This window comes from Gossypium raimondii, chromosome 2 (genome assembly GCF_025698545.1).
Source record: "Gossypium raimondii isolate GPD5lz chromosome 2, ASM2569854v1, whole genome shotgun sequence".
In the NCBI taxonomy this organism is placed as follows: Eukaryota; Viridiplantae; Streptophyta; class Magnoliopsida; order Malvales; family Malvaceae; genus Gossypium; species Gossypium raimondii.
In genome coordinates, this window is record NC_068566.1 from 29,580,112 (window position 1) to 29,652,200 (window position 72,089).

The 72,089-nt window shown below is 33.8% G+C and overlaps 3 protein-coding genes across 3 annotated transcripts; 2 read left to right on the top strand and 1 right to left on the bottom strand.

Moving 5' to 3' along the window:
- Positions 1–3,759: 3,759 nt before the first annotated feature.
- LOC105788193 (cytochrome P450 78A9) lies at positions 3,760–6,422 on the top strand. Its single transcript, XM_012614961.2, has 2 exons — positions 3,760–4,801; positions 5,540–6,422. Exons 1-2 carry the CDS (start codon positions 3,836–3,838, stop codon positions 6,164–6,166), a joined length of 1,593 nt encoding a protein of 530 aa, XP_012470415.1. The 5' UTR covers positions 3,760–3,835; the 3' UTR covers positions 6,167–6,422.
- Positions 6,423–27,805: 21,383 nt separating this feature from the next.
- Positions 27,806–36,645, bottom strand: LOC105788192 (embryogenesis-associated protein EMB8). The gene is made up of 8 exons (XM_012614960.2): positions 36,221–36,645; positions 35,986–36,114; positions 35,692–35,823; positions 35,049–35,191; positions 34,862–34,959; positions 34,653–34,747; positions 29,119–29,172; positions 27,806–28,240 (listed from the first exon to the last, which is right to left on the bottom strand). Exons 1-8 carry the CDS (start codon positions 36,590–36,592, stop codon positions 28,025–28,027), a joined length of 1,239 nt encoding a protein of 412 aa, XP_012470414.1. The 5' UTR covers positions 36,593–36,645; the 3' UTR covers positions 27,806–28,024.
- A 13,391-nt stretch (positions 36,646–50,036) lies between these two features.
- On the top strand, positions 50,037–51,932 carry LOC105789566 (uncharacterized). Its single transcript, XM_012616938.1, has 3 exons — positions 50,037–50,105; positions 51,188–51,638; positions 51,730–51,932. Exons 1-3 carry the CDS (start codon positions 50,037–50,039, stop codon positions 51,930–51,932), a joined length of 723 nt encoding a protein of 240 aa, XP_012472392.1.
- The last annotated feature ends 20,157 nt before the right edge of the window (positions 51,933–72,089 follow it).

Below are 72,089 nucleotides of genomic sequence, written 5' to 3' on the forward strand. Positions count from 1 at the left end.
GGCTCTCTAATCAATTTTCACTAAAGGATTTAGGTTCGCTTCACCATTTTCTTGGTATTGAGGGTGTTCTGTTCTACTGATGGTTTCTTGCTTTCTCAACACAAATACACAAATGATTTATTACAAGAGGTTGACATGCACAACTGTAAAGTAGTTTCTACGCCTAAGACTTCTACCGTTGTTATTGAGCCATCTCCCAATGACTCACTTGTTGACAATTCTCTCTATCGGCGGATCATTGGTACATTTCATTACCTCTCCTTCACCCGCCCTGATATTGCCTATGTTATAAGCAAGTTATCACAAGCTATACATCAACCATTTATGTCCCATTGGATTGCTCTCAAACGACTTCTTCGTTATCTCTATGCTACCTCTTCTTATTGTCTTCAATTTGCCAAAGCACCCGATCTACGCCTATTTGCATATTCTGACTCTGATTGGGTTGGTGATCCTAATGGTCGCACTTCAACAACCAAATATATAATCTATTTTGTCAACTCTCCTATTTCATGGTCTTCGAAGAAGCAATGCTCGGTTTCTTGCTCATAAACAGAGACTGAATATGGAGTTGTTGCCCCAACTGTGTCGGAGACCAATTGGCTTACCCACCTACTTCATGAACTTCGTGTTCCACTTACTGCAGTTCCTCAAGTTCTTTGTGAAAAGTTAAGCACATCTTACATATGTGCCAATCTAGTGTTCCACAACCGCATGAAACATGTGGTCATTGACTTTCACTTTGTTGGTGAACAAGTTTAGAATAAAACACTTGAAGTTAAACATTTGCATGCAACTGATCAAGTCGCGGATCTTCGAGCAAAACCATTGCCTCGAGCTTCCTTCAATCACCATTTTCCTAGTTAGGCGTGGTTGACATCGACGCAAACTTGCGGGAGCGTAATGACAACCATTGACTTAGTCCATAACAACAATTATTTTGTTTTGATTTCTTCTTGTTATTCTTTTGAATTTCCTTCATCTTCTCTTTTATTTCAATTTTTTTTTTGGTATTCTCTTTGTGGTTTCATGAGCTATGTAACCTCTATAAATAGCTACCAAAATGTCAATAAACTTATCTACTCCTTCCTCACCATTGGCATACCTTGTCCATGAACGTCATTGTTGCAGATAACGGAACTTTCTCATTTGTAACATTTCATTTCTCATGTAAACCTATATATGATTTTGCATGTAAAAGGGAAATAGAGCTTTCTTTGCCAAATAAACTAACCCGAAAAGCAGAGTATGGAAATTAGAGACAAACAGAAATATAGAACAATTTTAAGTTAATGAAAACTTCAGAAACCCTAAGAAAAAAAAATAAGAGTTTCGATTTGGAAATATAAGAAATATGACAAAACCAAAATTTTCATTTAAACGAAGTCATAAAGCTTATAAAATTAGAATAAAATACTCCATGGATATAACGTCCAAATGACAAAATTGGATTGGGTTTCAAACCACAAACTTTCTCTTTTTTTTTTTGTAATAGAAAATTAGAGTGAGATAACATGATAGATAGGATATCACCAAATTAAATAATTAAACCTTAACCTGAAACAAATCTAACACAGGATTTGATTTGCTTTAAAACATCTAAGACTCCCAATAATCAGCATTAATTTTGACCACCTGGTACCAACTCTGTCCTATAGGATTGAAAATGACAACAATGTCATTGAACAAAAATAATAATAATAAAACACAAAATGACAAGAATGTCCCTTGATGTTAAGGGCACATGATTGAGACCAAACAATGGGGGAAAAGGCTATTTATATAATAGAAAAACACCCTTTCTTTTATGACAGCCACCTTAAATAGACGCGTGGAGTGAAGTAGAAATGGATGGGGGTATTGCCCATTGGAGTGAAGTGAGAGAGTGCATGGAACACGTGGTGTAATCGGAGCAAGGTGGTCGACGTGGGGTTGAGGTAGAGGCGAAACCGGGTCAGTGCCCAAATCCCATGCCAAAGATCTCGTGGGTTCATTTGAGAAGACACACGTACGATAGCATCGTCACCAGACATGTGTTGTTCATAATAATAATAATTTACTCGGCTGCTGTTTAAGATTTTTCCGCATCATCAACTTGAAAGATCTTTATGCGTGCTTCATAATTTTTTTTTTTTTTGCTTTCAGGTTGGGTCACTCACTTTCATGTACATGGCCATTAACTTCCCTGTTCATTTTCAATTGAAACACCCTTTTAACTTTTTATTAGGTAAAAGTATTTTTGAGGTATTTATAATAAGAGTCAATTTATATTTTATTTTCTTTACTTAAAAAATGGATAATTTAATTTTTGTACATTAGATCAAGTATATGAGAGTTTTTAAGTTCTATCTATTTTTATTGTTAAAATCGATTAATTATATCAACATGAAGTAAACATGATATATCTAATATAACTGTCTAATTATTTTATTAGTAACGTTAATTTTAATAATAAAAATAGATAAAAATTTTAAATAAAAAATTAATTTATTTTTTGATTTAATGTAAAGATATTAATTTATTTATTTTTAATAGAAAAAGTTAAAAACAATTCAACTCCAATACAGACAGATAATTTCATAGTACTCTTGCCCTCTTTAATGCCACTTTAGCTTCGCACAACAAAAAGGGGCTGGAATATACTATTGATCGAAAAGGATGGCAACTTTGCTAGGTGTCTATGATATGGACTAAGCTTGGCCTAGGTTGTTCTAAGAAATGAACCACCACGCCAGCTGAATTGCGAGTGGGGCACGGGCTCCTCGAATCTCTGTTTCCCGTTATTTATGCTAGTGGCGGCGGACATTGATGTTTAAATCCTTAACTTTTCCTTTTGTTTTTATTCATTTCCATTATAAAGTTAAATTTATTTTCTCATAATCACGTTAGATTATGATTAGATTTTTAAACAAAGGAACAGCTTTCTTAAAATTACTTTTTATATCTATGAAATCTTGGTTAAGAAAATATCCACATCTTTACGGCTCTTTCTTTGTGAAGTTAATAACTTTTTTTAATAATCAAACTATTCTTAATGTTGATTTTAAGATTATAAAATTTTAATCTCTTGGATAGCGGCTACTACACATGATTGTAGATTGAGTTATTTGTTAAAACTCGAGAGTTAGTTAAAATTTTGGGGATTTAGTTAAAATTATTAGGCCCAAAAATATATAGGTCAGATACAGATTCGAACATTCAAGACTTGAGTCCAACACAATTTATTTTATTTTAATTTGAAATATATTATATTATGTTATTTTTATATATTGTGTAATTTATAACACATAAAATTAAATATATGATAATATATACTACAATAATGTAAAGATTAAAAAGTGATGAGATGTCTATATATAAAACTTTAGTAAAAGAAGATATATTAAATTAAAAAGTATACAAACATTTGTAAAAAATTAAAAATAGTATGTGTAAGATTAAAATAAATTTGAGTTAACCATTTACAAATATAAGTAAAATTAGATAAAATTTTAAACTTATATTTTGAGTCGATAAAACTTAAATAAACATAAAATATAATAAAATCAAACTTAAATCCATCCTAACCTGACTCATGAACACTTTTAATAAATACTTCTCTCAACAATATTATCTTTAAAACTTGAACATAAATTCTCCACCTAAAAATTCAAAATTCAATATTATTACAATATTTCTAATAATCAACCTGACACATTAGCTGAGTTATTTTATTACTCCGCAAAAACCTCTATATAAACAGACCTCCCATTTCTTAGTTTAACACCAAAAACGGAAACCTTGATTCTTCAAATTCTATACAAACATTACCTCCCCCGCCCCACTTTCCTCCTTCATGGAAACCAAAACTGATTGTTTCTGGGTTTTGTTTCTTGCTTCCAAATGCAAAACTTTCTCTTCCTCAAACACCATTTTGCTTCTTCTTTCCCTTTGCATGGCTTGGTTGGCCATGGCCCTCTGGTTCTGGTTCTACCCTGGAGGCCCTGCTTGGGGTAAGTATTACAGGCGGCGCCAAAAAGGAACCACAAAAACCATTATTCCAGGGCCACGAGGGTTCCCGGTTCTCGGAAGCATGGACCTCATGATAAACCTGGCTCACCGCAAGCTTTGTTCTGCAGCCATATATTTTAGTGCCAAGCGACTCATGGCCTTTAGCTTGGGTGATACACGGGTTATCATTACATGCAACCCTGATGTGGCCAAAGAGATACTCAACAGTTCTGTTTTTGCTGACCGTCCAATGAAACAATCAGCATACAGTCTAATGTTCAACAGAGCCATCGGTTTCGCTCCTTACGGTGTTTACTGGCGAACCCTAAGAAGAATTGCAGCGACGCATCTTTTTTCGCCTAAACAAATCACCTCCACCGCCTCACAGAGGCTTGATATCGCCTCCCAAATGGTGTCCATGATAGCAAGTCGCGGTGGGGAGTTCACTGTACGTGATATACTAAAGAAAGCGTCCCTTAATAACATGATGCGCTCGGTGTTTGGGTGTAATTATCAACTGAGTTCGTCAAATTGTGAAACCGAAGAACTGAGCCGGCTCGTTGAAGAAGGTTACGAGTTACTAGGGAAGCTCAATTGGTCTGATCATCTCCCATGGCTTGGTGGCTTGGACCTTCAAAAAATCCGGCATCGATGCTCGGGGCTTGTTCCCAAAGTGAACAAGTTGGTGAAAGGAATCATTGAAGAACATAAGCTCAAAAGCGGGGAAAGAAACCATGATTTCGTGGACGTTTTACTTTCTCTGAGTGGACCGGATAGGCTCTCCGACAACGATATGATTGCCGTTCTTTGGGTAAGCAACAAGGCTTTTGAGTTATTGCCTCTTGGAAATTAATTAACTAAAATTATTTTTAACTTATAGCACCATCTAAAAACAACTTTATAGTCATCCCCATCCAAATAAATTTAATCCTTATATCTTCCAACTTTTAAATTAAAACTTTAATGCCGCAACTCACATAATTATACTCACTGTTGACTTTTATAATTTTTTTAAAACTAATAATTTATTTTTCATTAAAGTAAATTTATTATTATGTAATAAAATTATAGTATTTAGTGTTTTTATTGGTAGAGTGCCATTAATAATATTATATATTCGTAAGCAAGCATCTTAATTTAAAACTCTAAATCCCGTTGATGTTATTGAGACCTGCTATCACAAAACTTCAATTATTTACTCTTTTGTAAACATCATGCAAGAGAAAATGAAGCCTCATTTATATAACCTTAAAATTATCTTAACATAATTTAATTTTTTATTTGCATTTTTTCTCTTGCATGTTATTTTCTAAAACCAACAGCACAAAAGGAGTAATTAATTGGTGTTAGTATTTTAACGTTTAATACAAAATATATTATAGAAAAAATATCAAAAAGAGTTGATGATTGGGGATCATTTTGTTGATTAGATTCCTCTAATATGTACACACATTGTGTTAAGCTTTTCAGCCAACCGTACACATATTATTCGCTGTGCTTATAATTTAATAGCTTTCTAATTGTCCTAATCATTGCTTTCATTACGCAGGAGATGATATTTAGAGGGACCGATACGGTGGCTGTTTTAATGGAGTGGATACTAGCAAGAATGGTACTCCACCCTGAAGTTCAATCAAAGGTACAGGGTGAGCTTGATGAAATCGTCGGAAAATCAGGGCCGTTGACGGAACCAGACGTTCAATCAATGGTTTACCTACAGGCTGTGGTGAAGGAAGTTCTGAGGTTGCACCCACCTGGTCCACTTCTATCATGGGCCCGTTTGTCAATCATGGACACAACCGTTGATGGACATCACGTGCCAGCTGGGACCACAGCCATGGTTAACATGTGGGCCATAACAAGGGACCCAGATGTTTGGGTGGACCCACTCAAGTTCATGCCTGAGAGATTCGTGTCCAAGGACAGTGGTGACGTGGAAGTAGTGTCAGTGTTGGGGTCTGACCTCAGGCTGGCGCCATTCGGCTCAGGCCGTAGGGCTTGCCCTGGAAAGACTCTGGGTCTGGCAACCGTGACCTTTTGGGTGGCCTCTTTGTTGCATCAGTACGTGTGGGTGCAATCAGATGAGAACCCTGTCGTTGATCTCTCTGAAATGCTTAGGCTCTCATGCGAAATGGCTAACCCACTTAAGGTCAAAGTGCACCCAAGGCTCAGATAAAAAAGAGCAGGACCAAATCAATAAGTGAAGAGATAATCATAATATGGTCGAGATAAAAATGTAAATTTAGCCAGCTTGTGGTCTCTAATCTCTATCTATTAATCTTAATATTGCTCTTTTTTTTTTCTTTTTATCTTTGACCAACACATAGCTGTTATATGAATGATCTAGCAATAAGCTAGAGATAGCAGCAATGTTTAAATTGTAGTAACTATTTTGTTTAAATGGTAGACTTGAAATATATATATTTTGCTTAGCATGCTTTAAATTTATTAAGTAACGACATAGAGGAGAATATTAATATAAATATTAAAAATTTTATTAAGAAGATTCGAGTGTAATGGTAAGATACATTGCATTTTAAAGGAAGATGTTGATTTGAATTTTGGAATTAACATTGTTGGAAGTAATAGCCACAAACTTTGGACATAAATAGTAAAATGAATATTTTTTTTTTTGAAAAATTTAAGACATAATAAGTGTGAGATAGTTTTGCTTATAAATCCCACATTGGATTAATATTGTTGGGTAAAAGTAACATGCAATCTTCTGCATTAATTATGCAAAGTAATATATGTATGTTAGGTTAAAGAGCATATTGAACCTTTCTTTTAAAAATTTCATCACTTTGTATTGTTAAAAATTGGTGTGCCTGACAGAATAACTTGACAGTGACATATGGTATGCCACGTGTACCTCATGTTGGCATACAAGGACCAATTTTCTTGTACATTAGGTCAAAAAGAAAATTGGTCCTTTCTTTTAATATTTTCATTTCTTTGTACTGTTAAAAGCTATCACGGTTAACAAAATAATCAGGCAATAACATGTGACATGTTACGTGTATCTAATGCTAACATACATGGGCCAATTTTTAATAGTAAAAATAGATTAAATTTTTAATAGAAGAACCAATTTACTTTTTAATCTAACGATAGAAAATAATTTGTTATTTTTAATATAATGATCAAATTTCAATCCAGCTTTTAATATATTGACCTCCATTATATTGTTACCATGGTTTTTCCCGTGAAATATGTTTGAAGATAATTTTGAGATATAAATAGGAAAATATAACATTTTTAAAAAATAAATAGAATACATATTTGTATCTGAGCCTCTATTCAAATTCAAAGAGCATACAAGTAATGTTTCTATGGCAGTGGGCCAGGAAAATATGATGCGGACATGACAATTCAGTAAAAGGAAGTCTTCACGTTATTGCAGCAAATAGTTGGATTTAATTAGTAAAACAAAACAACAGGTCTGCAGTTTTTGTCGATGGCACTTTGATTTTTAAAACTCCAGGGAGAAGTGAAAGTGGACAACACTGTGCATTTCAAGAATCGACTTAATTATACATACGACGACGAAATGTGTATCCAAAAAGGACTAATTATACTATCCTTTGACAGCTGAAAGGCTGCGCCAACTATACAAATATCGAAAAGATAAAAATGGGGTAGGTGATGAAGCAGCAGCTAAAATGGCGGAACATCCATTGGTTGCTTATCTATCCGGTTCTCAGTATAATAAGCATAAGCTTAAGTTTCAGCTCTTTTCGCAGATAAAAAATCGATATTCCATTGTTGTAAGACGGTATTCAACAACTTTTACTCTTAGCTATAAACTTGTTAGCAATAATGGAAATTTTGTCATTCACATCATTGTATTTGTATGGATGGAACATTTCCTTTGCTTTTCCATTATTAATAAAAAAAAATTTATATCAAAAGTCAGCCTCTTTATTAAAGAATTAAACAAAGTAAAAAGATAAATAAATAAACCAACAATCAAAAGGAAAACACGAAATGAAAACCCTCTGCCATGGGATTCCGACCGGCAGCTGCTCAAACAAAACATTAACAATACTGAATAGAGAGCAATCAAAACAAGAAATGGGGTCTTCAAATAGCAAATCCCCACTGTCCTTTAAAGAGAATCAACAGCTCTATGGTGAGTCATGAAGATGACAGTCTTCTGCAGCCACCACTTCTACCAACGCCAGAGCTTCTTCAACTCATAAGCCATCCTCATCTCGACTTAAACCCTCTTGCGCCATTGCATGCGCTGTTTTGTTTCGAAATTGTGTATTATTTTATTTTTAAACATAACTATTAAAATAAAGTAAAAATATAGATTTTTATCATAGAATGAATTCTAAATGCTTTTTTATATAACTATTAAAAATATAAAATTACCATGTAATCCTTGTATGTTTGTTGTATAAATAAAGTTGTGAATTCTATGTTAGGTTGATGCACTCTGGCTTGAACTTGATAATTGTTTTCATATTAGGGATTAAATTTTTTGTTTAAATTAATCATTGATATTGATAATTGTTTCCATATTAGGATTGAATTCAATCAATTAAAATATATTTAAGCATTCAACTTGGCTTTAGTTAAACAAAATAGTCTCTCTAATGACACTGTTAATTTTTTTTAAATTTAGCAAATCATTTCATTTGCTGACACATGTATAGAATATTAACAGGGTTTTGTGATATAATATATATTCTTAAATAGACTTTAATTGAATGAATTTTTAATTGAATCAATTGTCATGTTCAAATTTCAGAAACTGCATTACCCCTTCTATATTTCTTTCAAAAAGTGATCAAGGGGTGGTAACTCATATCACAAGAGGAGATTTTGCGCCGAGTTCTATTATTATTAAGATCAAATTTTGACAATATGAACATGAATCTATCCAACATTCATGAAAATAGTAGTGACTCAAGATTATACATCCATAACATAGTAATGCGGTTAGTTGGATAGAGTATGTCACTTGTAAAGCAATGGTGGATTTGGAAACAAATGTTCTCACCTTGCTTCATTGTCATCCGTAACTTATGTCCAAATAAGCCCTGATCTAACTATGCCATTATCATATAATAAACTCTCTTATAACATATACCCTTTCTAACAATTTTTCCCATAACAACAATAGTCATAACCTATAAAATAAACTCTTTACTAAATTAGTTATCTATAACAACATGTTATCTATAACAAAAAAAATAGTTAAGATACCATTTTAATAAAATATTTAAATTTTACATAAAATTCTATTCATCATATTTTATAAATAAAAATAAAATTTAATAAATGAAATAATATTTTAAATTTTATTAAAGATATTATATAAATCTCACTAATTAATAATATTATTAATATAATAGTTTTTAATTTGAAAATTAGAAAACATTAAATATGATCTAAATTTCAAATGTTATTAGAAGTAAAATTATTATTATAAGTGTATAATAGGCCCTATATAACATCCAAAATTTGGTAGGATATTAAAAGAGGGTTAAACAAAAGCATGATATTGTCCCTTATATTGTATTTTTAGAATTTCTAACATTTAATATTGTGTAAATTTGAATTTGATGTTTCTTTCTCGTATTTCCATTTACTATAAACCTTTAGTTTTGATCTACATCTCATATGAAACTCTAACTATTAAATTGAAATTTAAATAATTAAGAAATTGTCACACCTCAAAAGCTGCAAATCCAAAAAGTTGGGTAAGGTATGTATGTAAATTGTTTGGCGCACTATGGTAGCATAATTCTCCACCCTGTCGGCTTGATGGCGAGTCAAAGTATTGACACATACTAGAGCTAAAGTATCCACCTGTTAATGGTATCTAAGGATTTAGTTACAAGGTATCTTCAAGCAAAGAAATATTACGCCCAAGGAAGAGTACGCCTAGAGTACTGGCTGAGCACAAAGAGCCTATCAAGTGTATGAGAAAGTTGTAGTAGATTTGATTGTCTTTAAGACCACGCCATACGTGAGTCACCACCAAAGTGTAGTATGCCAGGTTTGCATAAGCATTGTTCTAGTTGGTTTTCGTAACAGGATTAGTTGGGAGTTAATTTGATTGATTAGACCCTCTCTATGACTGATCAAATAGTAATGAAGATCTTCGTTGGATTCTCTTTACCTTCATCTAGATTTTTGTGCGAAATTAGGATGATTTGGGCTAGGTAAGAATCATAACTTGTCAAAGTCCACAATAGGGGACATGGAGTTTATATCTAGTAAGGGAGAAGACATTCTAGATAACTTTACTTTCTATTTTACGTTCTGATTCTTCTTTTAACCTAAATGGTCTCTTCTTCTTCGATAAGGTAGGGATAAGACATTGTTTAATAAATGGATGACTCAACCTTCTGGTAAGTCTTATAGCCTTGTATCTTATGAGTGTTGATGAATAATAGATGATGAAAGGTGTAAGAACAGTAAGGTGTGAGTTAAAGGCCTTGTACGGGGGTTGCACATAGTTGAAACGTTAGTAAACTATCTGTAAATGGGAATTCTAATGGAAATTTCATGATCCTGTAAATAGTTGTTGCTAATAGATTGAGAAAGACAATCAAAACAAAAACTCTAGGTCGAAGTAAAAGTAGGTGTCTAGTGAGTCTCTAAACTCGACTTATGCGCATAATATTATAATGATTCCTTTTATGGTCAATGCGTATATATTCTTGAGAAGTTGTAAGTATGTATGTTTGTTTATTCTCTTTGAAGCATTTGTATGTATGTTCTGAAGTGTACGACGCGTTGTATGAATATGACAATGTGTGGTAAGCATGCATGGGAAGTTATGTGTTAGGAAGTATGATTCTATTAAGATTCTGAGTGAAATCTATGTAGATGCATTGTACAGCCCGATTTAGACCCTAGTCGGACAGTGGTTTTGGGACCATGAATCCGAGTTAGAAAAATATTTTAATATTATTTTTGGTGTCTACAACATGTTAATTTATATGTGTGAAAATTTCGTGTGAAAATTTTATCGTTTGTGTGCTCGATTTTATAAAAGGACTTAATAGCGTAAAATGAAAAAGTAGCATGTTTTTTTGTTAAAGTGCTATATTGTTATGGCTTTTATAATGTGGGGTCCTTATGTTGAAATTTGACCATTGAATAATAGCATGGACGGTATTGGGCTTATAATTGATGATTTTATAATGTTTAATTAATGGACAAAATGGTAAATGATATATTATTATGAATTAAATAAACAAAACATAAAATAGCCATGCATTCTCATCTTTTTTAGCTGAAAGTTGAAAGAAAAAGAAACCATGGTTGCTTAAATAGTTTGACACACTTGGAAGCTTAAATTAGGTATCTAATTTGTTCGATTTTTGATAATTTTTACGTTTTTGATACCGTTGCTTTGTGTTTTTTTCAAGCCCATGCTTAAATTTTAGAATTTAATGATGAATTTAAGTTATGCTATTGTTTATTTTGTAAGCTTTGTGATGTTAAATGGTGAAATATGAAAGCTTGATGATAGATAAATATATTTTGTATTGTGATTTTTGATGAATTTGCTTAGTATGGACTAATTTGTGAAAATGAGAAATTGAAGGGTTAAAATGTGAAATAAATGAAAGATATGGGCTTATATGAACTATCTGAATATTCGGCCAAGCATGGGAAATATGAAATTTTGTGTATTTTGTGATTTTATGAAATAGGGACTAAAATGTTAAAAATGTAAATTTTAGGGGTTAATGTGCAAAATGGCCTAATTATGTCTTTGTGGTTTGAATTGAATGAAATATGTTATTAAATAGCCAAATTTGAATTTATATAGATCAAGAACAAAAGAAAATGGAATTAGATCAGGGGAAATCAAAAGTGGTCGAATAGCCGTTCTGGTCCGTTCGTCTTCGTCCGAGGTAAGTTTGTAAGTAAATAAATGCCGTTAAATTTGAATGTATATGTATTATAAATTTCAAATTGAATTTTAATAAATATATGTGTAAATGTCGAATTGTTTTTAAGTATGGGAAAATTGTTTACGAGCTTAATTCGATTGAATTACGACATCTGAAAGCCCGTACGAACCATAGGATTCCGTTATGTGATATCGTGTAAGACAACGTCTGGGAAATTGGCATCGATTTGCGATTTACGTGTAAGACCATGTTTGGGACATTGGCATCGTATATGATTACGTGTAAGACCCTGTCTGGGACAGTGGCATCGTTATTTGATTACATGTAAGACCATGTCTGGGACATTGGCATTGTATGAGCTTTTTGAGTTATCCGAGTATCCTTATTGATTCCAAATGATTCAACAGGCAGTGTTAAGTTAAGATCAAGTGCGAACTCGAGTTAAATGGCTCAAGTACGTACGAAATTAAATGTTCATGAAAATAGGTAAGTATGATACTTGAGATGATGATATGAATTATACATGTTAAAGGTGTGACTAATATGTGCATGAGTTTGATCATGTTCGGCCATATTGATATAACTATGCTATTGTTCATTTGATAATTTATTTGCTTACAACTTACTAGGCAATATAAGCTTACTGTGTGTGTGTTTGTTCGTTATTTTTTTAGATTTTTGGAAAGCTAGTTACGAGCTCGGGGATCGTCAAGAAAGTCTGTCACACTATCAATCTCTATTTCAGTATTTTGAAAGCTTGAAACTTTGAACATATGACATGTATAGGCTAGCATTTGTTTTGGTTGGTCTCAAAATTTGTATATATATTTAGCCATGCGAAAATGGCTCAATCTTCATGTTAATGTTCTAATGTTTAAGTAATTTTGGTCATGATATATGTGTGTAGTAATCTTGATATATAAATGTGTTTTGATTGTTAATGATGTTCATGTTAATGCATTTTCGGTCATGGTATAGATTATGTGGTGTGTTTAGAATTTGATTGCAGTATGAAGCAATGATATACGTATATGTGGCTTATGATTAGTTTACTTTGGTATTTGCTTATTACTTGAGCTTATTATGGAGAAATGGTCCATTATATATATGCTTGTGACATTTTGAAATATAATTCGGTATTGGACAATGAAAAGCTTGGTCTATAATCGGCTATGAAAGTAGCTCACTTTAAAAGTGTGTTTATGGTATGTGAAACATAGGTTAAATAATGGTTATGTCATTATATTTGGTTGATTATTTAGATGTGAATGGAGATAATAAATTATGGTTATGTTTTATGGTAGTTTGGTTTGGTCATATGAGTTTGAATTTGGGAATCGAATATATAAATAATGATTCAGTTGAACATAAGTTATTTGGTTGGTTTTAATTCATGTGAATTTGAGATACTATTGATATGATCATTTGTGGCTTAGTTAATTTGATTCGGTTTGTGGTGTCAAATATATATATATACATATATTATGTTTGAATGTTTAGTCATGTAAGTTCGGTTGTTAAATGTTAAGTATTGAATATGTTTCATGATTGTTTTGGTAATTGTTTTGGTACAGATCTAAATGGTAAATGATGATTATGATTTATATATGTTTTGGGTAGCTTAAATGGATAGTTTAAAAAGTATCAAGATAATGTTAAATTTTAAAATAGGTATGCACGTTATACATATATATATACATCAATAATATGTTCGGCCAAAGTTACATTATTACTAAAGTTTCATATGTGATTGCATAATAATTATAGTTATTTAGTTTGAATGGCTTTATTGTATGATTGTACGAAGTTACGAAATGTTATGTTTGATTTATCTAATGAATTATATGAATGCCATTAATATTAAAGTTATGTGGTTCGGACATCAAACTGTATTTAATTAACATGATTTGGTAGATGATTGATATTGGATTTAGAAGTTATATGGTATAGAAGTTGATATAACCATGTGTATAAAAATAATAAATGACTATGTTGATCTGTGTTTTGTCTAGTAATGCCTTGTAACCTTAATTCAGTGACGGATACGGGTTAGGGATGTTACATGCATCCATTATGTTATTTGAGTTATGAAAGACCAAGTACAGTTGGCAATAAGGGGGTTCGGGCGGAGTGTCGGGAAGGTAATACGATGATGGACCTTACGATGGTGCTTTGATGTCATCCGTCAGAATAGTAAACACAAAGATTAGTGTGGAAAAATGTAGTCTATCGGGATTGTAAACACAAGGTCTGTCGGGACAGTAAAAATGAGAAAAGTCTAGTGTGGCAGGTATGTGAAAAGACCATGGCTATGTCACATTCTAGGAATGACAGATGAGTCGCATTTGTCTACTAGGGTTTCTACGTGTCTCGGGGGCAATGATGGGCAAACCTTAGGTGATGTTGAGTTTAGGAAAGTCCATATTGTCAAACACGATAGTTTGGCGAATTCTGTATCGCTTAAGTGGCGAGTTGTTAGTCCGCCTTAGTGGTGAGAATTGATTATGCTTTTTAGGCATGTTTTGAAGGTGTCATCGGCAAAGTACTCGACTGATGAATCCATCATAGTAACTCACTAGGTCGGAAAGAGAGCTCAACATGTAAGTAATTATGGATGATGTAAGTGTTCGCCAAATCTGGAAGTTTTTCCCTTCTGTATATGAAGTTATCTAAACTTCCATTGGGTGATCTAAAATATTACCTTCATCGAACCAAATTCATTGTCCGGATCGACATGAATATATGGCATGATTGGTATTCTGACAGCTGCCAAAGCCATTAAATGAATCCCCCAAGAGTAATGTTTGTAGGTATATCATTATGAGAAATGTATCCAATTTCTATCTTCAAGCAGTTGCGAAATAAGATCCGTTATAAGGTGGGAAGTCAGTAATCCACCAATTGAGTGTAACATGTATAAGGTGATCGAGTTAAAAGTTGGCGTGTAGTTATCCGCTAGGAATTAGAAAAGTATCCTCCAAAATCTAAAAAGAAGTCCAAAATTCTTAAGTCGAGGAATTCAACATTATCATTTAAAGGTAAAATTGGTTGAGACTCATTAAGTTCTATTGAACTTATAGGTGTTTATTTGTAGTGCATGTTCTTGAGTTGAACCAGTTTGCCATAAGGGACAATACGCCAAGGTGGATGACTGTAGTGCGATATTATGCATATAGAGGGACATTTTGGGAATATCTTTTCAAATGATGAATAGTATTACACGCCACAGATATATCAGTTTTATCAAACATCTAAGTTGTAATGTTTTATACTGCTTTGAAGAATTTGTTATAAAGGATAAACGTTTCATTCAAATCTTTTGACTTAGAATTTTTTTTAAATAAATAAAAAGTGCATCCTAGTTTTTCTTCAGCTGAACAATTTTATTAAGTATGTAAGTATTGTGACATCCTACATTCGGATCCGGTAAATCGAGTCGGGTATAAGGTATTTTAGAAATAATTAAAAACTTTGAATAAAAATATTGAATATATCGAGTGTTAGTTCTAGTTTTTCAAGTATTTTGATATAACAAAAGAATATTAAAATCCCTTACTTAAATTTGCAAAAAATTGTTAATAAGTCATGAAAATTATTTTCAAAGTGTTGGACAAAATAAATTGTTAAAAAGCCTTGAATTAACTTATCTTTTAATGAGATTTTGAAGTCTGAAGGACTTCTATCGATACATAGGTGGAAAAGTATCGGTAGAACTCAAGATGAAAATAACCATGAAAAGGCTAAAAAATTCTACCGGTAAAACTTCCAGTCCTACCGATACAACTCTGGGTTCTACCGATACAACTCAAACTTCTATTGATAGAACGTACTCCAGTAAGCAAGATAGTTTTGGCCTAGGACTTCTATCGATACCCTGGTCAGATCTATCGATATACTCAGAGTTCTACCGCTACCTTGAGGACTTATACCGCAACAAGTCAAAACAGTAGCTAGGGTTCATCCTTTCCTACATTTCTACCAAAACTCTGATGGCTTCTACCGATACGAGTTGAAACCACCAAAGTTCTACTGATACCTTGAAGACTTATACTGAAATAAGTCAAGATAGTAGCCAAAGTTTAGCATCCCCTACACTTCTATCAGTACTCTAATTGGTTCTACCGATACCAAATGAAACCCTCACAGTTCTACTGATACAAGGGAACTTATGTCGATAGAACGAGACCAACAATCATTTTTTGGAAAGCCTTCTATTGATACAAGATTCCTTCTACCTGTACAACGAAGCTGCAGACTATATTTAATGCTGGTTTTAATGGCTACAACTAGTTTAATTTGTTTCTAACAGCTACAAACGTCCACAAGGTTGTTAGAGGACTTAAATACAAGGTCAAGGCTCCCAATTGAAGTCAACAAAAGACAAGAAACAAGTGTCTAACTTCCAATAACTTAATTTTCCAATATTTCTCAATCTTTTACTAAATATTTCTTGTACACACTTGTGGGTTAAGTTTTCTATATTCTTTCAAGTGTTGTAACTCTGTGTGAGAGTGCTTAATTGTTGATTATCTACCTTTTAGAGGTATCATTTTATTCATCATATTTTTCTCTCATTTGTGAGGTGTTACTTAAGGTTTTGGGTAGAAAACCTTAAAGGGAAGTGGTTCTATCTTAAAGGGATTTGTAAGGTTAAACCTTATTATTAAAGGTTCAAGTCCAGTGGATTCGGGAAATATTTAGTTGAGAAAAGCTAAGGTAGTAGATGTAGGCAATTGAGGTCGAACCACTATAATTTCTTGAGTAGTTTGATTTTTTCCATTTCCTGAAAGCCTTTTAAAACACCAATTCACCCCCTCTTGGTGTATTTCGATCTCAACAATTGGTATCAGAACTAGAACTATATAGACGATTTTACCAGTAAAAGAAAAGATCTTCAAGTTATCAAAGATGGAAGCCACAAGTTAAGAAGTTTGCTTCGTGGCATTGGAGCAAAATTCTACAATATTGGGAGAATGTTATTCCACCACGAGGCCTCCTTTATTCAATGGTACCAAATACTCATACTGGAGAATAAGAATGACACATTTCATCCAAGTTAACGACTATGCAGTTTAGAGGATAATTAAAAATAGGTCATCCATTCTAATAACGAAGGTCAAAAGTGTTATTGTCCCAAAAGAAGAGAGTGAATGAGATGATAATGATATCAAGAATGTGCATTTAAATGCAAAAGCTATGCACACTCTATTTTGTGCTCTTGGTCCAAATGAGTACAATAGAGTCTCATTGTGTGACAATGCAAAAGAGATATGAGACAAGCTTGAAGTCACCCATGAAGGGACAAGTAGAGTTAAGGAGTCCAAGATAAGTCTTCTCACCCTTGATTATGAGTTGTTTAAGGCAAAACTAGAAGAAAGAATCAATGAGATGTCCGATCACTTCACCCACATCATCAATGGTCTCAAAGCCCGTGGAAAAATCTATCCCCAACAAGGAGATGGTGAAGAAGATGTTGAATAGTCTCCCAACGTCTTGGGAAGCTAAAGTGACGTCAATAGAAGAATCAAAGGATCTCAGCTCACTCTCCCTTGATGAGCTCATCGGTTACTTGTTTACATATGAAATAAAGATCAACCACAATGCACAAGAAATCAAAGAAGCTCCAAAGAAAGTGGGAGTTGCCTTTAAATCAACAACTTGTAAAAAGGATGAACACTCTAGCAATGATGAGGAGGAGGAGGGAGAGATGGCTATGTTTGCAAAAAAAATTCAAAAAGTTCATGAAGTTTAACAAAGTTAAAAGATTCCCAAGAAGAGACATCATTAAGAGTGAACCAAGCAAGAAGGAAAATGACTTAATCATTTTCTATGAGTGCAAAAAGTCGAGTCATATTCATATAGGGCAACAAAAACTAAATGATATGCGTGAATCTCAAAAAGCCGTGTTTAACAAGAGTGGCTTAGGTTTTGTACATTTACAAAAGGAAAGCAAATTTAAAAATTTCTTTGAGAAAAAACCAAGCTATATTTATGACGCCTCACTCTCATGCACACATTATCACAAAAAGGGGCATGATAGACAAGTATGTCATTTACGGAAGCTCACATCTTGGAGCAAACTCATTAAGAGTGTGTGGATTCCAAAAGAATTAAACACATCTCAAAATGAGGATGCTTTAAATAAGTGGATTCCTAAGGGGACAACAATTGTTAATACTAATGCTAATGGAACTAATAAAGTTTGGGTACCAAAATCCAAAGTTCAAATTTGTGTTTATAGGAGGAAGAGCATTGCTTCAAGGCAAGCAACTCTAAGAAGAGCTCATGGTACCTTGATAGTGGTGCTCTAGACATATGATCGGTGACAAAAGCCATTTCATGGAACTAATGCCAAAGAATAAAGTAGAAGTTACATTTGGTGATAACTCCAAAGGGCTTATTGAAGGTATTGGTTCTATAGGTATAAATTCTTCCACTCTTATTAAAAATGTGTTTTATGTCAATGGTCTTAAGCATAACCTCCTTAGCATCCTTCAACTTTGTGACAAGGGATTCAAAGTAATATTTGAGTCTAATGGGTGCAAAGTTATATATATTGTAAATAATATGATTCTTTTTGTAGGACATAGGGTAGATAATATTTTTATGCTGCATCTTGATGACATATCTTCCTCTAATTTTTGCTTTATGGCTACTAATGAAAATGTATGTTGGCTATAGAATAGAAGATTGGGACATGCGAGCATGAGTGTTATTTCAAAGCTTATTAAAAATGAACTTGTTGGCATGCCTAACTTTTCTATTGACTTTGATAAAGTATGTAATGCATGTGCTAAAGGTAAACATAGGAAAACATCTTTTAAATCTAAAAATATAGTTTCTACATCTAGAATAGTCCAACTTATTCATATTGACCTTTTTGGACCCATTAGAACTATGAGTTTAGGAGGTAAACAATATGAATTTGTTATTGTTGATGACTATTCTACATTTACATGGGTTTTCTTTTTTGTTTTCAAAAGATGAAACTTTAGAAAAAAAATTACTTTCTGTAAAATGATTCAAAACTAAGTGAAATATTCAATTTCAAGTGTAAGAAGTGATCATGGAAAAGAATTTGAAAACCTTAGATTTAATAATTTTTGTAATGAACATGGTATTAGTCGCAATTTTTCGGCACCTAGAACCCCTCAACAAAATAGACTTGTTGAGAGAAAAAATAGGACCTTAGAAGAAATGGTTAGAACCATGTTATATAAAAATATTTTGCCAAGATATTTTTGGGTAGAAACCATAAGCAGTTCTTGCTATATTATAAATGAAGCTATGGTAAGACTTATTTTGAAGAAAACTCCTTATGAACTTTTTAAAGGAAAAAAGCCAAACATAAGCCACTTTTATTCTTTTGGTTGCAAATGCTTTGTTTCGAATAATGGAAAAAAAAATTTAGGAAAATTTGATGCCAAAAGTGATGAAGGTATTTTTCTTAGTTATTCCACAAATTCTAAAGCTTATAGAATATTTAACAAGAGAACCCTTGTTGTAGAAGAATCTATACATATTTTTTTTATGAATCTAACTCTCTTTCTAGAAAGGAATCTATTGATTTTGATGATGTAGAAATATATAAAGTTGAACAAAATCAAGCATCACACGCAGATTAAGGCGTAAGTGAGTTGCTTCAAGAACTTAAAATTGATGAACTCTAATAACCAACTTACGTTGAAAGAGAATCTAGACACCCAAGAGAGCTTTGATATGTTAAGGATGGACACGTCATTGGTGATCCATCTAAAAGGGTAATTACTAGATCTTCAATTAGAAATACTTGTAATTATGTTGCTTTCATTTCTTGCATAGAACCTAAAAACATTGATGATGCCTTAAATGATGAATTTTGGATAATGTCTATGCATGAAGAATTAATCAATTTGAAAGAAGAATTAAATCAATTTGAAAGAAATCAAGTATGAAATTTAGTTGATGGACCTAGTGATCATCCAACTATAGGAACTAAATGGGTCTTTAGAAATAAACTTGATGAAAATGGTAACAAATTTTGGAAACAAGGCTAGATTAGTTGCCAAAGGATATAGCTAAGAGGACGGTATAGACTATGATGAAACTTATGCACCGGTAGCTAGGTTAAAAGCCATTAGGATGATATTAGCTTTTGCATGTTTAAACAATTTCAAATTTTTTGAAATGGATGTCAAAAGTGCATTTTTAAATGGTTTCATAAATGAAGAAGTTTATGTTAAATAACCTCTCGATTTTGAAAATCCAAATTTTCCAAATCATGTTTCAAATTTTCCAATGCTTTATATGCTTTGAAGCAAGCTACTAGAGCTTGGTATGAAAAACTTTCCAAATTTTTAATTGAAAATGACTTTGTATTTAGTTTTTATGAACAAGTTCTAGGAGCTTGGTATGAAAGACTTTCCAAATTTTGTTTCCAAATTTCAGTAGTACAAATTTATGTTGATGATATTATATTTGGTGCTACTAATGAACTTTTTGTCAAGAATTTTCTAAGATTATGCAAGGTGAATTTGAGATGAGCATGATAGGTGAGCTCAACTTCTTTTTGAGGCTCCAAATCAAGCAAACTAAAAATAACATATTCATCAATCAAGCCAAATACATCAAGCAAATGCTCAAGAAGTTTAAAAAGGAGGGCTTGAAACTTTAATCAACACCAATGAGCATTATAACAAAGCTTGATAAAGATGAATGAGGTAAATGTGTTGACACTAAACTTTATAAGTCTATGATAGGGTCATTGCTTTATCTTACCGAAAGTATACCAGATATAATGTTTAATGCTTGTTTATGCTCTAGATTTCAATAATTTCCTAAGGAGTCACATTTACAAGCCATTAAGAGAATCTTTAGGTACCTTAAGGACACTCCAAACCTAGGACTTTAGTATCCTAAAGATTTATCATTTAGTTTGCATGCTTACTCTGATGCATATTTTGGAGAATGCAAGTTAGATAGAAAAAGCACTTCCGGAACATGTAAATTATTAGGAAACATGCTTGTTTCGTGGTTCTCTAAGAAACAAAATAGTGTAGCTTTGTCCACAACCGAAGCGGAATATGTTAATGTAGGTAGTTGTTGTGCTCAAATTCTTTGGATGAAACAACAATTACTTGACTATGGAATTGATATGGATCACATTCCTATAAGGTGTGATAAGACTAGTGCTATTTTGTTAACCAAAAATCCCGTCTAACACTCTAGAACAAAGCACATAAAAATAAGACACCATTTCATTAGAGATCATGTGCAAAGAGGTGACATAGTACTAGAGTTAGTAGATATTTTGCATCAACTAGTCGATATTTTTACGAAGCCTTTAGATAAGGAGAGATTTTGGATAATTAGGGGAGAGTTAGGACTAATGAACATGCCTTCATAAGCTTCTTGTATAATCTTCTTGACATTCTTAGACACTTGTTTTGTTTTATGCATGCTTTGTATACATTACTTGATTATACTTGTAAACTTGTAAATTCCTTGTTTGAAATATTGTTAATATGTTATATAATTAAATTAGACATTTTTTTTATCATAGATCAAAATTTGAGTATGTTAGTAAATATTTTTTCACCTTTTGATTGCACTCAAGCATATTTTTACTTGATTTTCCTATAAATATTTGTTTAAACATGGTATTATGTGATTTTACCTATGTTATCTATTTGTTTTTGTACATTTTCCTTATAAATTTTCATTTTCTGGTTAGTTGTTTCGGTAGTACATAGGATGTATCGGTAGAATTGTGCCAAAATGATATTTTTAGGTTTGTGTTCATGAGATATCGGTAGAAGTAAACATCTACCGAAACTTGTAGACTTCTACCGGTAGAAGAGGACAAGTATTGGTAGATGTGGGCATATATATATATGCCCCAGTAGCGTTTTTTTAAAAAGAAAACCTATTTTTTTAAAAGTCTCATCTTCTTCCTTAACCCTACCCTCCCTCATTTTCGGTCCCCACTTCTCCAACCCCACTTTCCACCATTTTTCTTCACTTCTTTACTTAATCTTGTCTCTTATGTGCCTCCCACTTCATTTTCAACAAGTTTTCTACCAAAAGTTCCCACATTTTCATCATTTCTCACATTTTAAAGATAAACCCTAATTTTTTTAATTTTTTAAAATTTTTATATATATTAGTTTTAGAAGAACATAGTTAGGGCATAGTCCTTTTAGGTATATTTTTATAGATATTGTATGCTATTATTTTTAGGTTTTTATTAAAATAAATTCATCACATGCATCAATTTTTTTTAAAAATTTTGCATCTGCTGCAATTGGGGATATCAATTGTTCATATTACTTTTTTTCTGCAAGTACACTTCTTAAACCGACCCCTTAAACCTTAGTCTACCCATCCTTAGATAACATGCCTCCCCATACATCCCGTAAGCGTCCCACACCTAAACGCGCTAGAGGTGAGTCCTCTTCCGCTCCCTTAGATCACCATTTGGTAATTGAATGTTTCGAGGACAATGATGCCCTCGAAAAATGTAACACCTATTTTGCAACCCATGCTATTCAAATCTCTGGTCCCGTTGATCTAAATTTTTTAGCAAATACCCTTCAATTCAAATACCTTGACCAACTTCGCGATTGGGGTTGGCTCGAATGTCTCCAACTTAGGGGCCCCTACTATGACAACCTTGTTCGAGCGTTTTACTCCAACGCCAAACTTAGACATGACCCGAACACCTAGTTCAATCCATTACTTCTTTCGTCATGGGCCAAGAGATTATTGTCTCTGTCGAAACCTTCTCTCTTAACTTTCTATCACCAATGAGGGTGATGAACATCATATCGGCTCATACAATACTTCCTTAACTAGGACCAATGATTATATAGACTACGACATGGACATTCATGATTGTATCATTCATCTTATTTTCACATAGATCGTTGCCCCAACCAATAAACATTTTGACTTTGGCCACACTGATTATTGGATGTGGCATTGCTTTAGAACCAACCATCCCCTCAATTTAGCCTCTATAATTTTTCTTAACCTTCTCGGGATTGTTAGGTTACCGATGTCTAGAAACAAAACCTTACGTTACGGTACTTTCCTTTCTCATATTTTTTGTACCCTTAGAATTAACGTAAGTGTAGACCCCGGTCATGCTATAAACTATTTTATCGATATCGATATCTCAGCGATCGCTACAATCTATTAAACTAGCGCATCAATAAGTTGGCCTCTCGGTTTCCCCCACCATCAGACGATTAGGACCTCACTTCTTGGTTGATTTTTATGTGCTTTTTGGTTGGATTATATCACTCTTTTGAGTTTCTTGGTTGTCTTTCTTTGGATATTTGGGATATTAATATTGGTTGTATATTTGGTTGCTTTGGGATTTTTTTTTTATCTTTATTGCATTTGGATGCTTTTGTTTAAAATGTACTGCCATTGTTTATTTTTCTTTTGTTTGTCTTTGGTTGCTTCATTTTTTTCTTAATGTCTTCAAATGTTTAAGTATTGTGCCCTTATTCCCCTAGTTTTTCAAGCAAACATTCTTTTTTATATTACAAAAAAGGGGAGAAAAATGCAAAATTTGCTTCACAAAAAATTCTTTCAACTTAATCTTAAAGCCAAATTCTTAAGTTGAAAATTTAAATGAAATGGCGTCTAAAATATTTTTTCAAAAGGAGCTTACTTTGAAAATAATGTTTAAGATAGGGGGAGTTAGCAAATTTTTAAAATGTTTTTTTTTATATCAAAAAGGGGGAGATTGTTAGCTCTACTTTTTCAAGTATTTTGATATAACAAAAAGAATATTAAAAGTCTCCTACTTAAATTTGCAAAAATTGTTTATAAGTCCTTAAAATTATTTTCAAAGTGTTGGACAAAATAAATTGTTAAAAAGCCTTGAATTAACTTATCTTTTAACGAGTTTTTGAAGTCTGAAAGACTTTTACCAATACATAGTTGGACAAGTATCAGTTGAACTCAAGATGAAAATGACCTTGAAAAGGCTACAGAATTCTACCGAATACAACCCAGACTTCTATCAGTAGAACGCACTCTAGTTAGCAAGGTACTTTTGGCCTAGGACTTCTATCGATACCCTGGTCAGATCTACCGATATCCTCAGAGTTCTACCGCTACCTTGAGGACTTTTACCGCAACAAGTCAAAATAGTAGCTAAGGTTCATCCTCTCCCACATTTCTACGGAAACTGTGGTGGCTTCTACCGATACGAGTTGAAACCACCAGAGTTCTACTGATACCTTGAGGACTTGTATTGAAACAAGTCAAGATAGTAGCCAAAGTTCAACATCCCCTGCACTTCTATCGATACTCTTATTGGTTGTACCAATACCAAATGAAACCCTCAGAGTTCTACCAATAAAAGGGAACTTATACCGATAAAATGAGCCCAACGATCATATTTTGGAAAGCCTTCTACCGATACAAGATTCCTTCTACTGGTACAATGAAGCTACATACTGCATTTAATGTTGGTTTTTATGGCTACAACGACTCTAATTTATTTCTAATGGCTGCAAACGTCCACAAGGTTGTTAGAGGTTTGGTGTATTTCGATCTCAACATCGAGGAAAAGAAATTAAGATAATAAACATGTAATCATAATTAATTACGAACTAAATGAATGGTTAATTAACATTGAAATATATTTTTTAATATAGATAATTGGTTATGTTGTATACATTCGAAATTCTATATTAATTAGTTGGTATTCACATGCGATGCAGAGTTAATTGTGTAGATTAAACTTATAATATTTTTATGATAGTAGTTTTTTAAAAAAATTAATGAATTTCTTCAAAAATTATTAATAAATTGAAAAGGTGATGTAATTACAAAATATTTTTAAAACATATAATTAATTTAGATTTCATTTTAAAAATATTTAATATTAAAATTATACAAAATTCATCATAATTTAAATATTAATATTACTATATTATAATTTAAATAATATTTTAATTATTTCTTACATGTTATTTATTTTTTATATATTATAAAATTAATTTGTTTTAATGCATAATTTGCTAATATTCAATTTTTTGTAATTTTCTATTTATATTTGCTCTACTTTAATCAAAGAATGTAACTAAATCTTATTATATTTGAAAATATAAATTTTAATTTGCTAAATATTATTAATGTCTTTTTAGAAAAAAACTATATTTTAAACTCAACAATTTAATATTCATTAATTTTAATATTATAACATTAATGTCTCATTTGGTTACTAGTGTAATAACATGAGGAAAATACTTATTTACTGCATATGTATTACAATAGTTAGATACAAAATAAAGAATAGTTAGTGCAATTTTAAACATGAAATTAGAAAAAATGAGTAAAAATTCTTGTAAAAATAAGACATATTCAAAATAAGCAAAAAAACTTTCCTTCTCTTTGCTAAAAATTAAGTTATAAGAATGGCTAAAACAATTAACGCAACATTAAAGGCTTGGAAAGAGATACAAATGATGTAGCATTCCAATTCATATAATTCTAAAATGAAAGAAACGCTGCGCTATAATCATTATATAACTAATTAACCGCCTACTATTAAATAAATACAAGAGATACTTTTGCACCATAATAGCTTAGTTGGGTATAAGTCAAAGATTAAAGATTTAGTTTTAATAGTTTAATAGCAGTAAAAGCAGATTTATAACAAACTTGTAGGGGTTGAGTAAAAGTATAAGGAGTTTTGCAACTGCACATGGATTGAAAGACAATAATGGTACTTTGTGTATTGCCCGACATTGATTGTGATATTCATTGTTCTCAAACACCCCAAGTGAAGTCTCCTCCACCCTTCAAACATCCCTGCTTAAAAATAGCTTTAAACATATGTAAGTGCGTCCAGTTTTTGTTCAACCAATGTCTCCATTTGCCTAATTATTTTTAAAAAGTGATATCTAACTCATTCAAAAACAAAAAGATGCATATGTTGAGGGAAAAAAAGAAAAGCAAATTTGAGATCTAGGATGTTTATGGTGAAAGTGGAGAGGTAGGAGGAGAAAATGAAAAAGAAGAACAAGATCCTTCCATACAAGAAGAACATGAAGAACAAGATCTAACTCATTTTAATATATGAACTTGTTGTTAATATTTTAATATATTAAATATTTGTAATTAGTATTTTAAATTTTTTTATTTTTAATTAATAATTTTAACACATTTGTAATTAAGCACAAAAAAAGGGGAAAGTACTATGTTATTGAAGGGGTGAAAAAGTAATTAAGCATTAAAAATGCTTTTGGGAGAGGAAAAACTAAAAATTTTAGTTTCTACTTTTTTAAAAAGTTAAAAATTTTAGCCAAAAGTAGTTTATTTAATACAACTTTTTTTTCAAAAATACTTTTAGAATCAAAAGTATTTTTTTAAGCACAGCAGAATAGACCATAAAGGGGAGGTACTACAATGCAATTCTTAGGTAAGGGAAAATGTTGATGTTCATAGTGACACATGCAAGTGTCTGAGGTTGAGCCACACCCAAATACATGAAGATCTTTGATCGATTCCTTGTTCTCGTGTCTTCAATCATTTAGGTGCAATATCTGACACTATATTTTTGCCCATTTTAGGGCTAAGTAAATGCTTTGCATATATGGCTCATAAATTGCCGTCTTTATGAACACGAACGTTTTGTTCTAAACAAGCCCCACCATTGTTCTCCTTGTCCTAGAGAATTATAGTTTGAATTTATCATGACATAAAATATTATTCAATTGTATAGCTTTTTACAATTTCTATATAATTATACAATTTTATAAAATATTATTCAATTATATAAATTATTGTAACATTTGTAATGTTTTGTGCATTATACCATTTATACAAAATTTTATATTTTGTGATGTTTTGTATTACACTAATTACAAAAAAAAATCCAATTAATTAAATTATTACAGTTTTTATAATGTTTTGTTAAGGTATCTAATTTTACGAAATTATTACAATTTTTACACAAATTATTATATTTTTTAATTACACAACTCTTAATAAAATTAAGGGATAATATAATTTTGACCCTGAACTTAGGAATTAGGTTCACTTTTGTTGTACTTTTTTTATTCACTTCGGTATTTGAACTTGACAAATAAATTCATTTTGGTCCTTAAACTTGAAAAATATAAGAGTTTGATAATGTGGCACTCTAAGATTGTGCCACATCATCACTTGAAAATTAAAAAATTTATATAAATTTTCCAGCAATGACGTGGTACAATATTCTAATAATCGGGTCAGTGGTTGAATTGGTCAAACCACTAGTTCCTGATCCAATTAGTTTGATCTATTCAATTTCTAGACCAACAATAATTAATAATTAATAATTAATTAAAAATTTGTAAGAATAAAAAAATTTATTATACTATTTCAAACTATTCAACTACTGATTTTTGTCCCAAATTTTTTAATATTTTTATCAGTTTTAAGTAGTTTCTAGTTCAATTGGTTCAACCCCTTTATTTGGACCATTTCACCGATCAATTCTCGACCCAATCGGTCAAACAGACCGGTCCAATCATGTTTCAAAAACATTGGTCACATCATCAACTCTTGACAAAATACAAATTCAAGAACCAAAATGGATCTAATTGTCAAATTTAGGTACCAAAGTGAACAAAGAAAACATATAGGTACCAAAGTGAACCTAATTGCCAAGTTCAAAGTCCAAAAATTATATTATAACTAAAACTATTTCTTAAAAAAAGAATATTACAACTTTTGTAATTTTATGTGCAACATTGAAGGTCATGAAAAGCTCATTTTAATACTTTTAATTTTACCCTCATCCCTGATTGATTCATGATGGCCCCTTTAGGTTTCTTTTTTTTTTTGTGCCAAAGATGGCCCCTTTAGTTTAGGCAAGCTAGTTTTACCTAGAACTTAAGTAGAGTCAACTCACCTAGTTGACTCATTCTAAAAGGATGACCTGCGTGTACTGAAATTAACTTCATTGTTTATTGATCTCCAAAAAAATTACATTGTACAAATCAACCTTCATCACCATGTCTGTATACAAGTTCCTCTGGATACGACAGTGTAGTATGAAAATAAAGAATCGGGAATACTACATTGAGCTTATTGTTACAATCAAATTGATTATACCACAAATAATATGGCCAGCCAAGAATGGGTGATTCGTAATAGTTTACCTGCTACACTTCTATATGATGCAACTCCCCTGAACTACGCTGCACAGCTTCCGAGTCACCCAAAAATTTGCCAGTTTTGGATGCACCTCGTTCCAAATACTCGAGAAAGTCCATCACCACAGGATCAGTCCAAGGAGCTCCCAATGGAGCCTCAGCACCCGCAACCCACCCTAAATGGCCACCTTTGGGTGTCACTATCAACATGCAATTTGGGTTTTCCTAAGCAAGCATGATCTTTCATTAGAAACAGCACTTTAAAACAAAGAGGATATGTAAATTGATCTTTACAAAATGGACTGTAAGAAATTTGAAAAGAATGACGATACAGAGCAACAATCAAGATAGAAATCATTCAGAAGGGGCTATACAATTTAACATTTTTCTGTATCCTGACACTCTTTATGGCAGAGCCACCAACATGATAGTTGAAGCCATAAAGTAGTCCCACCACCTACTATGCATAGCCTCTCTTATGCTTTATTCTAGGAGTTTTTGATAAGTCAAATTCGCCAAATCATTAGTTAAGAACAAACACACTGACTTCTAGTAATTATACAATGAAATAGACACGACAAAATTTTAATGGCAGAAACTTGAAATTCTTGTAGTGATGGATGATTCATTGCCAAAATAATATTTCGGATATTTCGGCTAGAAGTTTCAGGAACAAATGAGAGTTCCTTACTTCCCGAAATTAGAACAAAACTGTGATGATACTTCAGAACCTATGCATATAATATCCAACAGTAAAGAATATTAGACGAGAGAAATGGAACGACTAGATGAAAACCTTGATGAATAGCATGTGTTAAAATGGGGTGCGATGAGTTGATTTGGTATTTTGTTTAAAGGAAAACAATCTTCAGAATAATTAGTCTAGGAAGGCAAGCTTCATAAAAGAAGGTAGATGACAGCTGGTAGAAAAAAGGTTTGGAATGGATTTGGGGAGTCCTTCTGTCAACCACATTTGGTGAGAGCCACACATCATACAAAAAGGGAGGTTTGTATCTGTGTGCTCCAGTTGTATTCAAGGATTTACAATTATCCTTTTTGTTGTTCTTTTAAAAGCTCAATAAATTAGAGAGCTATAAACATACCTCGATATCTTCTCGAGGAATTGCCCTAGATGGTGCAATTGGATCATTTTCAGCCTGCAATAACACATTCAAACATAAGGGGAACGTAGTAATGGGAATTTCCTTCTGAAACATACCATCGGAACCCAAACAAAAATGTAACTCTAAACTAAAAGATAAGCTATGCAACAAGGAAACATTGAAGCTAGTCATGCACCTCCATGCTTAAAACAACTGTTACAGACATGATTCAGGTAACATGCACCAAAGACAATTAAGAGAGATGAAGAATCTAAATAATATACATTAGAGCCATAAAATTCAGCTCTAATGATTCAGTTGAGCTGCTTACATCCTCATACGTTCCTCAAACAGCAAGCTCCAGACATGAGAACATGAATGGATGAGTGAAGGCATCTAATCCTCAAAATTATGCAAGACTTAAAATTATACATTGTGATAAATCATTGTCAGGAAACCTATTAGGAATAAATTGAAAGAAACCACCCCAATCCCCAATGTTTGTATGTGTTGGAATCCCTATAATTAAGGATAGAAATCTTACCTTATTACTAGTAGTTCCCTTGTAAATAGAAACTAATCTCAGTTACTGATTCTTAGGAAATTAGGATTTGTTTCCTTTAAAATGATTATTCCTCTCTTTATAATCTGTAAACTAAAGCAGTAGAATAACAACAGAATTTTTTCCTCTGAGTTTTTTCATGGCATCAGGGCTTTAGGATTCATTCGATCCTATTTTTTCTCTAATTTTCCTTCCTAAAAATTCCTTCGGTTTAGTCCTCTAATGGGTGATATCAATGAAAATTTCTCTGAAACTGAGACATCACAAATAACTCAGAATATCAATCAGGGAATCTCTCAAGGTGAAATTAATTCCTCCCTTATAATCACCAATCATTGGCTAAATGGGAAGAACTTCTTGTAATGGTCTCAATCGGTTCTTATGGTGATTCGTGGTCGTGGCAAATTAGGGTACATCAATGGAGAAATTCCACGACCAACCATAGCTGATCCTACTTATGCCACTTGGGAACTCAACAATTCAATTGTAATGACTTCGCTAATCAATTCGATGGAAGGCCATATAAGCCGCACATATCTTTTTTTCAAAACTGCAAAAGACATGAGGGATGCAGTCAAAGAAAACTACTCAGATCTTGGAAACGCCTCCCAAGTATTTGAGATCAAGCTTAAGTTAAAGGATATCCGACAAGCAACACTCGAGGTAACTCACTACTACAACAATCTGAAAATTTCGTGGCAAGAACTGGATATGTATTATGAGGCAGATTGGGGTGAAGGCGTAGAACACAACAGGTTTATGACCCATCTCAACAATGAACGTCTTTATAAGTTTTTAGCAGGACTGAACCGTGAGTTAGAAGAGGTCCGTGGCCGAATTCTGGGCAAATCACCTCTTCCAACGATCGGTGAAGCATTTGCAGAAGTTAGAAGAGAGGAAAAGCGTCGTCTTGTCATGATGAGAGGTTCAAAGGAACCTAAACCTATGACCCCGATTTCTAACCATTCTACTGAATCCTCTGCACTCATCTCTAAAGGTCCATAGCCACAAAAACAACGTGCTGGAAATGATTCTGGATCAACAAGACCATGGTGTAGTCACTGCAATCGTGTTGGTCATACAAAAGAAAAATGCTTCAAACTCTATGGCTATCCTGAAAAAAAAAACAGAAGGATAATAAGACTGCCATGTTATCCTCCACTACTGCTGATGATGTTCTTGATATTCGCTTAACCAAAACACAACTTGAGACTCTCCATAAGATACTTGGTACTCCCACTACTCATGGATCTCTAGCCACTCAAGGTATTGCCCTCAACATTGCTTTTGAATCTAATAATCAATCTCCTTGGATACTCGATTCGGGCGCCTCCGATCACATGACAGGTGACTCCACGTTGTTTCACACCTACGCTCCTTGTCATAACAAATCCCGAATCCGCATAGCTGACGGTTCTTACTCACCTGTGGCTGGAATAGGAGAAGTACAAATGATAGAGAGTTTTTCTCTCGATAAAGTCCTACATGTCCCAAACTTGTCCTGTAATTTACTTTCAATTAGTAAACTTACTAAAGATGAAAAAGTTCTTGCTGAATTTTCTGCAATTGGTTGTGTGATATAGGAACAGAAATCGGGGAGGATGATTGGCATGCTAAAGTTGATGATGGACTATATATTTGGAATAAAAACAGTACACAAGGGGGATTGGCTCTATCCACTTCAAAAGAGGACACTATTATGTTATGGCACCGTAGGTTAGGACATCCAAACTTTGTGTATTTGAAAAAACATCTTCCGCTGTTATTTCGAAATAAAAGTATTAATTCCTTGAAGTGTGAAATTTGTCAATTATCTAAACATACCCGTGTGCCATACCCATTAAAACCACATATTCAGTCCCAACCTTTTTCGCTAATCCATAGTGACTTATGGGAAGCCAGCCGAGTGAAAAATATTACAGGGGCTAGATGGTTTATAACATTCATTGATGATCATACTAGGGTCTGTTGGGTCTATCTACTCAAAGAAAAATTTGAAACACCCAAAGTATTCCAAAATTTTCACTCAATGGTTTGAACCCAATTTAACTCTACCATACATACCCTCCGTACTGACAATGGGAGAGAATACTTCAACTCTGTCTTAAGTCCATACCTTTTTGACCAAGGCATTATACACCAAAGCTCTTGTCCTGACACTCAACAAAACGGGATCTCTGAGAGAAAAAATCGTCATCTCCTTGATGTGGCTCGAGCCATAATGTTCACTATGAATGTTCCAAAATACTTGTGGGGAGAAGCTGTCCTCACTGCCTGTTATCTCATAAACCGAATGCCATCAAAGATTCTCAATTTCCAAACACCTCTATATACTCTTTTAAGGGCCTTCCCTCTATTTCATGTTCCTAATCTTCCAGCCAAAATATTCGGTTGTAAAGCTTTTGTCCATAACCATCAAACAAATCAATCCAAACTTGATCCTCGAGCCCACACCTGCATCTTCATTGGATATTCCCCTACACAAAAAGGCTATAAGTGTTACTCACCAACATTGCGCCGAATGTTTGTCTCTCGGGATGTTACCTTCTTTGAAAATGAACCATACTTTGCAGCATCTCATCTTCAGGGGGAGATTTTTAATGAAGATGAGACCCTTAATACTCTCCTCATTATACCTCCTGATCCTACTACTACTATTACAAACAAACCTATCCCAGATTTAATTGTTGTTTCCCCTGTGCAGCAAGAATTTAACACCGTCCTTCCCAATAACAATACCTCCACCGAAGTACAACAACCACCTGATCAAGGAAAACACCAAATACAAGTTTACTCCCGACGGAATCGTCCTCCTAAAACTGATACAGCAGTGCCAATTACATCTCCAACCGAGGACTGTTCTGAAACAGAAGTCCCACCTCCGTCACCGTCCATCTATCTTCCAATTGCAGTTCGAAAGGGTACAAGGAGCTGCACTCAACATCCTATTTCTCGGTTTGTATCCTATGGAAATTTATCTAAGTCTTACAAAGCTTTTGTGACTAATGTTGATTCTGTAAAAACTCTAAAAAATATAGAAGAGGCTCTTGAATCAGCTGAGTGGAGACAAGCCGTGATGGAAGAAATGAAGGCCCTCAAAAACAATGAAACATGGGAAGTCTCGAATCTACCTAAAGGGAAAAAAACCGTAGGGTGCAAATGAATTTTCACTATGAAATTTAAACCCGATGGCCGTATTGACCGATACAAAGCTCGACTTGTGGCTAAGGGATTCACCCAAACTTATGGTCTCGACTACAACGAGACATTTGCACCGGTTGCCAAGCTAAACACCGTTCGGGTCCTGCTATCTCTTGCAGCCAACCTTGATTGGCACTTGACTCAATTGGATGTAAAAAATGTTTTTCTCAACGGGAAATTAAATAAGGAGGTGTACATGGATTTCCCACCCGGGTTTGAAAAAAACAAGGACCAAGTGTGTAAGTTGAAGAAGTCCTTGTATGGGCTGAAACAATCTCCACGAGCGTGGTTTAGCCGATTTGCAAAAGCTATGACTAGCAGAAATTACATTCAAGGACAGGTAGACCACACCATGTTCTACAAGCACTCGGAAGAGGGTAAATGCTGCATCCTTATCGTTTATGTCGACGATATAATATTAACAGGAAATGACTCGAGCGAAATTTTGAGATTGAAAGAATTTCTTGGTACAGAGTTTGAACTTAAAGACTTAGGGAGTCTTAAATATTTTCTTGGTATGGAGGTAGCAAAGTCGAAAAAAGATATCTTCATTTCCCAAAGGAAATATGTTCTTGATCTCTTGTCGGAAGTTGGTTTGATGGGCGACAAACCGGTAAAACTCCTATGGATTTTAACCTTTAATTGGGAACTAATGAGGATGGAGAAGAAATCGACAGGGGGAGATATCAACGTCTAGTAAGAGGGCTCATCTACCTATCTCACACCCGTCCAAACATAGCCTTGATGTGAGTGTTATTAGTCAATATAAGCATGCCCGAGGGAGAAGCACTGGAAGCGCATATAGAATACTAAGATATCTAAAAGGAACTCTGGTAAAGATCAGTACTTCAAGAAGATCAGCAACCGAAGCGTGGAAGTCTACTTGATGCGATCAGGCAGATTTCATTAATGATAGGCGCTCTACAAGCGGCTATTGTAGTTCTTTGGGGTAATCTCGTGACGTGGAGGAGCAAAAAATCTGTTGTAGCACGCAGCGGTCTGAAAAGCAGTATCGAGCACTATCTCATGGTATATGCGAAGGAGTTTGGATACAAAACTTATGAGAGAACTAAAAGTGCCTTATACCGGACCTATGAAGATGTCTTTGTGACAACCAGTCATTGTCGACATAGCATATAATCCATGCACCATGATCGAACCAAACATGTGGAAATAGATCGTCACTTTATAAAAGAAAAATACACTCGGAGAAGTATGCATCACCTACCTACCTCCTAGACAACAAGTTGCGAGACATGTTAACTAAAAGTTTGAGCGAAACATGTTTGAAGAACTTATTGGCAAGTGGGTTTGATTAACATCTACACTCCGACTTGAGAGGAGTGTTGAAATCCTATAATTAAGGATAGAAATCATTGGAATCCCTATAATTAAGGATAGAAATCTTACCTTATTACTAGTAGTTCCCTTGTAAATAGAAACTAATCTCAGTTACTGATTCTTAGGAAATTAGGATTTGTTTCCTTTAAAATGATTATTCCTCTTTATAATCTGTAAACTAAAGCAGTAGAATAACAACAAAATTTTTTCCTCTGAGCCTTTTCAGTATGGAATCCACTAGCAGACTTCAATTGATTGCTATAAAAGAATAATCTACATTAGCAAAAAAGTGAGATGGACTAACAATAACAAGAAGTAAACACTAGGCGAACAATTTGTCAGTGCCAAGACTCAAAAGAGTAATATATTACATATGCTAGTAGCTAAGGAACTCAGGAAACTTGTTTCCAGAATCACACAAATATATCACCTGGATGCAGAGCAATGGTCTTTTAACATGTTTTATCGAGTCACAACTGCTTGAATTAGAGTAATAGTCATCCACCGACTTGAAACCAAATGAAACTGAAAGGTGAGAAAGAAAGATTTATAAGAAAATAAGGTTTTGTTATAGACACTAAAGCCCTTCCATCCACCCCCACACCTCTTTTCAAAATGGCAATTACAGTAAGAGCATACCCCGTGTTAATCCTTCATCAAAGTCCCTGACAGATTTTGCATTGGCAGCTAAGGGGATATTAAATTCACCCCCCATATCTTCAAATAGGAGAGCATGCCTAAGCACAAGAGATTTTAGTGGAACTCTGGAAACTGGGATATGAAGTTGATAAAAATAGTCAAATATGAGTATCATATAGGGAATTACTTCTTGAATATTTTACAGAGGGCTCTAGCAAGAGCTTTGTCATAAACATTGTTAAAGCCCTTGTGGAAATCCTCATCAGCAATGACCAAATTGAAAGGATTGCACAATGACACCGCACCAGAAAGGGGGCAAGCATGAGATTCCTGCAAGTGGAATGCAATCAAGGACAGACGAAATGATAACATTGTTGTGATAAATGGAGAAATAGGAAGCAGAATAGACCCGAGAATTTATCGAACATAAAAAAGCACAAAAATTCCTCCTACAAATCAGTGAACTTAGAACAGGTCAGCAGCAAAATCATATTAAACATTAGCTATCAAGGAAATTACTAGCACCAACGTCTCTAAATACCACATATTGGGCTAAATTAAAAGTTATCAGTCCCCATAATCTTTACTCCAGTTTAAAAGTTGGAATTTCCCATTGATTCCCCACTCAAAGTTATAATGAAGTGCTCAATCAAGAATTACCAAGTCCTCTTCCCTTCTTGTCGTCAAAGAACAACACGAAGTTTCTCACAAAAAATAAACTAACATTCCTACCAATGACATCAAAAGTAACCAAATAGAGCAAAAGATTTCATTACAAAGAAACTGAAAAAAGGAAACATATAAAATGGACAGTTATGTTGCTATCTTACTTTACCAAGATATCGAACAAGAATGTTTGCACCCAAAGACCAACCAACAGCATATAGATTAGCTTCTGGGTATCTAGCACCAACATGTTTCACTACTTCATACGTATCTCCAAGAAACGAAGCTGAATAGAACTGCATATATATTAGTGTCGTTCAAATAAACAAATCAACAGACATTTTCTTAAAACAATTAAAGGAAGGAACCCCAATCTCCCAAATTTTTTTTTGGTGAAAATAAAAAAAGCTTGAAATCAAGCAGCAAAAAAAAGTGAAAAAGGAGTATATCATTGTTACCTGTGGAGTTGTAACTGGACTTTCTCCACAACCTCGGCTATTGAAAACCACAACGCGCCACCCTTTACCGTTTGCTTTAGTTAACATATGTCTTACGTATGAATCCTGGCTTCCTCCAGTCAAACCCGGCTGCCCAAAAAATTAAAATGGCAAAAGTAAAAATTGAAGCTTCTTGGATAAGATGATTTATTGATAGTAGCAATATTTTTTAAAATGTTATTGTATCTGATGTTACGAGTAAAATGAGGACGGGAGAATCAGGAGGAAGTCGGCGGTGGTCGCCGGAGATCCAATCGAGGGCAACGGAGCCACCGTCTTTGACTCGGAGGCACTCCCGTCGTAATCTGACTTGGGGAATAGAGCGGAAGAAGGAGGCGAAGATGGTCTCGACGTGACGGTTCCAGGCGATGAGGGGGAAAGGGTTGTAGGGTAGGCGGAGGTTGGTGTGGAGAGATGGGAGGAAGCGATCACGTGCTCCGCCTACGACCTCCAACGATGGGTGGTGATCGGCCACTGTCATTTCGGTGACGTGGCAGCCGGCGAGTGGAGGACGGATGTGGCGGGAATGGAAGATAGAAAATGTGGAGCCCAAAGAGAGTTTGGCCATTGGCTTTTTAAGAGACTGGATGTTAAGTAAAAGAAGATTCCACTCAAGGTACCAGAAGCGGAATCGGGTGCTTATAACTAGTGAAAGGGTTAAATTACATTTTAATCACTAAATTTTAATTTATTACGAAATGGTCACTAATATTATTAATTTTAATTTAAGGCATGACAAAAGTGTCACATAGCAAAAATATTTCCATTAGGGGCTTTTGGCTGACTAAATCTTACATTATAATACTATATTTGAAATGAAATAATAGTTTGTAATCTCATATTCTAATACAGATGTTGAGATGTCATAATCTCATTACGGCCCTTTCTTATTTTATTTAAGATTTGAATCAAATTTAAAATTTAAGACAAAATGACTCTTTACTTTTACTAAATATAATCTTTTTCGCACATAAAAAATAATTATAATTAAAAACTAAAATCTCTTTTTCTTTTCTTACTCTTTTAATATAACAACTTGATAATTCAAATATAATTGAATTTTAAAAATAGTAAATACATCATAAATAAATAAAATTAAAACTAGTACTTATTTTTTTGCAACGTACTGCAAATTTTTAAATCAATCATTCTTAGCTCAAATTAGGGATGAGTATTTTATTAAATTGAGTCGAATCAAATGAAAAAATTTTAAGTTAGTTGAATTGACAAGTCTTATTTTTGAATTTTTTTCAAATCGAGTCTAATAAAATGGAATTGAGTTGAATTGAATCTAGCAAAACTGTTTGACTTAAATTAAAAATTAAACATGTCAAATTAAAATTATATTACAATATAACGATATCATGTTAAAATGCATAAATTGAAACCATATATATTTGAAAACTCTTTCAAAGTAAAATAAAAGAAAAAATAAGATGGTTTAGTAAGTCTTTAGTATGATAATTGGTAATTTGGTCCTCAAAATTATTATTGTAGAAATTTTTTAAAATTTTAAAACTTTTATATATTCTTTAGAATTATTATTTTTTATTTTTATAATTTCTTAAAAATAATAAAATTTTGGAATATTTATAAATATTTTAAATTTTTGAAAATTATTTTGATTTTTTGTAACTTTTATTGAGAAAGACTAATTTGTTCATTTTCAAATTTGGTAGTGACCAAAAGGATATTTACTATAATTGAATTATTTAAATTATTTGAATTGTAAAATTTAACTCGATTGGAACTCGAAAAACTAAATCATCTATTCGAGTTTACTTAAAAAATTGAATAATTTGAATAACTAAATTCGGTTAACTTAAATTTTAAATGTTTTTTAAAATTTTTTAAGTGGAATCAAATTTTGGGAAATCTTTACTCAAATATTATAATTGCTTAGTTCAAAATTTTCAATCATATCTAACATATTATACAAAACAATTGAACTAATAAATTACACGTTCCATGATTGAAGGCTTTTAGGATAATTTCTGCTATTACTTGTATTCAACATATTCTAAGGGTCATGTGTATTAGCTTATTATATTTAATTTCAATTTATTTTAGTCTCTAATTTTTGTTTAGTTTTATTAAATAGAGGAGTGTTTATTAATTGGTCCATAAATTTGTTAATAATAAAAGATGTTATGTCAAGCAAAGACACTAACTACTTCTCCTAATTTTAATATGATAAAATTAATGCGTAAAAATGAATTTATTAAATTATTATAATTTTATAAAAGAATTTGAGACTAAAATGTTAAATTTGTAAAAGACAATTTTATAACAAAGATAATATAATAAAATTTATATTTCATCAACTAAACACTTCAATTTTACATCCTTATTAAATGAAATAAATAAAGTAATTTTACATTCCACCCATAAGCTAGCTAACATTCGCATAATCTTATTACGAAAATGTACATACAAATTTCAAGTTGAAAATTGACTTGAAAATTGGAGGCAAATTTATTTTTAAACTTTGAAAGAGTTACAATCTCTCAAAGTTTCTTGAATACAAAAAAATTCTTTGATTCTTTTCTCTGGTAGGCTTGTCCATGGGTCGGGTCACTCAACCCGTCTGAAAAGTAGAAGAGTTTAGGTAAAAATATAAGCTTAAAAAATAGGCTTGGGTAAAAAAAAGCCAGTTAAAGCTTTTTTGGCTCGAGCCCGACTCAGTCTGCCTCGAATTTACAAAATTAAAAAAAATTGTTGCTTCTTTTACTGTTTTGATGCTATTTTCTTAATGTTTTCTCACTATTTTGCTACCATTTATTATTATTTTACTTGTTAAGTTACACCTATCTTAGTATTAAGTATACATATTTTTTAAAATTTATTTTCAAGTTGTTGGGAAACATCTATTTTAATATTTTTAGTAATTTTGATGTATTATATTTTAAAAAATTATATAAAAAATTAATAATGGGGTTGGGCCGAGTTTTAGCATTTTTATTTGGGCCAGGCTTGAGAAAAATTTTAGGCCCAATTTTCGGGATAGGTCAGGCTCGAACCTAGCAAACTGGCCTAAGATTTTGGTTGGCCCTGGCCCGACTCATGGACACCTTTATTCTCTAGTCATTAACACTTGATCTTCAAACAAATTTGAATCTCCTTTCTTCAATTGAACTGGATTGAAGGACGACTTTCTTAAAAAACGGTTTTTGGCTTTCTCTCCTCAATTGAGCTGGATCAAAAGATAGCTTTTCTTCAAAACTGATGTACCATTCTTCATAATTTTTCTCAAGTTCTTCAGTTTCTTCAAAGAATTTTGCAGAATTTCTAGACTTAAACTTATGAATATGTAGAATAACTTGGTGATAACAACCCCTTTTTCACTTGAATAAAAGAGAATTCTTGTAAAATTTAACTCCTTCATTTGAGTGTTGTTTTATAGGAACTAAAAACTCTTTTATTTAAAATTTATCTATTATTAGTTTAATCAATTTAGAGATAAAATAATCATAAATATTATCACTTTAGGGATACTATAATTTTTATTATTTATCTCTTAATTAATTTAAATTAGTTAGATAAAAAAAGTATGCCACATATATGATCTCATCATTTTCACCTATGGTAATTCTAACTTTACCTACGATGATTTCGACTTGACATGTGATGTTCTATATTTGATTCGAAAATTTCTTCATCTACAAATATCTCCATAAGACTTGATCATGTAGACGAATTTTGAATTATAGTTGATGCGGAATCCCGGATCTAGACACAAGAGAAACACAAATTAGAAATAAAACGAGAATAAATAAAATTAGTTAAATAATAATAATAAAATAAAAAAAGGATAGATTTGCCCTATGGAACCCTTGGTTAACTTGTAACCAAAAACGCCAATGATTGAACGGTTCCCTACGAAACCCCTAGAAGAAGCACCTCTAGAAACACCAATGAACGGGAAAGAAATTTGAATATTTGTAACTCCGAAATACCCTCGAAAGTAACAAACTCCAAACTAAATAGCAAGAGAAGAATCACTCTACTCTCAAAAATTTGCCTCACACAAATTTGGAAGAAAACAAATACTCTCTTTCTATTCCACCACCCTCAATGTGTAGAAAGCAAGCCTATTTATAGGCAAAATACAAGAGTAATTGAACCCTAATAAAACTCTTTAAAATTATCTAAGAAAATAAATAAATAATAACCTAACCAATAAAATTACTTAAAACTCATAAGTGATGTGTCCCAACCAATGAGAATTAAGTAAATAATAATAAGATACATAAAAGATTAATCCACCAATTTATGGGCTTTCACTATTCCAAGATTGGTCCAGTGAATTGCATTCCCGTATTTGTCAACGTCACGAACATGATGAATTAAATTTGTAGCAACAAAGTCTTGGACAAAAGCATTCATTTTTTATTTTTAATTGTTGTGCCTTGCTTCGAGTGATTGGACCACTAGGAAAAACAACCCCTTGAGTGTCACCTCCTTGGCTCGTATCATTCTCCCCCTCTTCAAGAAGATTCGTCCTCGAATCTGAACCTACATCAAATTCAAAAGGAGAAAGATCAGAAACATTGAAAGTAGCACTAACACCATACTCACCAGGAAGATCAATGCGATAAGCATTGTCATTTATTTTCTCGAGTACTTGGAATGGTTCATCTCCTCGTGCATCAAGTTTATTCTTTCTCTTAGAAGGAAATCGTTCCTTCCTCATATGCACTCATACCCAATCTCCAGGTTCAAACAAGACTTGCTTTCACCTTTTATTAGTTCAATGTGCATTGGACTCATTCTTTTTCTCAATGGCTTTACGAGCCTTCTCATGGATCTCTTTCACTAAATCAGCTTTCCTTTCACCATCTAAATTAGCAATCTCATTCAAAGGTAAAGGAAGCAAATCTAAAACAGTAAGTGGATTAAAGCCATATACAATCTCAAAAGGAGTAAAACCTGTGGAAGAATGAACAGAACGATTATAAGCAAACTCAACATATGGTATCCATTCTTCCCAAGATTTAACATTCTTACCTATTATGGCTCTAAGCAAAGATCCCAAAACTCGATTTACCACCTCGGTTTGACCATCAATTTGAGGGTGGCATGTAGTAGAGTAAAGTAGTTTAGTACCTAACTTACCCCATAACACCTTCCAAAAGTGACTAAGAAATTTTGCATCTCTATCGGAAACGATAGTCCTTAGGATTCCATGTAATCTCACAACTTCACGGAAAAATAGATCGGCAACATGGGTTGCATCATCAGTCTTATGGTATGGAATGAAATGAGCCATTTTAGAAAATCGATCCACAACCACAAAGATGCTATCTCGTCCACGCTTTGTCCTTGGTAAACCTATTACAAAATCCATTTAAATGTCAGTCCAAGGTGAACTAGGAACAGGAAGAGGAGTATATAGACCATGAGGCATCACAGTGGATTTAGCTTGTTTACAAATAATGCAAGTAGAGCAAATTTTCTCAACAAGTTTTCGCGTGTTAGGCCAATAAAAATGCTCATGTAAAACATCATAAGTCTTAGTGACTCCAAAATGACCCATAAGACCACCACTATGAGCCTCTCGAACCAACAATTCTCGCATTGAACACTTTGGTAAGCATAGTCTATTATTTCGAAAAAGATAGCCATCATGCTTATAAAATTTGTGAAATGCACCATGTTCACATGCGTCATAAATGCTTGCAAAATCGAATCGATGGCATATAAATCTTTGAGATACTCAAAACCTAATAACTTAGTATGCAAAGTACTAAGTAAAGTGTACCTCCTTGATAGAGCATCAGCCACAATATTATCTTTACCTTTCTTATACCTTATAACATAAGAAAAAGATTTAATGAATTCAACCCACCTCGCATGTCGCTTGTTCAACTTACCTTGTCCCTTTAAGTGCTTAAGTGATTCATGGTCAGTGTGAATCACAAACTCCTTTGGTAAAAGGTAATGTTGCCAAACTTCTAATGCCCTTACCAAGGCATACAACTTTTTATCATAGGTCGAATAGTTCAAATGTGCTCCACCAAGTTTCTCACTAAAGTAGGCTAGTGGTTTACTATCTTGCATGAGGACGACACCTATACCTACACCAGAAGCATCACATTCAATCTCAAAGGTCTTTTCAAAATTAGGTAAAACAAGAATAGGAGCATTACACAATTTATCTTTAAGTTCATTAAATGCTAATTATTGCTTATCTGTCCAATGAAAAGATACATCATTTTTAATAAGTGCAGTCAAAGGCGAAGCAATTGTGGAAAAGTTACGAACAACCTGCGGTAGAAACCGGCTAACCCAAGGAAAGACCTTACCTCAGAAACAGTTTTAGGGATAGGCCATTCTTTAATTGCCTGTACCTTCTCCTCATCCACATGGATTCCTGTAGAACTTATCACAAAACCCAAAAAAACAAACTTATCCATACAAAAGGTGCATTTTTCAAGATTAGCAAAGAGTCGTTCATGCCTTAACACATCCAATACTAATTTAACATGCCCAACATGATCATTCAAAGTTTTGCTATAAATCAGTATGTCATCAAAATACACAAAGACAAATTTTCTTAAAAAAGGTCTAAGTATGTGGTTCATTAATCTCATGAATGTGCTAGGAGCATTAGTTAAGCCAAATGGCATGACTAACCACTCATACAGGCCATACTTAGTCTTAAAAGCAGTTTTCCATTCATCATCTTGTTTCATTCTTATTTGATGGTAACCACTTTTTAAGTCAATTTTAAAGAAAATGCATGCACCATTAAGCTCATCCAACATATCATCTAATCGAGGAATTGGATGTCGATACTCTACCGTAATCTTGTTGACAGCACGACAATCAACACACATTCTCCAAGAACTATCTTTTTTTGGGACGAGAAGTACAGGGACCGCACAAGGGCTTAGACTCTCACAAATCAACCCTTTCTCTAAGAGATCTTCAACTTGCCTTTGCAACTCCTTAGTTTCTTCAGGATTGCTTTGATAGACTGGTTTATTCGGAATACTCGAACCAGGCATAAAGTCAATTTGATGTTCAATCCCTCGTAAAGGAGGTAATCCCTTAGGCATTTCAGAAGGAAATACATCCTCAAATTCCTGCAAAAGATCAACAAAACAACTAGGAAAATGTGTATTAGGGTTAGTCAAAACAAAGTTTTCCCTAAACCTAATAATTACAAATGTTTTTTTGTACAAAGAGCAAATTTGATATCTCAAAACCTAGCGAATAAACTCACTCTCTCATCTCGTGACTTGTGTGTGCAATCACTCACCAATGTTAGACCTTTAAGTTGGCTTTTAACACTAAGGGCCTCTTTACTCTCAACCTTTTTCAATGATTTTACCTCACTTCCCTTACCCATCTCACTAGCAAGTTTGAGTTGATCATTGTAGACTTCTTGAGGAGGAAGTGGAGCCAACGTAAACTTCTTTCCAAGGAACACAAAGGTATATTGGTTAAGGAAACCATCATGATTTACTCGTTGATCAAACTGCCATGGCCGTCCAAGTAATATGTGCCCAGCTTGCATTGGAATAACATCATACAAAACTTTATCAGAGTATCTACCAATGGAAAATGAAACTAAGCATTGTTTAGATACTTTTACCTCCCCACTATCATTCAGCCATTGCAAGCGGTATGGCCTTGAATGCTTCACACAAGGTAGGCCAAGTTTCTCAACAAGGGAAGAACTCACCACATTAGTGCAACTTCCACTATCGATGATCAATGAACTAGGTTGTCCACCAATCAAACATCTCGTGTGGAAAATGTTATCTCTTTGTTCGCGACCTTCCTCTTTAAACTGGACATTTAAAGCCCTTCGAGCAAGAAATGCTTTCTCACCATACTCCAAGTATTCTTCATACTCATCATGAGTATGCACATCATCAGCATCTTCCAAAGGAGGCATCTCATCTTCGTTATCAAACTCAAAATCAACCTCGCCATCTTCTCGAATCACCAATAACTTTTTATTAGGGCATTCTCGAGCATAGTGACCCCCTTCCTTGGCATTTGAAGCAGGTAATATCTTTTGGCTGCTTAATGGCACTAGGAGAAGTAGAAGAAAAAGATAGAGCTCGATTAGTAGAAGTAGAACCTTTAAATGAATTAGGCATACCTCTATCTTTGGAGTAAGTTCTAGGCTCATTTGGCTTGAACCGTGCATCTCTCCCATGCCACAATCTATCATCTTGTTTTTGCCAATTTCCTCTCCAAGCAGGATTAGAAACTGAACTAGCACCCCTCGGTGTCCCTTTCTTTCGTAATTGCTTTTCAATGGTGAGTGCGGTTTGAAGTATCTCTTCAACATCCATGTAGTGTTGTAACTCAAATCGATTTGCAATCTCGGGCTTTAGGCCGGCAAGGAATCTAGCCATAGTCACCTCAGCCTCTTCAACAATATTGGCTCTAATCTGAATAGTCTCCATCTCTTTGTAGTAGTCATCCACAGATCTATCTCCTTGAATAAGAAGTTGGAGTCTTTGATGGAGTTCTCGATAATAGTATGGTGGAACAAACCGTTTTCGCAAGATGCGCTTCATTTCAACCCAAGTAGTAATAGGTTGCTCTCTATAAAGAATCCTGCTTTTACATAATTGATTCCACCATGTTAGTGCATAATCAATGAACTCGTGACGACAGTATGTTACCTTTTCTCATCGAGTAATTGTAACAAGCAAAGACTGCTTCCATCTTTTCCTCCCAATCAAGGTAAGCATCAGGATCATTCTTCCCTAAGAAAGAAGGAAATTTTGGTTTGGGGGTGTCATTGTTTTGTTCCAACCTTTCTCTATGTACATACTCGGACTCAAAGTCATCATAAAAAACATGGTCCTCCATTCGTTTAAAAGTTCTATCTCGCGAATTTGATCGGCTTATAAAGGCTTTGTTCAAATTCTTGTAATTATCGGCAATGTATCTCTTTTGAGTTGTAAGTTTTGTATCAAGATACTCCCTTTGCTCTTGTAACATCTGGGTCATGCGATGTTCGAATTGAGTTTGCAACCTTTTCATCTCTTTTTGTAACAACTCGACCAAATGATCGTTCTCTCTTTTTTGCTCATCCTCTTCATTTTTACTAGTTTGGGATCTAGTGAGCGGCATGGTATCCGTGAAAGATCAAACAAACAGGAACAAGAAAGAAAAAATAATAACCTCACTCGTTAGCTCTCAAAAGAATAACTTTCTAAATGATTCAAAACTTGTAAATATGTTTGGGGAAGGTTACTAATCAAGATCAAATAACGGAGGTGCAAACTTCAAAGAAACAATGAAAACCCTAATTGCTCTAAGAGGCCAATAAACTTGACGAGGCAATTTGTAATGGAGGCTACACGGATGAAGGAATTGTGCGTGCCTTTAATATTTGGTAACACAAGAAGAAAAAAAGTGTTAGAAAGTGTAAGAGAAACAAAAAAACGTAGACCTGCAACGATCCCTAACTCTAGAGTCAAAGAAAAGCTTTAATAAGAAGAACACTTAAGAAAACTCTACCCAATTTTAAAAAAAACAAAAATTGAAAACGTTTGGTGTCTTAAGATTTTCAAAAATTGAAGCTTTAATTATACTTGAGTCAAGAAAAGAAGAAGGAAAAGAAATTCAATTTTGGGAAAAATAAAATAATAATAATAATAATAATAGGAAAAGAAGAAACCTACGTAGGAAAGGTAGGCAACTTTTTTTTTGCGGTTTTTTTTGCGCTTTTTGCTTTTTCTTTTTTTTTGCGGTTTTTTTTTTGCGCTTTTTGCTTTTTATTTTTTTAAAGAATAAGAGGAGAAAAAAAAGAAAATTGACGAAACCGATGAAAAGTGTTTTTGGTATTTTGACTCGTTTCGGATATGATTTTAGCTTCAAAAATAACACCGAATGGCCTGAAATTGATACCAACTGATGCGGAATCCCGGATCTAGACACAAGAGAAACACAAATTAGAAATAAAACGAGAATAAATAAAATTAGTTAAATAATAATAATAAAAGAAAAAAAGGATAGATTTGCCCTATGGAACCCTTGGTTAACATGTAACCAAAAACGCCAATGATTGAGCGGCTCCCCACGAAACCTCTTGAAGAAGCACCTCTAGAAACACCGATGAACGGGAAAGACATTTGAATATTTGTAACTCCAAAATACCCTCGAAAGTAACAAACTCCAAACTAAATAGCAAGAGAAGAATCGCTCTACTCTCAAAAATTTGCCTCACACAAATTTGGAAGAAAACAAATACTCTCTTTCTATTCCACCACCCTCAATGTGTAGAAAGCAAGCCTATTTATAGGCAAAATACAAGAGTAATTGAACCCTAATAAAACTCTTTAAAATTATCTAAGAAAATAAATAAATAATAACCTAACCAATAAAATTACTTAAAACTCATAAGTGATGTGTCCCAACCAATGAGAATTAAGTAAATAATAATAATAATAAGATACATAAAAGATTAATCCACCAATTTATGGGCTTTCACTATTCCAAGATTGGTCCAGTGAATTGCATTCTCGTATTTGTCAACGTCACAAACATGATGAATTAAATTTGTAGCAACAAGTCTTGGACAAAAGCATTCATTTTTTATTTTAATTGTCGTGCCTTGCTTCGAGTGATTGGACCACTAGGAAAAACAACCCCTTGAGTGTCACCTCCTTGGCTCGTATCAATAGTAAACTAATCTTTAAACTTTGATGTTCGACATAGCTTGAACTTCCATATCATCACAATGATTTCATGAGCTAAGATGTGTATGACCTTCCTTGAAACAATTAATGGTCATGCTTATTATGCTAAAAATATTATTCCCGGCATTATAGAATTAATATCCACACATGCACTCGAGCTGTAGCTCCGTTAGGACTTCGTATGAATAAAAACTTCTTGAATTTAATTAGGATCTCAATCCCAATTAAAATTGTTTAACAAATAGAAATTTCAATTATTGTAAAACTTTTTTTTCCTTATAAAAGCAAGGCTTGACAATCAAAATTCCCACCGAGCTCGTAAATCTGTAAACAAGCTAAAAATTTGCCATGGTTTATGTGTGTATACCAACACGCTAAGCTCACCCTATTGTGTAAAGTAATATGGAACAAATTTGGTGGATTCAAGCCAATGAAGCCCGACACTTGATGCTTTTTTTTTACGCAATCTTTTTTTTCTTCTTTTTCCTTTGTTTTTTGTAAGGAGAACGATGAATTTTAAGGATCATGAGGAATATCTCTATCCGTAGTCAACTATCAAAGGCAATGGTGTACAGCTCGAATGGGAAAGCAAGCTTTGACACTTAATGGAGATTCTTGCACAATTAATGATGACAATATCAAGTCGTGCCTTCCTTGAGCTCATGCTAAAAATAGTCACAAGCCAAATGCATTTTTAAGGGATCGAACGATCAAAACTTTTTTTTCAAGGGAATATGTTTTTCGACATGTTGGAGGTGTGCTTCCAGGAAGGGAAAGGGAGTTGACTTCAAGTTTTTTGAAGACTTCAACTATATAGATAAATATTGGGTGTGGATCAAAGACATGCTATATCATTCCACCAAGACTTTGGTGATGGTTAAGGCATATGATGTTGTGTATATATCCTTGTACACCTATGATTATAATAGGGATATTGTTCGTGCATTTTATGAGGTGAAGATCAATTTTAATTTTTCAACATCGATGTGGCAATACAAAGATTTGTTCCATTTTTTTTCAACATCGACATAGTGAGGTAGAAATCAATGTCAATTTTTCACCACCAATATAGTGAGGCGAAGATCAGTTTCATGATATCCTTGATGACCAAGGTGAATTAGTTCCAAACTTTGCAAAACCAACATGGTGAGAGATGAAACATGTAACATCCATGATGACCAAGGTGGATTTGTTCCAAATTTTGCAACATCAACCTAGTGAGAGGAAGATCAATTCCAACTTGGTAGGAGGAATATCAGTTCCAAATTTTGCAACACCAACATGGCGAGCGATAAATCATGTGGCATTCATGGGGAGTAGTTTTGAACTTTGCAACTTCAACATGACGTGAGGTAAAATATGTTCAAAGGAAGATCTACCCTAGAATTAAAAGCAAAAAGATGTTGAATGATTGCTCATGCACTCCAAGAAAGATCTATATTAAACTCTATAACACTAAGAAGGTGAAAAATGGCCCATCCAAACCAAAGACGATCTATCCCAGACTTTGTAGCATTAAGAAGGTGAAATTTGACCCATAAACACCAATGATGGTCCATCCTTGAATCAAAGTCAAACAGAGAGAAGAATCAAATGATTTCTTTTCATTTAAGAAATTTTTAGAGATTTAAATCTTTCAAATTTTATACAAATTTTTGGCACACCTAGTGGGGCAATCTCTACCTTTTATCTCTTCTCTCAAAATTCAAAGTTCAACGTTACAATGAACTCAAAGAAGATCATCATCAACAAACCCAACTTGCAAGTCTGCTAAAGCTAATCTTGTAGCTCGTCCAGCTGTTGGATCTGGTGCCCTAAGTGTAGTATTTCCATCCTTGAATCAAAGCCAAACGAAGACAAAAATCAAAGGATTTTTTTATTTAAGAAATTTTTAGAGGTTTAAACTCTTTCAAAGTTTATACAAAATTTTGGCACACCTAGTGGGACAATCTCTATCTTTCATCTCTTCTCTCAAAATTCAAAGTTCAAAGTTACAATGAACTCAAAGAAGATCATCATCAACAGCCCAACTTGCAAGTTTGCTCAAGCTACTCTTGTAGCCCGTTCAGCTGTTGGATCTGGTGCCCTAAGTGTAGTATTTTCGTCTATGTACACTAGTAATATTTTTTGAACAGGTTGGTAAATAAAATTATTAATGAATTACATTAGTACCCTTTGTATATTGTTCTCACGTGTTTTTTACATGAAATGTAAAATGAAAGCAAATATTGGTTCACTGGTTGTCTAATGTTTAAGCTAATACTAAGCTATATTACGTGGTTAGATCGTAATACGGAAAGACAACTTATATTAGTAGACGAACCTAAACATGTTCTTAGTCTAATTGGAAATGAGCAAACTGATTGAAAGACTAATATGTCGTCTACTAAGTCCAATTGGGGAGATGTCTTATCTTGGGCATCGAAGTGGATGACTCTAAAAACATAAAGACATAGATGTGACTAACTAGACTAACAGTACATCAGACTGGACGCAAGAAGAATAGATTATGAATCTGTTTATAGATTTACTCACTTGTGACGTTTAAAATGTGACATACCTTAATCCTGAATGGATGACGAACTATGTATGCTTGACTCGTATACTTTGATATAAGTAAAAGCCTAAGTTCAAATAGATAAGGAACCAAAAGCTAGTGCGTTGGGTATATGACTTCTATAATATGTAGCATCATTCACAACACTGGAATTCATAACCCAAGATATGGATAAATGATATCCTCTTATTGGCATTACATGGTTGATGAAAAGTAAATGTGGTTGTGGGTCGTTCATCTTTGTGATGAATGGCTTGAATACTATTTGATAGTAATTGACTTTTCATGAAAGAAGATGTAATGGTTAACATGAGATATATCAGGAGAATAGATTTATCCCAAATAGATTAAGGATATGTAACCTCCCCAACTCGGCCTAGATGTTAAACCTGAATTCAGAAGATTAGCCAGCAAAATGGCCAAGTGTGACCCCTGTTTGTACCTTTTATTCAAAATTTTGTAAAAATTCCAAAATTGATCTCAATTTGTTTTAATATTCTGTAAGCTCGAATTAGGTCCAAAATTGATTGAAAAGCATAGAAATGATTGAATATGATTTATTTATTTGAATTTGATTGAAATTTATGTTAAATGTTCATAGATTGTTGTAGTAATACCTTATAACTTGGGTAAGGCGACTGCACCGGGTATAAGGTGTTACATTTAGTGGTATCAGAGCTACGATTTAGTCGATTCTCAAACTGAACGTAGAATGATGAACCTATGATTGTGTGATGTTATTTTATTTAATTTAACCCCTATTTTTCTTATAGATTTAAAGGATGTTGGCAAAATCTGATCGTGCTGACACTGATGAAGTAAATAGCAATGTCCCAACTTCTAAACAAGAAGTAAGTTGTACTCTATCAATTCGCAAATGTCTGGAACTGAAGTTAAAAATGTCTTTTTTGGTTTAATGGGTTAGTGGTTCACGAAATTTATGTAAACCAACCATATGGCTCAACAACCTCAACCCCATGTTGTACCTCCTGTAGCATTTTCACATCCTCAAACGATTGAAATGAGTCGACGACCTCCTATTGATAAAATCAAAAAGTGTGGTGCTGAGGAGTTTAGGTAGGACAGAAGATGATCCAACTAAGGTTGAGTACTAGCTTGAAAATATCCAGTGTGTCTTCGATGAAATAACCTGCTCTCCTAGTGATTATCTCAAATGTGTCATGTTGTTACTTAAAGATGAAGCTTACAACTGGTGGTCAACATTAACAGCGGTGGTAACGAGAGACAGTGTTAATTGAGACTTCTTCAAATTTGAGTTTAAAAAGAAATATGTCAGCAAACGATACCTGGACTGGAAATTTCTTGAATTGAAATAGGAAAATAAGTCAATAGTTGAATATGAAAGAGAGTTTGTGCATCTTAGCAAATATGCTCGTGAAATTATATCGAATGAAGAAGAAATGTGCATCCGTTTTGAAGATGGACTAAATAATGAAATTAAAGTGCTAATTAGAGGGACGTGAATATGAGAGTTCATTGTTTTATCTGGTCGGGTAAAAAAGATGGAGGAAATCTATAACTATAAGAAACAGGGGAAAGAAAGGCTCAAGAATTTGGTAAAATAAGTTTTTTTAAGTCATTTTTTGTACCACTATCAAAGAAATCAAAAGAAGATTTTAATCATGTTACTTCACCATCTTGGTTTTAGGGTAAAATTAAATTGAGGCAACATGATTCGAAATCTTAAGTTAAACATGCTGATAGCGTGGGAAGTGTTCGTAATGCTCCGAGACCGGTGTGTGAACATTGTGGAAAACTACATGCTGGTGAATGTAGAACCAAATTAGGTGCATGTTATAGGTATGGTTCGATAGATCATTTTGTGCGAAATTGCCCGAGAATAGTGGGTGATAATGATGAACGAAGAGATAAACGATTGTCTACACCTCAGAAAGGTAGATGTCTTGGTTAGAGTAGTAAGGCTAGAGCAAATCGCAATGGGACCAAAGATACAACTATCATATTTGAAGCTAGAGTGCTTGCACGAGCATACGCTATCCAAGAGAGGGAGGACGCTACGGCGTCTGATGTTATTGTTGGTATATTCTATCTCTTTGATGTTACTGTGTGTGCATTGATTGACCCTAGGTCAACTGAGTTTGATGCTCAAGTTAAAAATCCATTGGGTCAAAGTGCGATAGTTAATTTAATATGTTCTAAGTGTCCGCTGAGAATTCAGGGTTATGACTTTCCTACTGATTTGATGTTGTTACCCTTTCGCGAATTTGTTATCATTTTTGGAATGGGTTGGTTGACGTTACACAATATTGTGGTGAACTATAGATTGAAACGGGTTGATCTGACGTGTCAGACGGGTGAAATGATTACAGTTGAGTCAGATAGATCAAACAGTATTACCAGAGGTATTTTAGCTATTTTGGAACAAAAATTGATTTGTAAAGGTTGTGAGGCATTTTTGACTTATGTACTTGACAATTGATACTCGAGAATCAGAATTGAATTTTGATCAAGTACCAATTTTAAATGAGTTTACAAACATGTTCCCTGAAGAGTTACCGGGATTACCTCCAAAATGTGAAGTTGAATTTGTGATTGACTTGATGCCTGAGATTGTTTCGATATCAATTGCACCATATCGAATGACACCAACTGAGTTGAAAGAACTTAAAGCACAGTTGCAAGAGTTGTCAAACTGAAGTTTTATTTGGTCGAGTGTATCTCCCTCGGGTGCACCTTTCTTGTTTGTGAAAAAGAAGGATGGGTCAATGAGATTGTGGATCGATTATAGGAAATTGAATAAGGTTACAATAAAGAATAAATATCCTTTGTCCCTTATTGATGATTTGTTTGGTTAGTTGAAAGGTGCAACAATGTTTTCAAAAATAGATCTCAGATCGGGTTATTATCAATTACGAGTGAAAGATGTTGATGTGCCGAAACTTGAGTTTTTAAACTCATTACGATCATTATGAATTTCTAGTGATGTCATTCAAATTAACCAATTCCACTGTTACTTTTATGGATATGATGAATCAGGTTTTTCAACCTTATCTGGATAAATTCGTGGTTGTGTTTATTGATGATATAATGATCTGTTCTAAAACAGAATCCGAGCATTCTCAACATTTAAGAATTGTTTTATAGATTTTGCACAAGAGGCAATTGTACAAAAAAATTAGTAAATGTGAATTTTGGCTCAAAGAGGTCGGATTTCTTGGCCATGTGATTTCTGTGAACGAGATTTGTGTTCATCCAAGCAAAATTTCATCTATTGTTAACTGGAAAGTTCCAAATAATGTCTTAGAGGTACGAATTTTTTTGGGCTTTGTTGGTTATTATCGTCGATTTGTTAAAAAAATTGATAATTTCTTTACCGATGACCAAGCTATTGCAGAAAAATGTTGAGTTTGTTTGGTCGAATAGGTGCCAGCAGAGCTTTGATCAGTTGAAATATCTATTGACAGAAGCTCACATACTGACTCAGCCTGAATCTGGGAAAGAATATATTTTTTACAGTGATGCATCGCGTAATGGATTAGGTTGTACATTAATGCAAGCTGGAAAGGTTGTAGCTTATGCTTCTCGATAGTTAAAGCGACATGAGAAAAATTACCCGACTCACGATCTAGAACTGGCCGCGATTGTTTTCGTTCTGAAGATTTGGCGACATTACTTGTATGGTGAGAAATTTCATATATATATCGATCACAAAATCCTAAAATATTTAATGACTCAAAAAGAATTGAACCTGAGACAGTAACTGTGGCTTGAGTTATTGAAAGATTATAATCTGGTAATTGATTATCACCCTGAAAAAGCTAGCATAGTTGCTGACACGTTAATTCAAAAATCATTGCTTTTTGAGCGTTGAATGGTCAGTTGAATTTGAATGGTGATGGCTTTGTTATAGCTTAATTGAAAGCTAAACCGTTGTTTCTTCAGAGAATTCGGGAGTTGCAAAATGATGACCCAAAATTGTTAGCTAAACGAGATCATATTCAGAGTGATCAATCTACAAAATCTAAAATTGATACTGATAGTATGTTGTATTTTTGTAATAGATTGTGTGTTCTAAATAATTTGGAGTTAAAACGAGATATTTTGTCTAATGCTCACAGTAGTACGTACTCTATTCATCCAGGTAGTACTACAATGTTTCGTAACTTGAAACAGATGTACTAGTGGTCAAGTATACAACATGAAATTTCTAATTTTGTGGCTAAATGTCTATTTTGTCAGCAAGTAAAAGCCAAGCGTGAAGTACCATATGAGTTATTATAGCCTATTATGATTCCCGAGTGGAAATAAGAGCGAGTTATGATGGATTCCATATCTGGGTCGCCTATAACACCGAGAAAGAAAGATTCGATCTGGGTTATTATTGACAGATTGACGAAATTGACTCATTTTATTTCGATTAAAACAAATTATTCATTCAAAAAGTTAGCTGAGTTGTATGTGTGCAAGATCATTAGATTACATGGAGTACCGATATCTGTTATCTCTGATTAAAACCCGATATTTACCTCTAGATTTTGGAGAAAACTTCACAATGCTCTGAGTACTAAACTCAACTTCAGTACAACATTTCATCCACAGAAAAATGAATAGTCAGAACGGGTAATATAGATTTTGGAAGACATGTTACGATGTTGTATCCTTGAGTTTGAAGGTAGCTGGAAAATATATTTGTCGTTGGCTAGATTTTCTTATAATAAAAACTATCAGTTTAGTATTAAAATGGCACCTTTTGAAGCTTTATATGGAAAAAAATGTAAAACACCGCTATACTTGTCGGAATTTGGTGAATCCAAGTTAGTTGGAACATACTTGATTTGTGAAACTGAAATCAAGTTTCATGTTATTCATGATTTCCTGAAAGTCGCATCTGATCGTCAGAAATCATACACAAACTTGAAAAGAAAAGATATAGAATTTTTCATTAGAGATCGAGTGTTTTAAAAGTCTCACTGTGGAAAAAGGTGCTACGATTTGGCTGAAAAAGGAAAATTGAGTCCGAGGTTTATAGGCCCGTATGAAATTATTGAAAGAATTGGTCATGTACCTTATAGATTATTACTACCTCCTGAACTTGAAAAGATTGATAATGTTTTCCATGTTTCAATGCTGAGGTGGTATATATCAGATCCTTCACATGTGATTACTTCCAGTGAGATTGAATTACAACTTGATCTGTCGTATTCTAAAAATCCTATAAGGATTTTAGCTCGCAAGGTAAAAGAACACTAGAATAAACGAGTACCGTTAGTAAAAGTTTTGTGGCATTGACATGATCTTGAGGAAGCTACCTAGGAAACCAAGGAATCGATTAAACTACAATATCCAAACTTATCCTCAGGTAAGAATTTCGAGGACGAAATTTCCTAAGGGGGAGAGTTGTAACAACCCATTTTTTAGTGGTTTCAGAAATAGTAGTTATGGGACTACAATTCTGATGTGAGTCCGTAAATATTATTTATTAATATTTACGAGGTTATTATAGTGTCATATTGAAATTTGGTCAAATAATTTTGACGTTTGGATACTTAATTAAAGAAAAAAGACTAAATCGTAAAAAGTGCAAAAGTCAATCGCTATTAGTTTTTTTTTGGGTCAAATGGATGGGAAAAAATTATTGCATGGATTTAAATGGAAAGTTAACCATTCTTGTTCTTAGTGGCCAGTTTTTTATATGAAAAATTAAGTTTATGGGTTAAAATTTTATTTTAAATAAATGTTAAAAGGTTAATTAAAATAAACAAAAGGAACCACTATCATTTTCTTCACTTTCTTGTTTACTCAAACTGAAAAAACCATTGAAAACTTGGGAAAGCTTCAGCCTTGTCTATTTCTGTGCATGTAAGTCCATTTTCACCTGTTTTTCATGAATTTTATGCTTTTGAGATCATTGTAACTTAATCTAGCTAGCCCAGGGACTATTTTAAAGTATTGTCAAAGTTCTGAAAACTTTCCATTGATATTTTTGAAGCTTTTTAGTTGTTAGTGGTTTGGTTTGAAGCTTGATGATGAGTTTGGACTAATTTATAATGTGATTTTGTATAGTTTTGAGTTTAAGTACTAAAATGTTAAAGTGTTGAAATTTTCTTGAATTTTATATAAATCTAGTTAATGGAGGGTTGTATATGGATGTTAATGAATTCAATATATTATTGTAGGGATTAATTTTGAAAATAAGCTTGTTTTGATTTTAGGGACTAAATCGAGTAACATATAAAAGTTAAGGCAATTGTGAAAATGTTGATTAAGAAGTCATGTGCATTAAATTGATTTGTTTTAAAGTATTTGAGGTGATAATTGAAATAAAAATACTTTCTGATTAAGACCTGATATAATCATGGAAAAGGGAAATTTGTTGATTAGTCCCTAACATTACATTCTTTGTTGTTTAGCACTGGTAAGTTCATATGGTTTAGTTTAGTATAATTTGAAATGTTATATTGATTTGTGAGTTGTAGTTGTTGGATATTTTAGGTATGATTGAATTGTTATAAATTGTTATAAGGTGAGAAAGTAATTGATTTGAACAGTGTTACTATGATGATATGTATTGAGCCTGAATGAACATAGGTTAGGATAAAATTGGATGCCAATAGGTTATTTTGCGTGTTATATGGGATTGACTTGTGAGATGATGGTGATTCTTGACTTGTTATTATTACACTGGGTATACTAGAATCTAGCATTTGTTGCGAATTACCGAGTTATATTTACAATGATTCTGATGTGTTACTAGGGGCAAATGTAAAGACTATGGGCTTGACACTTGGTGCCCAGACGTGTTTCTGGAGGGATGTTAGCTTACGGGCTAGGCACTTGGTGCCCATGTGTGTTCTCAATTGGTTTGGCTTGTTTGAGCTTTCTAGCATGTCATGGGTGGATAACCGCATATCCATATCTATTTATATCATTCATTGGGAATATTTTCAATGGTTTAATGACTAGTTCTTGAATTATATAAACGTTTGCATGATTTTTCAATATGATAGTGTGACTTGATATCGAATGATCTGGTATAATTGATTAGATTGGGAAACTCATATATATACACAAAACTCAGCTGTTGATTAGTTGTGGTTGGCAGGATTAATGTTTATTAACATTCTTATTATATGATTTGTTATGTTTATATGATAACTTTTATTGTTTCAACCTGTGAACTTACTAAGCTCTATTAAAGCTTACTCGTGTTGTGTCCTTGTTTCCTTGTAGATATCGTTTTGTGGAATCAAACGATCGGATCAATTCAAAGATTGCACTATTAGCTACCTTTCCGTAGATTTTGAAATTGTTTATTTTGGGAATATGCGGCATGTAATGGAAGTAACTTGTATTTATATAGGTAGTTACTTCAAGTGATATGTTTTATGCTAGTGTGATAGTTGCATACTTATGGTTATGTACATCCTTGTTTGGTCTTGTAAGCATCTATATGTATATGCATATGGCAATGTGAAGGGTATGGATGAATTGGTATGTTTGGCATGTGAGAAAGGTAGGAACTTGTAGTTTTTGAATATGAATTAGTTGATTTATGAAATGTGGTGCCAATGAGGACATATTGGTTAGGCACTTAGGTTGAATGTTTTGGTATGCTTTAAGCTTATTTGAATGTGTTTTGAATGCATGTGAATGACTGATTTTGTTTTGGCTTGGCATCTAAGAAATGACTAATGTTTTGACTTGTTTTAGAAGTTATTTTAGGTGCACACAGCCAGGGACACGGGCTGTCACACGGTCATGTGCCACACACGGTCACTCCAAACGACTATGTGACCTATTCAATTTTGGTGCCAGTATGTTCCACACGGTCTCAGGTTGTTACACGACCTAGAGACAAAGTCGTGTGACCCTATTTCGAATCACACACAGTTTGGCACACGGTCTGCGACAGCCGTGTGACCCTATTTCGAATTGTACACTCTCAAGCACACGGCCTGGCAACACGACTGTGTGACCTATTTTTGAACTATAAATAGTTTGGCCACATGGCCATGTCCCTTAGCCATAAGGCTTGGGCTCTTTCACATGGCCTGGCCACATGGCCGTGTGACCCTTGTTTGTACCTTTTATTTAAAATTTTGTAGAAATTTCAATTTAATCCAAATTTGATCTGGGTTTGTTTTAAATGTTTCGTAAGCTCAAATTAGGTCCAAATTTGATTGAAAAGTATGGAAATGATTGAATATGGTTTATTTATTTGAATTTGATTGAAATTTATGTTAAATGCTCATAGCTAATTTTAGTAATACCTTATAACTGGGGTCAGGTGACTAAACTGACTATAAGGTGTTACATAAGCTAAAATTTTTGGACAAAGGACTAAATCGTAATAAACTGGACTAAATCAAATAGAACTAAAAACTTAGGTAGTGATGCCCTAAGGGAATATCAAGATAAAGTGAGACCAGAAGGTAATCTTGTCACGCACCCATTCATTATTCTCAGATTAACTACTGAGATCGGAAGATAAATCAGACCTAATTTGTCTAAATCGGTAAAATTGATATTGGAAGATAAAATAGAGCCACTTAGTAATTTAAGTGATTTAAGTTCTTTGCTCGAGGATTGGTGAACCACATCAAATTCAGCCAACCACCGTTAGTTATTTATTGGATAACTTCTTAAGTTTTGTGTTCTTTACAATTTAGTCCTTAGGATAGTTCATTTAGAAATTAGTGTTAAAAATATATGTTTATGCTTTGTTGTACTATAGTAATTAGTGAGTAGCTATCGACACTCCTTTCTTACATGTATTTTTTAATAGAAATCATTAAATCGCTGACTTCTTTGGGTTTGACCCCTTGGAATATTTCGTGTTCCATCGGAACTATAAATATTACAACTGACACTGTACGCTTGCAATTAAAACCCATTCTTTAAATGATTTCATAAAATTATTGTTTTTAACACGCACGCACAAGTCGGGTCAAGTTATTGGCGTCGTTGCCGGGGAGTCGGTATAAGATTTGGTGATTTTTGTTTAATTATTGCATGTTCGTTAGGGAGATAATTATCAAAAATGAAGTTTATAGATACGATAAAAAAATTTGTTTATGGTTTTCTTGGTTTTGTTTTGTGATTGTTGACTAATAGTCATGTTTAATGGTAACTATAAGTGTCCTGAAAGACCATTCGTGGCTGATGCGGATGGCGTTGCAACATTTAGCTGGGATGACTACGACCCTTATAGGAGGTAAGGATATGATCCTTCGTATGATTCGTATAGCTATGCGTGTCTGGTAGAAAGCGACAACTAAGGATGGGAAGGTACTTACCCTATTTATAGCCCATATGACTCGTATTCCTTATATTCTTACAATGATAGGGGTGCATATTGGGAATGTCCTAATGAATATCACTACCAAACCACTCGGGGTATCACATTTGAGGATGGCATGTCTAAGTACCAAGAAAACATGAAAGCTATCAAGAATCAGTTGGACCAAGTACTTGAACTCCCTCAGTACCAAGCTAGGGAGAGGGTTCTGGTGGATGAGTGTGTCGAATCGGACAATGTTGAAATGGAAGAAGAAGTCCCCTATGGATCGTTAAGCAACAAGTCTTGAAGGTTGAAGTTCAGGAAAAGATAAAGGTCAGAGACTTGAGTGAAGTATTGGGCATTAAAGAGGAAATCTCTGATTCTAGTGAGGTAAGTGTAGAGGAGTCGCCACACTTCTTAGACATTTTAGAAGAAACCCCATGACAAGAGCAAAATAAAGAAGTTTTCTAACAGAGGTATGCTCAAATGGAGGTGAAAAACTCAGAACATGTTGAGTTTGTGATCCAGACATTGATGATTCCTCGGAAGGTGCAATGGAGTGGGTTCAGTTTTAATAAGAATTGGCTCAAAGTATACATATCGACATGGCCTAAGTCAAGGCGGGTTCGGTATGTTCATTTGCTGTAGGAGGCCTGTATTAATCCGATGATGAATAAGAGAAGGGCCAAAGTCTCCAGAACTTCATGGAAGTTTCACTTTGGGGGCATGACATATCGGCAGAGAGCAACTTTAAATTCAAATTTGTTTCATAAATAGTTAAACTGATTTGAGCATAGACTCCATATATTTTTCTCGCTTAAATTAGGTTTGTATCCGTCCAATTTTCATTTTTAGACTTGATGGATTTAATTCTACATGTTAAGCGGTAGAAGATGATGCTTTTCAAAAGTTTTGGGGCTTCATTCAGTGGTATCGCGATATCCAATGGGGGATATCACAATACCTCTGATAGTTTCAATTGAAGGGCTGAAAATCTTGTGGATATCGCGATACACAACCTTGGTATTGCAATATCCTTAAAATTCTTTGAAAATTAAAATTTTGTGGGCAACACAGTGGTACCGCGATATCCACCCTTGGATATTGTGATATCACATACAGATTCAAAATGGGGGTTCAAAATTTTTAAGATATTACGATATCCAAGTCGGGTCAGGCCAAAAATGGGCCTGAGTATCGTGATTCGTGTGTTTCTTAGGGTTTTAACCCTCAAAATACCCCCAAACCCCTTAAATCATTCATTTTAAGCCCTACTCGCCCTTAATCCCCCTCTTCATCTTTTCTCTCAAACTTTTCTTCAACATCTTTTTCGATCTCTTTCCATTTTTCTTTTGTTTTTCTTGTCTTTGTTTTTCAAGTTTGCTACTCTTTTCTTTAGAGCGACGCTCTATCGATTGGTTCCACAGTGTCAACAACAATTTCATACATACTTTCTTTCTTTTATTTTCTTTGCACTTTTTTTTATTTTTATTACTTTTTATTGTTGTTAACTATGGGTTAGTTGGTTAGTATTGCTTTGTTCTGAATGAAAGAGAAGAAATTTGATTAAAATGCCACAAAGAAATCCCAAACAAACCCATACCCAAATAGTGCCTACCTCGACATGGGGATATAATAGTGATAAATTTATTTTTAAAGAGGCTGAAAAATATTTTCAATCTATCCAAAGTCAATCATTCATTTACAAACATGGTTTTGATTTAGCCTCTGAGGATTGTCGTGAAATTTGAGACCTTGTTTATAACACCCCTAACCCGTATCTATCGCGGGAATAGGGTTACATAGCATTACCATAAAAACGTAACTCGAATAATTCATTTCCAATCATTTTATAAATCATAACATAATCCATTCAAAGACATGCATATTGTCCCTTATTCGAGCCATCGAGGCCTTAGAAACACTTTAGAAACGATTCGGGACTAAATCAGAAACATTTAAAACTTTGAAGAAAAATTTAGAAAAATTCACAAGCAGGGGTCACACGGCTGAGACACATACCCGTGTCCCAGGCCGTGTAACTTTGAAATAGGGACATACGGCCATGTCCCACCCCGTGTTCATACCTGTGTAACTCTCTGACTTGGACCACACGGCCGAGCCAATCGCCCATGTGCTAGGCCGTGTAACCTTCGAAATGGCCTCATACACCCGTGTGCCAAGCCGTGTATCTTTCAAAAAGCAACCATTAAAACCAACAGGGGACACACAGCCATGCGACATGGCCGTGTGTCACACATAATTGAAACACACACCCGCGTCTTAAGCCGTGTAGACAGGAAATTGGCCAAAATCAAGCCTTTTCCTTCACCCACCTCAAACATGCACCTAAATATCATTTGCACACTTGACCAATGCATCAAAACATGTTTAAACATGCATATAATAACGAATTTTAAATGGTCAAACTTAATTCAACCAATATGTCCTATAGGCACCTCAAATGCAAACATACAATTTCCCTAAACATATACATGTACTTAACACATTTCTTTCATCAACCCTTAATTCATTTTCTATCTCAAAACTCATCATAAATTGACCTATACCACTTTAACATAAACTTACCATATTTGAACACATTTAGACCATTACAAATAGTTCTTATCTACCTCAAAGCATAACTCCACATAGTCTTATTATAAACATACCAAATATGGTCATTTCAAACATGCATCAATTTAACCATATTAACAACCACCAACAAGCATCAATATACCATAAGTACCTCAAATCCAAAACAACATTACATGCCGTAACATCAACTAATTATTAGACATAAGTCCACCTATACATGTCATTATAACATAACCAAAATATCCAAATCTATCGATATAATCACTGGATAGTTTGATAATTCTCCAACGAGCTTCCAAACTGGTCGAGCTTCCGATAATCTGTAAAGTAAGAGAAAGACGACTACGTAAGCAATGAATGCTTAGTAAGCTCGTATAAACTTGAAACATAACTTATCACTTCAATACTATTATACATAGATTAAACATTATTCATCACCAATACTTTAAACTTAGTATAACCCTATTGAACACCATTCAACTCACAACTGAGTATATTTATAAACATCACATACACCTTTCATTCATAACATAATAAAGTCTCATAGGTTGACTTACATAATTATCAACCTTCCCTTAAAATAATGAACCATTTCATCTACTTACTTACCATTCCATTTACTTAGCATAAGCTTAATTGCATTATTAACTCACGAATAAGTGTACTTATTCATGACATAAGTAAACTTGCATATAGCATAAGTAAATTTCCTCTTTACCAGTAAGTCCTTTAACCAAACAATCATTTTATTTTATCATATTATATCCCTACTATGAACTTACCATTTTATTACTTATTCTCACCTGTTTCATTTGTATAACACGCAAGACATAAGCATGTACATCAACCGTAGCCACAAGCTAGTGAATTTAAACATGACTCTTTTGAAATCAACTACATGATAAATCATTTCATGAGAAATTACATACTTTGATTTCTTACCACTCTTTCATGCACATAAGCATCTTTCCATTTGGTCATTACCATTTCAATGCATATTTTTAAAACTAACATAATACAATCCAACCAATAGCTTGACACAAGCCTAAGTATCATCAACAACATATGTTAATGCATCAATTCATATAACTTAGCAAAATTCATCACATGGTAAGGTAAATTTCATAATCATAATACATATGAATTCATGCTTTTCATAACATGGCTATGTATACTTTGTTCATTAATACTTCATACCTTTCCATAATTTCATAGTGTAATTAATCAGAACCCTTTCCGGTTCATCCCTTTACATGCCTGTTGAACCACTTAGAATAATATCGGATACACGGGAAGCTCACACAAAGTGTGCTAACACATGGTCAAAACCATTCCTTTCCTTTTTTCTTTACGTAAATGCTTATATGAGCCATAAATAGGCCTACTCACACAAGCTGACGGTCGAAACGTAGCTACCCGATGCCGCTCACACAAGTTGACGAGTATCTACAACAAATGCCAGAACTCAGCCATCGGTAGGATGTTCAGGACCAGCACCCGAAACATGGTAACCCTAATGACATGCCATTTGTATCCTATATATTCCTAAGGTTCAAACGGGACTTGATAATCGTCGAACATCGTTGGATTTCCGTCGTCATTTTACTTGATAAATTGTATAATAACATATATATTGATTCATTTACAATAGAATCACACACTAAACATTCAATTTAATCAACATTTAAGTGATTTTAGTTCATACGAACTTACCTGGCTAAATTGCAGAAATGTCAAAGTACAGGGGCTTTTTGGTAATTTTTCATTCTCCTCGATTTTTCACTCGACCTTGATCTAAATTAATAATTTCATTCAATTTATTAATTTAGATAGTAAAAAAATTTATTTTATGCAATTTAGTCATTTTTGTAAAATTACCCTTAACATTTTACTTTTATTCAATTTAGTCATTGAGCCTAAAACATGCAAATTAACCATTTTTAATGCAAACACATGCCAACCAAATACTCATGGCATCCAAAAAAATCCCAAATTTGTAATAATTTCACAAAAAATCCTTGTAGTTTTGCTATTTCAATAATTTAGTCCCTAATCGGTAAATTCGTCAAAAATCACTTAATAAAATAGTTATAAATAACAAATAATACTTCAAATTCATCATTTAATATCTAAAATCTCATAGATTAATCAATAGCAACATTCAATATCTTTAACAGTTTCAAAATCGAAGGTATGGGATAGCTGGACCTAATTGCAACGATATAAAAAACATAAAAATTATTAGAAATAAACTCAAATTTAGCTTACATGCAAAAGGGGAATTTGATCGAAGGCTTAAGCTATCATCCATGGCTTCCTTCTTTCTCCAATTTCGGCAAATAGTAAGGAAAAAGATGATAGCCTAATTGTTTTATTCTTTTATTTTATTTTATTTTAATTATGAAATTACTATTTTGTCTATTTAAAATCATCCAAATTCCATGCTTTTAATTGCCCAAAATCATCCACTAAATACTTAAATGGTTTAATTTCCATTTAAGTCCCTTTACCTTTATTCATAAGGCCATTTAATCTTTTAAATTAAATAGTGGTCAAATTTTACATCATTTACAATTTAATCCTTTTAATTAATTAACTATCAAAAATTAAAATTTCTTAATGAAATTTAGTAAGACCTTAATAACACTCTGTAAATCTTTATAAAAATATTTACGACTTGGTTTATAGAAACGAGGTCCGTTACCTTATTTTCTAAAACCACTTAACTTTAGGGTCTTACCACTTGAACTTAATAAATAGTTTATATAACATAAATTATCAAATTAAAAACATTTTTAAAACCATATTTGACTCGTAAAATATTAAATAATAATATTTACAAACTTACTCGTTGGATTTGTGTCCCCAAAACCACTTTTTTCGACACCACTGAAAAACGGGCTGGTACATTGTTCATTTCCATCGGTGGAATCAATTTGTTGTCTTACCTATGGTACCCGTGGTCATACCCATCGTGTTGGAATTTTACTCTAACTTGAAATTCACAGTTGATGATCAGGTTTACATGAGACGCCAATGGATAGATATAGCCCCCGAGTGTGTTTGTGAACATTACGGTGTCCCATTTTACCAAAATGTTGACATTCAAAATATAGATTTAAAACATTTGACGAATGTCGATATAGATGTCGTATTAAATTTTTTAATTGAAAATCGGGGCAAATGGAAACACGAGGGATATACCAATCTTCCTCTTTCTTTCAAATAAGTCTTAATGTTCCCCTTGGCTAAGATGTTGATGCAATTCATTTGTACACATGTTAGCCTTTTGCTTGATACTAACACTATTAATGTATTTCAAGCGGTGCTTTTGTATTCCATTTTGCAATGTAAGCGGGTTTGCATAGGGCACTAGATTAAATGAGAGATGAAAAAGTGTGTTGCGGGAGGCAAAATTGGCACCTACTTTCCCCACTTGATTACAGAGTTATGCCAAAAAATAAATGTGGTTATAAACCTGATGGAGCAATCTGACAAGTGCGAAGCATATTTAGAGACTTTATGCTTCATTAGATCTAAGCCTTTCACCAGGAACAAATAAAAGGCTGGAACTAATGAAGGAAACAAAAAATAGACCTTCCACATTCTTATCCAAAGAAAACATTTACTAAAATGACATTCGAGTGCCTCGAAAAGCAACTTGAGAAGTTGTTTAGGGAGGTCCGATACACTAATCAAACATTGGACGCAATGCAAATTTTTACTGACACATTCATGGTGAGCCAAGGGAAAGATTCTATTCAATGATCAACGAGGTCCAATGATGAAGGTACGGAGGAGGAGGAAGCCAATGAGGAGGAAGAACCTGACAATGATGATGAGGAAATGGAGGATGATGACGCGGTGCGGTATCGTAACTACTTAGAGGATGTGTTTGCATCCAAGTAGCCATCTACAATGGGCCCCATCATCTGCGAATTGACCGAGCAACCAGGACTATCTTACAAGAAGTCGATTGTGAAAGGAAAAGGGAAAGGATTAGTGGGACCAAGTGAGGGTCCGTGAGGAGATTGGACATAGTTTCTTGCTTTCTCCTATACTGCTTTGAGGCTTATTTTCTATTTTTTATATTTCCTATTTTGTTGGTTATTTTTTTGTGTTTTAATGTTTTTATTTTCTGTGCAGCAACTCATCCCAAAATCTACACAATAATTTCGAGCTTTAATTAAGAAGTGGGGAACCCGAGCTAGTCTAACGCTCTTTCAAAGGATGTCCGGTAACCTCTTATCTTTTATTTTGCACACACATTGGGGACAACATGTAGTTTAGGTGTGGGGGATGCACATTATTTTATTTTTCTTTTTTTTTATGTGTTTTGCTTGTTTTCGAATTTTATGCCATGTATAAAAAAATTCAAAAATATTATTCTTTTATTTTTGTTATTGTTGCATGGTGCTTAGGCATGAATTGATTGATATTGTTGAATTGTGGCATGGTATTGTGGATTAAGTTCTTTGAATGTATAAAATTTAATTGATGCTTGATGAATTCTTTGCTTTATGAATAAATTGTTTAGTTCAACCAAGTACATTGTATAATAGGATAGAGGTAGTTGAAAAATTCTTTGTTTTATCCAAATGATCAATAAGAATGAAGATAGGTGTATACATGTGTGTTTTAGAAATGGTCATTATTCATTGAGGTAAGTAGAAATATGTTTCACTTTTGTATTTACTAAAATGCTAAGGGATGACCTAAGGCATTGTTTGCGTAGCCTAGAGCCTAAAGAACCAACCTTAGAAGCTATATTATCCCTAGTTCCCGAATTTGAGCTTACATTGTCCTTTCTTGATAAGCCTTTATGTTTGAAACCTTGAGCCAAAATTGAGTTCGAAACTCAACCCTTCACAGTCTCTAAACTTTGTATTGCACTACTGGTTGGACGCCAGGCCATGGACATCAAGGGTTAGGTAGGAACATTGCGAAGGTTTCTTATGAAATTTACTTGAGTGACTAGTGAAGAGAGTTTGATTTAGTTCATAATTTATTCTTACTAAAAATTATGCATAAAAAGAAAGAAAAATGAAAAGAATATATAGTGAGGATCAAAAGCATTGTGAGAGAAAAGAACAAACGAATGAAAAATATGCTCAAAATATGGAAAAGAAAATAGCACAACATTAATATCTTAAAATCATAGTGCACAAAAATGAGCTAAAATCGACCCATCTCTTCCACATTATTGAAAAAAAAAAGGAAAAAAGAGAAGGTAAAATAAGGCGATGAGATCAAATGATCACATTTGGGGGGAATTGGGAACAATGTCTTGTGCTATACTATTCGTAGTGCTTGAATCATTTTAAGCTTATCTTTCATTGAATTCGTACCAACCTAAACGTAAAAACGTTACAAGCCACGAAGCCCTATGTGACCTTAGCATCCCTATTTCCAAACCGAAACTTGTGGAATCTTATTGAAAATGAATAAGTTGCTTTCTTTCTTACATAGATACATCATATCTTCCTTTCTTATTGTGATGGAATAATGTATTAAAAAAATTGATTTTCATAAACTACCTCTACTTTTGTTTGCACTGTAACTTTTTAAACTAAGACGATTTAATCTCAAACCTATTAGTTTACAATGCATCAATTAGGAGTTGTATAATAAAAGAACTTGGTACATAATGCATGTTCGTTCATCAAATGTCAAATAAATTCATTGTTCAATTGATGTGTCAAATCAGGCTGCACTTGTCACTTAACGAGCTATTTTTCAAGTGTTTTCAGTGTTTTTTAGTAGTTTTACATAATTTTAGTTTTTACAAGTATATTTGTGAAATCTTCTCTTTTTCCTTATTTTTCGATCCAAAATGACCAGTTGTGCCATTGGGGAACTTAATGGTTGATTAAGTGTTGTAGGGAGCCATCAGAGGTCCGAAACGAAGAAGAAAAAAGAGCCATCAATAATGGTTTCGTGATATCCACCCCAAATGACTCCCCATTTGTAAACTACTGTGGGTATCGTGATACCCCAAGCTTGGGTATCGCCATATCGCTGCTTGATATGGAGAAAAATGACTGCAATGGGTTATTTTTGTCCAACACCAATCAAAATACAACGTCTATAGGCATTTTAGTCACTAAAAATTGGGTTTTAATAAGCTATTTAAAGCCATTTTTGGCTGAGAACAAGGGAGGCTGTAGTTATAGGTTAAAAAACTCTTTAGTTTTAAGGTTTCTTTCATCTTTTAGCTTAGGAGTAGGGTAGTTTTCTTCTTTATAGTTTTAGGGTTTTAGTTTATGTTTCTCTCTGATTTTATTTAGTTTCATAGTTGTTAGTCAAGTTAGTTTTTGCTGTAGTTTAGTTTTATATACATGTTAAATACTTTAAACTTTCTTGTAATCACTTTTAAATCTTTGTTTAATTTTATTTCAGTTTTCTTTAGTTTTATTTGTTAAAGATTCTACCTTTAATGTTTCTTGCTTCTTACCTTGTTGCTAGTTGTTCAACTTTACTTTGCTTTTAGTGTTTTCCATTAAAAATTCAATCTTTTATCTTTATTTTCTTGAGTTTGATGCTTATGGATATCATAGTTGTTTCTTTCATATTTGTTAGCCTTAACTAAACCCAACGAGGTTGGTTGATGGAGATGCGGGTAAGCTGAAATTTTTGGACAAATGACTTAACCGTAATAAATTAGACTAAATCAAATAGAACTAAGAACTTAGGTAGTGATGCCCCTAAGGGAATATCAAGATAAAGTGAGATCAAAAGGTAATCTTATCGCATACTCGTTCATTAGTCCCAAATTAACCGGTAAGATTGGGACACAAATCAGACCTAATTCGTCTAAGTTGGTAATATTTAGATCAGAAGATAAAATGCATCCACTTAGTAATTTAAATGATTTAAGTCCCTTGTTCGAGGACCGGTGAACCATATTGAAATCGACCAACCACCATTAGTTATTTATTCGATAATTTCTTTTTGTGTTCTTTACAATTTAGTCCTTAGGATAGTTCATTTAGAAATTAGTGTTAGAAATATATGTTTGTTATTTGTTGTACTATAGTAATTAGTGAGTAGCTAGCTAGACTTCTTTCTTGTATGTATTTTTTAATAGAAATCATTAAATTGCCGACTCATTTGGGTTTGGCCCTTTGGAATACTTCGAGTTCCAACAGAACTATAAATATTACAACTGACACTATGTGCTTGCAGTTAAAACTCGCTTTTTAAATGATTTCATAAATTCATTGTTTTTAACAAGGACACACAAGTTGGGTCAGAGGGTTGTGTGGTCTACCTGTAAGGTCCACACACCCGTGTGACCCTATTCCTAAACACGATTTGCCCCAATTCGCTTGTAAGAGAACACACACCTTTCACTGAGAGTCCAATCAACATTCCTCGCTATAAAATCTGATTCGATTGACGTAAATTGGGTCCTTCAACTAAAAATTCGCATGAATTAACATTGGGTATCAAGATTCAACAATATTAATGAAAGATTTTGGTAAAAACCATAAAAGATCGTTTGATCGATCGTAAGATTATGATTTAGATAGAAATTCTATAAAGAGTCGAAATTAAACATTGGGTTGAGTCGTAGTTATTGATCCTAGGAAAATATTAAGGTTGTACTAATGGCGATTACAAATCCAATAGAAAATGATTCAAACGGGAATTGATATTGTTTCGGGAAGCAAAAATAATTTCAATAATGGATAGAAAATATTTTGTAAAGAAGAAAATGGAAAAAATGGGGAGAAGAAATATGGAAACAAAAGTAAAAATTCAGTTTAGTTTGGAAAGGAAAGCCATAATTCAATTGTAATTTGGAAAATGGGCTAAATACATAGGTTTTCAAACTTTATGGGACTACATGGTAATTTACCCCTGCTGTCGAAAATAAAATTGATTTTAGGGATTTGGGCGGCTTGAAATCAGGTATGAAAGGGAGAGATGCACGCATGTAACCATTAGGCTTAAGGCCTATTTCTTGTTAAGTTTTCACTCCTAACAATATATATTTTGGTGTGGTTTTTATCTTAATTTGCTAAAATTTAAAAAAAAAAAGAAATGGGAGAGGAGTAGCTTGAACCTAAGACCTCTAGAGAATGCTCTAACTACTTAACCATCAAGCCTAAGTCATTTCTTGGTTAATTATTTTAATTAATCGCCTATATTTTGAGTCGTTACAACTCTCCCCTCCTTAGACAAATTTCATCCTCGAAATTTATCTAGTTCGAACAGATGAGGATACTATTGATGAAACGTCTTTTCTGGTTCCCAAGTGGCCTCTTTCGTGCCATGGTTTAGCCTCTTTATGTTCCTCCCAATTGCCTCGGAACTAGATGATTTATCCTCTTAGCATATCTTCCAATATGTGAATAACTCGTTCAGACTATTTGTCACTCTGTGGATGGAAGATAATACTTAAATCCAAAAAAGTACCAGTGCCTCGTGAAGATTTTTCCATAATCAAGATGTAAAACGGGGATCTTGATCTAAGATGATTGATATTGGCATTCCATGAAGTCTTACAATTTCCAGAATATACAACTTAGCCAGCTTTGGTAAGGAATAGTCTATGTAGACAGGTAAGAAATGTGTTGACTTATTTAATCGATCTACTATTACCCAAATTGAATATTTCTTAGTGGGTGTTAAGGGTAACCCACTAGCAAAGTCCTTAGTTATTCACTCTCACTTCCACTAAGGTATTTTGATAGGTTGTAACAACCTAGAAGGAAACTGGTGTTTAGTTTTCACTTGTTGACACATTAGACATTTTGCTAAAAGTTTTGTCATGCCCTGTTTCAATCCAGGCCAGCAGTATAGTTTCTTTACATCCCGATACATCTTATTTCCTTCAGGATGCAGGGTATAAGGGTTAGTATGCGCTTCCCAAAGTATAGTCTATTTTAGTTCCTTGTCGTTTGGCACACAATACCTCCTTTAGAAGCACAGAATTTCGTTGTCATTAAATCCAAAATCTTCAATTTTTTCGTCCTCCACCTGCTTAATTCTTGACAACAAGGATACACCTATAGGTTGTTTAACCTTGATTTCATTGGCTAAGGTGGGTTTCACTTGTAGCTTATCTAGTAAGCCTCCATCATTCACTAGACTTAGCTTAGCAAACATTGCTCTTAAGTCGGTCATTTACTTCTTACTTAGAGTGCCTGCCACTACATTGGCTTTTTTTGGGCTAGTATTCAATTGCACAATCATAATCCTTTAACAACTCTATCCACTTTCGTTGCCTTAAGTTTAATTATTTTTGGGTGAGAAGGTACTTTGAGACTCTTTCGATTGGTATAGATGTAGCACTTCTTACCATACAAGTAGTGCCTCTAAATTTTCTGTGTGAATACTGCTGCCAACTTTAGATCATTAGTCAGGCAATTGCACTCATGTTGTTTCAACTACCTCAATGCATAGGCGACCACTTTTCCACCTTGAATCAACACACATCCAAGGATAGTGTAGGACACATCGTTGTACACCACATACTATTTTCCCAATTCGGCTGAATTAACACGAGAGCTTGGGTTAACACGGCCTTTAGCTTTACAAAGCTAGATTGTTGCTCATTCATCCACTTAAATGGAACATCCTTCCTCAATAACTTGGTTATAGGTGTGGCTATTAGAAAGAACCCATTCAACAAATCTACGATAGTACCCAACTAAACCAAGGAAACTTCAGATTTCAGAAACATTAATAAGTTGCTTCCATTCTAGGATGGCCTCTATCTTTTTTGAATTTACCTGGATACCTTCTGTGGATACCACATGTCTTAGAAACATAACCTCCTTAAGTCAAAATTCACATTTGCTCAGTTTGGCATACAATTTCTTTTCTCAGAGATTCCAAGAATCCTTCTAAGGTGTTCATCATGTTCGGTTTTGGTTCTTGAATAGACTAAGATTTCGTCGATGAATACAACGATAAGTTGATCAAGGAAGGTTTGAAACACTTGATTCATTAAGTCCATGAAGGCAGCCGGAGCGTTGGTTAAACTGAAAGGCATTACAAGGAATTCATAGTGGCCATTTCAAGTTCTACACGTGGTTTTGGGCACATCCGCCTCCTTTACCTTAAGTTGATAATATCTGGACCTTAGATTAATTTTGGAAAACACCATCGCACATCAGAATAGATCGAATAAATAGTCGATCCTAGGTAATGGATATTTCTTATTAATAGTCAATTTATTCAACTCTCGATAGTCTATACAAAGCCTTATAGAACCTTTTCTTTTTTGAAAACAATAGGACTGGAGCTCCTCACAGAGAAACATTGGGTCTAATAAACCTAAGATCCAAAAGCTCTTGAAGTTGAATTTTCAATTCTTCTAGCTTTTAACATCGGCCTCTTAGAGGCAGTTCACCCGTTCTCTAATTTTAGTTTGGAGTTTGTTCCTGCCCGCCTCGACGAAGATAATCTTTCACCATATGTTCTGCCGACCCACACCTCAGACAAGTACCCAACTTTTTCTAGTACTCACCCATCTATCGCTTATTACAATCTGAACAGTTGGGAGTCCTACTCCTAGAATTACTCACAGCAACCCCTTGTTGCGGTCTACCCTTTTTGGCTCATTTTATTGGATGAGTATTCGAGCCAGTGGAACCTGAATCTTTCTTAATTGGGACGCTATTCTTTTCCCATTGTCCGTGTTCCACCTATTTTATTTCCTTCACGATTTTTGCTTTCTCTACTAGGGTCTCAAACACTTGTTCCTAGTGTGGAGCAACTTGTATTTTGAGGTTGAATTACAACCCATTTTTGAACCTCACTCATTTTTCTTGCTCTGTGGTGACCATCCCTTGGGCTTAGTGGCCGAGTCTAAAAAATTTAGCCTCCTACTCCAACACAGTCTTATCTCTTTACTTTAACTTGATGAACTCAAGTTTACAGGCTTGCACATACTTGGTGCCCACATAATTGTTCTGGAAGGCCTCTTGGAAGTATTCCCAGGTTATGTATTTCGCCTGGGTAC

Excerpts from the sequence above, each read along its gene's own strand:
- LOC105788193 (XM_012614961.2), top strand. The coding sequence starts at position 3,836 with ATGGAAACCAAAACTGATTGTTTCTGGGTTTTGTTTCTTGCTTCCAAA. Across the intron at positions 4,802-5,539 it reads ATATGATTGCCGTTCTTTGG|GAGATGATATTTAGAGGGAC; the intron begins GTAAGCAACAAG and ends TTCATTACGCAG.
- LOC105788192 (XM_012614960.2), bottom strand. The coding sequence starts at position 36,592 with ATGGCCAAACTCTCTTTGGGCTCCACATTTTCTATCTTCCATTCCCGC. Across the intron at positions 34,960-35,048 it reads CTCTGTAAAATATTCAAGAA|GCATGCTCTCCTATTTGAAG; the intron begins GTAATTCCCTAT and ends TCTTGTGCTTAG. Across the intron at positions 29,173-34,652 it reads GACCATTGCTCTGCATCCAG|GCTGAAAATGATCCAATTGC; the intron begins GTGATATATTTG and ends GTGTTATTGCAG.
- LOC105789566 (XM_012616938.1), top strand. The coding sequence starts at position 50,037 with ATGTTGGCAAAATCTGATCGTGCTGACACTGATGAAGTAAATAGCAAT. Across the intron at positions 50,106-51,187 it reads TCCCAACTTCTAAACAAGAA|AGTAGTAAGGCTAGAGCAAA; the intron begins GTAAGTTGTACT and ends TGTCTTGGTTAG. Across the intron at positions 51,639-51,729 it reads ATCAAACAGTATTACCAGAG|AATTGAATTTTGATCAAGTA; the intron begins GTATTTTAGCTA and ends CTCGAGAATCAG.